Source organism: Amblyomma maculatum, chromosome 3 (assembly GCF_055883805.1).
Source record: "Amblyomma maculatum isolate TAMU_Amacu chromosome 3, ASM5588380v1, whole genome shotgun sequence".
NCBI lineage: Eukaryota > Metazoa > Arthropoda > Arachnida > Ixodida > Ixodidae > Amblyomma > Amblyomma maculatum.
In genome coordinates, this window is record NC_139346.1 from 138572734 (window position 1) to 138644822 (window position 72089).

General features: G+C 43.7%; 1 protein-coding gene across 1 annotated transcript; it reads right to left on the bottom strand.

Moving 5' to 3' along the window:
* Positions 1-24774: 24774 nt before the first annotated feature.
* On the bottom strand, positions 24775-29215 carry LOC146196183 (neprilysin-3-like). Its single transcript, XM_084596342.1, has 2 exons — positions 29089-29215; positions 24775-25119 (listed from the first exon to the last, which is right to left on the bottom strand). The coding sequence occupies exons 1-2, from the start codon at positions 29212-29214 to the stop codon at positions 24778-24780; spliced, it is 468 nt and encodes a 155-aa protein (XP_084452468.1). The 5' UTR covers position 29215; the 3' UTR covers positions 24775-24777.
* Between the last annotated feature and the right edge of the window lie 42874 nt (positions 29216-72089).

Below are 72089 nucleotides of genomic sequence, written 5' to 3' on the forward strand. Positions count from 1 at the left end.
AAAACACAGCGGCAGGTTTGTTGACTGCGACACTTGAATAATGTAGGAGCTTGAGGAGAGAGCGTTTGTACGGGTCGAAAAGTGCCGCAGTTAAATCAGGGCTTGCTCTTTTTGGACTACGATTGACCTTTCACCTTGCAAAGCTGTCTAGTCGTTCCTCTGACGAGCCTGAGACTGATACAGGCAGGTGGATCTTTTAAAAGAAAGAATGGCGGGAAAAGACTCCTTAAAGGTTCTGGGAACACCAACAGCAGCGATATTTTTGCGGCATGGCTAACATACGGCGCTTAATGAAAACTTGGTCGAGAATTTTAAATTGAACTTTCTCTGTCGAGCCCGTTAAAAATTTCTGGGAGCCGTATTTTTCTAAAGCTGCTTACGGTACAAACTAAATAACCGCAAAAAATGACATTGCAATATTCGCACTAGAAAATGAAGTTTAAGGAAGATTGTATGTTAAAATACAGTGGCAACTGTGTGTGTTGTGTTGTGTTGGGTTTTATGGCGCATAAGCAACTAAGGCTATCATGCGCCAAGAGCAAGGTTAATGTATGTTTTGGTTGCAAAAGAGGAAATGGATATGTTAAATCTATAGTTTATTTAAAATGTTTCCTTCTTCTAGAAAACTGAGAACAGATGCTAGGTTTACAAGTGCTCTTTCTCCTAAAAGCAAGGTGGGATGGAATGGGATGGTATGATTGTAAAATAGAGTAAAATGTTTTCTCCGTAGTGCCTCAAGTTTTGAGCATGTAATTAGAATGTGGTTTACAGTGAGTACCTCGTCGCATTCTTCACAGGTCGGTTTGTTATGTTTCATTAGCAGAAAGTTATGTGTAAGATGTGTATGTCCAATACGAAGACGGCATACTATCACTTCCATAAAACGTTGTTGATGTGTGCTCGATTTCCATTCTCCTGGTACAGGCTTTATGAGGCGCAACTTATTATTTTCTTGGTTGCGCCATCTGGACTGCCATTTATTCATCTGTTTATGTTTTCTTAATTTCAAGCAATCACTATGTGGTATGTTTACTTTCTGAATCAATTTGTTGTGGGCAAGTGCAGCACATTTGTCTGCTCTTTCATTGCCGTCAATGCCTACGTGACTAGGGACCCAACAGAACACTATGTTATGTCCTTGTGTCGTGATAATTTTTACATTATGTATTATATCACCGATTAGAGGCATGGCAGCATTTCTGTGATTTAAAGCCATCAGTACACTCAACAAATCGGTGTAGATGGCACTATTCCCAATGCCTTCATTCACTATTTTTTCTACAGCTGTCAGGATAGCATAGGAATCAGCTGTAAAGATTGATGCGCACTGAGGAAGCCTAATTATTTGTTCCCAGTTCTCCTCAACTACGGCACAGCCAACATAAGTAGAAGTTTTTGATCCATCTGTATAAAACTCTGTATAATTACTGTACTTTTCTTTTATTGTGCGAAATTCTTGTATTATATGCTCTTTAGGAGTTTGGCTTTAGTTGAAGTGTGTTAGAGTGAGATCACAGACATTTGGAAAGTTGTACCAAGGGGTTAGGGGGCTGTTTTTTGGTGCAGTGTCGGGCAAGGTGTCCAGAATTTCTAGCTCACTGCAAATGTCTTCGAAACGCATTATCAGTGGCCTCGTTGCTTGTGGTTTATTTGTGAAAATTACTCGTGAGCGGCATGTTGAGACTATTAAATAGCAGAGGTGTTTTTTCTGTGACCTTATTCTAAGCACATAAGCACATGTGGGTGAAGCCCTTCTATCTTTCAGCGGAGGCTCATTCGTCTCTGCATACAGACTATCAACAGGGGATGTTCTGTAAGCGCCACAAGAAAGACGTAAACCTAAGTTATGTACCGGGTCCAATTTCCTTAGATATGATGGTCTAGCTGACTCGTAGACTATGGACCCGTAGTCCAAGCTAGACCGCACAACAGATCGATATATATGTAGAAGACACGCCCTATCAGACCCCCAGTGTTTCCGAGAGAGAACCTTCAGTATGTTTAGAGATTTTATGGCTTTCCTCTTTAGGATGTTTATGTGAGGCAGGAATGTTAGTTTTCTGTCGAACGTTACACCCAAAAATTTATGTTCGCTCTTTACTGGCAACTCAATCCCATTTAGGTGTAGCTTGGGATTGATCTGTATACCTCGTTTCAGCGAGAACAGTACTGCCACTGTTTTCTGTGGGGAAAATTTGAACCCATTTTTAAAAGCCCATGAGTCTAGTTTATTTAGTGTTAATTGTACTTGTCTTTCACAAATTGATATGTTTGACGATGTGCAGGCTATTTGAAGGTCGTCGACATACAGCGAGAACATAATGGATTTTGGGATTACCTTGCTAATAGAATTCATTTTTACAATAAACAAAGTTGTACTTAAAATGCACCCCTTAGGTACCCCGTTCTCTTGAATAAAGTTCCTCCAAAAGGTGGTACCGAGACGTACTTGAAATGAACGACCTGATAGAAAGTCCTTCAGAACATTAAGCATCCGGCCTCGGATGCCCAAATCTGCTATATCGCGTAGGATCCCGAACCTCCAAGTCGTGTCGTATGCCTTTTCCATGTCAAAGAAAACGGCCAGGCAATTTTGTTTATGTATGAACGCTTCCCTGACAGTATTTTCAAGACGCACTAAGTGGTCGGTCGTTGCGCACCCTTTTTTAAAACCACACTGATGAACATTAAGAAGTTTATGAGATTCTGAGATGAAAGTTAGTCTGATGTTTAAAACACTTTCAAAACATTTTGCTAAAGAGCTGGTCAGAGCTATGGGTCTGTAACTGCCCGCGGAGGTCGGCGGCTTTCCTGGTTTCAGAAACGGAACAATAACGGCTTGTTTCCAAGCCTCTGGGAGTTTACCCAGAGTCAAAATTTTGTTAAAGAATTTCACAAGTGCCTCTACAGAGGATTCGGATAAATGAGCCAGCATTTCGTAATGAATTTCGTCAGGGCCAGGCGCAGTCTGTTTTCCAGCAGCAAGGACGTTCTTTACTTCTTGGAGTGTAATAAAACTATTATTTGATTCATTTCTGCCACCACTTGTTGGGAGTTTTTGTTTCTGAGCTATGTTTTTGTATTTTAAGAATGTTTCTGTGTAGTGTGACGAACTTGAAACGTGTGGGAAATGTTCGCCTAGTAAATTGGCCTGTTCTTCTGTGCTAGTCTGAACACCAGGGGCTGTGAGGATGGGAATTGTAAACGGGGTAAAGTTTCCACTGAGTTTACGAACTTGTTCCCACATTTTCTTAGACGTCATTGAGCTATTTATTGACGTGACATACTTCTGCCAGGATTCTTTTTCAGAGTTGCGACGAATGTATCGAGCTTTAGCTTTGGCCGTTTTAAAAGCTGTAAGATTTCCGTGTGTAGGGTACCTTCGGAAAACACCCCATGCTTTATCTTGTCGCTTTTTGGCCTCCTTACATTCCCGAGACCACCACGTCTTGTGTTTTTGTCGCACCACACCTAAGGACTGTGGAATGGCGAGGTGAGCGGCAGGGATAATGCAAGTCGTGAACAACTCATTTAGTCTGTCGACACTAAGGGCATCTGAGAAAACTGCTCCTAGATTCGCCTCTACTTTAAAAAGCTCCCAATCTGCTAAGTGAAGTTTCCACCGTTTCGGTTTGGTCGGCATGACTGATGGTGAGGATGATAAGCTGATTATTGCTGGCAGGTGGTCGCTACTATACGGGTTGTTCAGAACATCCCATTTAAAATCTTGGCAAAAAAGGTTTTCTAGGTCATGGAGTGTTATCTTAAGTTAAGTTACCGACATTCTAGTAGAAATTAAGAAGAAGAAATGGACATGGGCAGGACATGTAGTGCGAAGAGAGGATAACCGATGGTCGCTGAGGGTAACAAACTGGATTCCAAGGGAAGGAAAGCGTAGCAGGGGGCGGCAGAAAGTTAGGTGGGCGGATGAGATAAAGAAGTTTGCAGGGGTCAAGTGGATGCAGCTAGCACAGGACCGGGTTAGGTGGAGAAATATGGGAGAGGCCTTCGCCCTGCAGTGGGTATAATCAGGCTGATGATGATGATGATGGTGATGATGGAGTGTTATTTTAAGATTTGGTTCAAGATAGACAGAACACACAGTAAGAGTTTTAAAGGCAATTATTGTGGCTGCTACAGCTTCTAAGGGAGTGTTTAATTTCAGTTCTTGAGCTGGAACTCCACTTTGCAATATGATGGCCGCACCACCCGAAAGCCTGCTTGCTTGCTCTCGATCTCGGCGGAAGACTTGATATTTCTTCAGTATATTCGAGTGCATGCAACCTAATTTTGTTTCCTGTACGCACAGTTGCAACTGGCGAGACTGTATCTAGAATGTCTTTTATGTCATTAATATTCTTTAGAAGTCCTCTACAGTTCCACTGTACCAGGAATGCCATCTTATTTTGTTGAAAGCTTGGAAATTAAGTTAGGTTTTTTCCAGGGCCCGTGATTCGGGCCTTGTCTGTTTTGGTTCGTTCCAAGGAGCTCCGCCGTCTCTGTGACGAAGACGGCAAAGAGCTGTCCTGGCCTATGTCCATTACCTCGTCTGAGGTGCTGGACGAACGTGCCAGAGGCACGTGTTCCTTCTTTTTAGACCTTGCCTCGTGGGCGGAGGTCTTGTAGCCCGCCGACCCTGAGGGACGCGTAGCCTGGTTTGGGGGTGGTGGAGGAGCGGGAGATGCTTCCACCGGGGCAGGGGATGGCACTACCTCAGCCTCGTTTGAGGTCTGGGTAGGTGCCGAAGGCCGTTGTGGTGCCCCGCCCTGTCGCACCACATCGGCGAGATTTGGTTTTGCTGTGAACTGAAATGTGTTCTTGGTTTTGTTGTACTAGGTACGTGCCTGTTTGTATGTGATGTTCTTTGTTGTTTGTAGTGTTATGATCTGCTTTTCTTCTTTCTATTTTTGGCAGGATCGAGAGTATGCGGGGTGATCCCCCTCACAGTTTGCACAGCGTGGGCCTGCGGTGCAGTTATCAGAGTTGTGGTCGTTCGCAGCACATTTCGCACAAGTTCTGCGGCCACGGCAACTTTGCGAACCATGGCCGTATTTCTGGCCATGGCAACTATGTTCAGTGGCAGCTGTACAGTGGCAACTGTAAAGAATGGGTTTACAGAATCAACTATGTTCGTCCTTTTGGCTCATGCAGCACATCGGAATACTATTGGAATTGTATAAAACATGTTTTAAGCATATAGCACAATACTTCGAACGAACAAATCGTGGAAGTTCATTGGGGCGAAATGAGCGATGCTAGCTGGATAGATAATGTATTGCGTTTTCTGAGGACTAAATCGTTTTAACTAGTTGAATGTTCACTACGTGAATATGTTGACGCCCATCATACTTTCAGAAGGCATGAGCAAACTACGTGATATACATGTCTCATTCAATTTATGCTAAAGCGGCAGAAGGTACAAGAAGTGAGCGAACGACGCTGACTGGATCATTCTACCAGTGTTATAGCTTCATATATATTTTTCCACAGGTTCGAGTTGTCTGCAGATTGTTATGATCAACGTAACACGAAAATATATGATTACGAACATTGAGATTACGGAAGGCTCGAAAGAAAAAATGATGGTGCAAAAAGCTTAATAAACGAGCAGACGACATGAACGCGAATAATGGGTGATAAAATCGAAGCAATCACACAAATGTTGTGGCTGACACCAGGAACATATATTATTCCTAATCTCAAATATAATCGCAAAATAGCTCGATTAAGGAAGCTGAACAGTCGACTTCAGTTACCAAGTTACACTGCTAAAATCCGCAGCCATTGTCAGGCCCAGAAAGAAGCCCTGAAAGAGGCCAAGCATGTGTATATGAATGTCACATTAACAAATTTTACAAAACGGCTCCTCATAAATTCTGGCGGTATCTGAACTCGAAGACTAAAAAAAGTAAACTTCATCCGAATGTAGCACCAAACACAGCCACATCCTATAACAATCATTTTAAATCTGTGTTTACGCTTGATGACGGAACCATCCATGCGCTATAACCCCAAAGTAATAACGACAATACACTCGACGAAATAAAATTTACTGAAGAAGGAATATTTGCCTTGCTACTCAGTATTGACACAAAGAAATCGGCTGGTCCAGACAATATACCAAATGCTTTTCTAAAACGTTATGTTGAATGAATTTCAAGATATTTGCTGGTTATACGCCATGCGCAGCGCCTATAGGGGCGCCACTGAAAGCCGCGTAGCGGCGGCCGTCGAAACCCGAGGCGGGCCTCATGCGGCAAGCGCGGCCGTGGTGCACGCATGCGATCTGCCTTTTGTGCGCGTCTCACGGGCACTCCCGCGGTGACAGTGTGCGCAAGGGGATCGCACTTTATAATAGTGGACATGTGTTCGATATCACGGCCGTCTGGAACTACGTCGCCTCCATACGCATCAAGTGTCTGCTGCAGACGAGCGCCAACAAGGTTGCGTACGAAGTGGAGCTCATTTTGAGTATCCCGCTTTCATTACAATGCCGCGCTAATTCACTAATTCCTTGACCTATGAACCAATGTTCTTTCTTTGCTTAATGGCACACGCTTGCTTCGTTTACATGCAATATATTGCTACAGTAAACTAGGCACCGTCGTCGAAACTGCGAGCGGTTTCGTACCGGTGCGACCGCAGGAAAAGCCTGCGAGTTCGCAAACCAGAATTCTGAGCATCAGAAAAATAGCGCATATTGGGCTCCTGTAATAAGAGTTCAGATTTTTCATGCTTGCACTTTACCATTGCCTGTACGGCATGGATTTCACGTATTCCATCGTAAAAAAGGCAGAGCGGGTAGATAATTTCATGGGGGAGTGAGATATCAGCAGAGGCAATATGTGAAAAGCTGCATCATGTCAGGTTAGCCAAGAGCATGTTAGATCTAAATTTTATGTCCTATTTTATTATTGTAGTATCATCTTCATTTCATTTGTGACACCCTCGTACTCAACTTCAGAATTACAGGGCGCTTTATAACAAGCTCTAGAGCCTTTAGTCTGAATAGGAAGTGCACCGACATGTTATGTTTTCGTAAACTTGTCAGGCAACAGGAACACTGGCTCTTCAAAGTAACTGCATGGCAAGTTTCAAAACGCATATTGGCAAATATCTGTTCAATAACCCGCTGCAGTGGTTCAGGCTACTAAGGAGGATCGAATTATCGTGATCGAAGTCGACCTCGCCGCCCGCGTTTAGGTGGAGGCGAAACGCAAAATGCAACCGTGTGCTGTGCGATGTCAATGCACGCTAAAGATCATCTGACTAAGAGTTTCACAAATCTAATGCGTATTGTATCTTCCCGGCTAGCGGACGCGATCACGTTTAAACAAGAAGTGTTCACGGAAGGTGCAATGACAAACAGAAAACACTGACAAAAATACTTATCACTTAGCCCTGCCACAAGTCAAATTTAATGCCTTTTTGTATCTAATGACGCTCGTTCAAAATGATATTTGTTTGCTGCTAATGAGAAAATATAATGACATGCGATGAAAACGACAATAGTTATCAAATGAGTTCGAGGTGCTCATCCGAATGCGATCAACGAGGAAATGTGTACGTCGACACCAGAGACTCTGTGAGAAGATACACCCAAATTAAACTGCAAAAGTGCCACCTGCATTAAATATTACTGTGCTCCTATAATTTTGCTGCTAGTCATCTATACGAAATATGCCAAATAGCGCCGTAAAAAGAAAATGAAAACTGGCACCCATCGCTGCCAGCCAACCCGTCGCTACCGCACTCAGCGCGGGCGGAACAGGTCGCTCGCTTCCGCGGTCCGTCGGCGCCGATTCGCCGACACAGCGGATTTCTTTCTCCACCTTAAGAAAACCATGCTCTGTTCATCCTAAATAATACGCGCTTAATTTGAGGAAGGAATCTAAAAAAAATATGTTTACCGAGGAACGCTGTTATGTAACGAGAGTTTGGAAGAAGTGATCACAGCAATAGAAGCAAATTTGAGCTTTTAGCAGCTGCCGCCGGTGTGACGCAGCTCATCCGATTTCGTTTTCTTCGCGATTTCGCTGCTAAGGTGTCGTCGAAGTTGCACCTTCCGTTTACTGTGAGACAATTGAACTGATAATAAAGCAGTTTTATGAATAGAAAATTTACAATTTCCAAAGCACTTCCAGCTATGGCTTTTATGCGAAACCATTTAGGCCTATAGCGAGGGCCTAGCACACGGCCAGAGCGCCGTCGTCGGCCGCCTTCGCGGCAACGTCGTTACGGTAAGCTCGCGGCATCCGATGTAGCAAGCGTTACGAATTTGCGGTATTCTTTCTTGATGAGGCTAAGCTCGAGCATTTTTCGACGGGCCTTAATACGCCGAGCGAACGATTCGGTGATAACGTACGGGAGTCAACAGGGTTGCAGTATGCTGCGCCGTAGGGCGATGCTCGAAGGTTCTATATAATCGCCGTCGGACAGTACACTAGATGCTGTCTATTTTACGTGTTGCTCTTGACACTTGCTTTAGTGCGGAAAGTGTACGTTGTTGAAACTCGTACGCTTTTCGCAATGGAGTGCAGACGTGCGCACCTTCCATATCCTTTCGTAAACTAACTTCGTAATTGATAGTTGTAATCAAAAAGTTGCTTGCAAGGTATGCAAGACATGAATGTCAATTTAAAGGCTGCTTTCGTTTACAGCGCCTTCATCTTCGCAACATATTGAAGGCACTCCAATATTTGCATATCAATCACAGTTACCATAATTTGGAAACGGCATTAGCTTTGGTCATGTAGCAGTGCGTCGAAAAAATGACATTAACCTGAACAAATGTCATTCGGTGCGATTGCTTGCTTTCTACGTCGAACAGCCGCGATTCACGGCCCCCGTACGTTCTCGTGAAGCACCACTGAAATTTATGCAAACGTGTTCCTGTAAGGTTTTATGAGTGTTCGAAAAACAAACTAGGCAGTAATTCTTCCTGGACATTGCTAAAGGTTGACAGCGGCGTGATATCTCTTAAACCGCTACCAACGACGAAAACAAGACGTGCGCGCATAGACGCTGACGCGAACAGCGCCCGACCGAGCCCGCCTATGCTTTGCCGCTTTCGCGACAAGCGGCGCTGTCGGCGTTTTGCGCATCGCGTATATACAATAAATGATTAGAAACTGCAGAACTACCAGAAATGTGGAAAATAGCAAAAGTTATCCCGATACATAAATCGGGAGACCCAGCCAATGTTGCTAACTATCGCCCTATTTCTCTTACGTGCACGGCCTGTAAACTCCTACAACATTTCATTTTGATGCATATTATAATGTTTGTTGAAGACCCCAATTTAATTATGCCTAATCAGCATGGCTTCCGAACAGATATGGTATTTCTTGATTTGTCAAAAGCCTTCGACCGGGTATCTCATTCCAAACTGCTGTATAAATTGGTTCACTATCTTGGTAATAGAACAATAATCATTGGGTTGAAAGCATATTTAAATGGCCGACGTAAATTTGTATACTTCGAAAACAGCTAGTCGTATTTGGCAGAAGTGTTATCTGGTGTGCCACGGGGAACTGTGCTTGCCCCAATTCTTTTCCTCCTCTATATCGATAACCTAACCAACAATATCGACGCAACAGTACGCATGTTCGCAGGTGATTGCGTTATCTACAAAGAAATTAATAGCCCTGCCGACCAAATAGTTCTGAACCACTCACTGCAGTACATGTCAAAATGGTGTAATAATTTGCAGATGGCCCTCAACCTGGAAAAAACTGTCTGCATGACGGTCACTAGAAAGAAACATTCATTAAATTTCACTTATGAAATCGAATATAACACACTCACTAAGGTGGAACACTTCAAGTATCTTGGCGTGATTATTGACTCCGATGTACGATGGAACCATAACGTGACACACATTACCTCAATAGCGCATTCTACTCTTTACACGATAAGACATTCCTTTCGACTTGCTTCACCGGAAAAAAAAAATGACATATACTTCACTCGTCCGTCCTGTAATAAAATACGGTATTATTATCTGAATGCCCTACACCAAACAACAGATTAATAGATTGGAGAGCGTCCAGCGAAAAGCTGCCCGATTCATCTTCAATACACTCGTAACGACTCACCCACCCTGCTTCTGCAAAAGCCGGCCATCATACGATACGCAGACGAGCTAGATTGTTGAGGCTCAAGTTTCTTTTCCTCCTTTTAAACAATAATTCTAAACCTGATAAGAGCAGATATCTAGTTGAGACTAGTACTCGTGTCACAAGAACTAAACATGCAAAGCATCTATCCGAATACAGATACCATAGTGATACATTCAAATTTTAATTTTTTTTTTTCAAATGTGATTCATGAGTAGAATACGTTGCCCCCTGAAATTATAAACCAAGCGTGCCTTGAAACTTTTCTGTCACAGCTGAAAAGCTATTTTGAATATATGTAAACACATTGTCATCAGGTGCGATTTATTACTTTCATTTGTATAAGTGTGAAAAGGTTGCTCGTCTGCTGTGTGTCTTTTTTATGTTTCCGTACTCTTTCATATGCATCTAAACCCGATCCTGTTACGGCCTCAAAATAAGGCCAGCAGTATGTAATAAATAAATCAAATAAATAAAAATAAATGCCATGCGCAGCGGAGTGTGAAATGTGAGGGATGTCCACACCACTTTAAAAACATAAGCAGGTGGCGCCCTTTGATATTACGCTGTAGCGAGCATATGAGATGAAAGAAACCCTCTCATGAGAGAAATGCGTAACTCAAGACAAACACTCCATTATCTAATATTTGTCCTTCATCAAATGATGTCGTAAGGTGAAGCATGACCAGTTTATATAGCTGAGATATGAACCCAGCACTTGACAAGCAATGAAAAAGAGCTGGTTTACTGCATTCCCCAAAGCAGACTGACATGAGCAATGACTTCTCAGGAGGCTTCCCATCCTTGGAACAAATGTAAGTCTAGCATGTTGAAGCCTCAGTTCTTGCCGCCTTACGTGCCTCCTCTTTAAAACTGCGTGTATACACGTGTATTGATATACCTACTTCTCCCAGATAACGAAGCTTGAGCAGATGTTATATGCCTGGCACGTCTCCGCAGCAAATGCTGTCTTTATTGTGGGCGGACGAACCAGAATACATTTTGCATTAGGCCTGAGCCCCCCTAACAAGAAGGCTTTAAGGTTTTATTAAAGTTGCAGAATCAACGTGGTCCATTTCACTTGCTTTAGGAAACTCAAGCAGGCCGAAAGAAAGGGATGCTAATAAACAGCAGTTAAAAACCTAATTGACATTTACGAATACATTTCAAGTGAAAAAAGTGATGCACGCGCTTTCACAAATACGGAGATTCGGAGGCTTTAATATTCTTCTTTTGTACATGTCCTAAGATTTTCATCTCCTGACTTGAGACCTCCTTTGGCGTACAGGTCATTCCGCCTCACGGTATACGTGTCACTAGTATATTATGAAATAGTCGCTGTGTTCGCCACTATGGTTATAAAGAAACTAGAGCGGGTTTTAGAGACTGGGTTCAGTTATGTTCACTTTTGGTCAGATAAAGTTTGCATTTCGCTAACATTTTATCATTTTTTATCATTATCATTTATTTATTACTTTAGCCCTTCAGGACGATCAATAACACAATATTTTAAAGCAAGCACCTGTAGACAATGTGTCACTGATCCCATTGCATAGGCCATTCTGGTGGCCAGCTGCTCCAAAAAGGAGCATTCCAAGAAACATGGCAGAGTGCGTATGTAGGGGTAAACTCTGCACTAAAAACTGAAAAATATAGGAATAAATGTGCTCTATTTTGTCTCCTTCCACTGCTCATGTCTTTTTCACATTTGTCGCCTTGATTGTTAGTAAATTTCTTAGTGGTTGTTTTTGTCTAGAAATCGAAATTAACATTTCCGAAGCGACAATCTATCTCACCAGAAATAAGGCGAAATCCCTTCAGGATTGCTCAAAAAAGCCAAAAAGAAATTAGCGCTTTTTGGTGTGATCAGTTACGAAAAGAAATAAGATGTCGGTGCAATGAAATGCCAGTGCGCATCAAAGGTCTCGCCACTAGAAACGATAATACCGCGAATAAGAAGGCATAATGAGCAAAAATATAATAGCATAACGAATACTAAACCGAGTCTGTTGGAAGAATAGCGTGGGGGAACAATCTGTTCTGGGAATACCTACTCGTGGTCGTAAACACACAGTTGCGCTATGCCCCTGAGGCAGACCAGATGCTAAGAATAATTTATAAATAATGGTGGTTTATTTCTTTAAGGCTTGGCGTACTTTTTCTTTCGGGCCGCTTCTCTATAATGTACGCTTTGAGCAATACTGCAAGCAAATAACTTTAGGTATTCACTATAGTCTTAAACCTCAACCTAAAATATCACGGTTGCGAAGACAAAATGAATAATTTCTTAACATACTTTTCCCATACGCATATCCGGCGCGGAAAAGCTGCACACCATATAAGCCTAGCATTGAAAGACCAAATTCCTTAAGCACTGTAGGCTCTAATGAATCATTTAAACGAATCTTCGGTGATATGTTTAGCCTTTCTTTCGTTCGATAATTTTAGACGACATTTTAACTCAGAAGATAATGATACGCTCATCACAAACTTATTATCTTTTCCTTCCACTAGCAATGCTTACTCCGGTGCTAGTGTTTTGCCTCCGCAGTGATTGTTAGGGCCACGGTGCCCCCCTTCATTTCCGATACATTTTATAATCTTCAGCCTCTGTTTTCCTCATTTTGTAATAATAATGTTTCCAAATGATAGCAGGCAGTTATAGCAATGTAGACATTAGAAGCTTACCTTTATATTCCGCCTAATTGGATGCACTGAATGCCCACGGTGTCCTCCAAATCATAACTTAACTGGCAGTGTGAGGATTTCTTTGTAGTCACTCAGTTTTTTTTTAGTTTACTCCCAGCTAAGCAAACTCGTCTCATTTCGGTTCTGTATCGCGTAAAACCATATTTGCTGCACTTGACTATTTTGTACAATATTAAAACTCTTAAAGTTTTAACCATGGGCAAGCACCGTTTACAGACATTTTCAAGTATTAAACAACAAGAAAACGAATGTGCAGAGCACTACATTAAGAAGTATTGCAACTGGTCTGAAATACACAAATTTTGTCACAGACTTACCTATGACAGGTGCACCTTAAAATGCATGACACTTCCCTTAACTGTATATATTTTAAAATGATGAGAGAGAATACACTTTCAAAGCAAAGTTTATAATCATAAACAAATCTTATTATATCTTTTTTCAAGCCAATCAGCTAAAAAAGAGGATGATCTGATGTTCAGACGTGCTCAGCAAAAACGCATGCTTTATATGTCTATGCGAATATCTGAAAATTTCGATCACTGAATGGGGTATTGTATTAACAAGTTATAAAATTAATGAGAAAATGTTATTATTAAAACAATGATCGGATATATTTGTAGTATGTGAAGTGTTTTTGAACCAATGCCCAGGATTCATTAAAATCTAGCTGTTGTTTCATTCACGTTAAAAAAAGACCGATGCCACTCAGCGTCACCTATTGCCCTGCAGCCACCAGTATGCACAGGGTGAAGGAAGACTTCAGCGCCTATAGGTTGCTCCTTCGTGTGGGGGGCACGCACAATGCTCGTGAATGGCCTGCAAGACTTTGTGATATTGCGTGCCTCAGCCATGTTCAACAAGGTCAGCCTATTGTTACTCATGATTTCGGGAGTGATAGCTCATCCACAGCGTTTTCCTGTTGCGTGCCTCAAGAGTGGCTTTAGTTTATTCGCGTTGGTCCTCAACAGCAAGAGGTACCCGGTAGGAAAAAATTGCCGAAAATGTTCTGCAGATACGACAGACTTCCTCTGCAGTTTTTGACAGGAAACCTGTTTTGAGAACAGAATGTTCTGTAGTGACATCAGAATTTTTTTGTATATACAACAGAAAAGTTCTACGCAACTACAGACGGCAGAAATATACTACAGGAAAGCTCCAGAACTTCAGAAAAGTGCTACAGAACTACACAATACGACTACAAAATATTGAGTAGTATTTTTGACACCGTTGTGTACTTGTTTTTTTTTTTTTTTCAGCTTGGCAGTAGTCCTTTTACGTGAAACTGAACAGTCATAGTTTTAATCTAGTAATTTTGTTTTGAGTCCATTGTGTGGATTTTTGAGTTGCGACTTTCAACACCTATACATTTAACTCTTTGTTATAAAACCATAGCATAGCACTCACAGGGTGCGTGGCCGGCTTTTTGCCCTACATTGCATAGATGACGTTAGCTAGAAATCTTGGGCACAGACATGGAACAAAATACGCGCTCTATGACCGACTATGTATTGCGGTATAACCCAGGGAATGTAAAGAAAATAGGCACATGCGCAAAGACAGTGCGGGCGCACACACCACGAAACCGCGATACGAATAAAAACAATTATTTAAAGCACGTTCAGCGTCATGACGTCATTCTTTGCACATTTGTGACGCGGCAAATATTTCTCCTAATACATCTGCCATAGTAAAATCGCTCTTGCGTGATGAAAATGCTTGCACTCTTTTGCGAATGGATCTATTTTCGCGTGTTTTTATCATGTGTTATATTTTAGTGAACAGTGGGTAACAGCGCTTGCATTTTGTGGTATGTGTCAGTTCAATTCCTTCGTCCCAATGTTTACACTAACATCTCCTATACCGTTGCACTGCCTTTATTGATTCAATGTCAATAATGTGTGCGCGAATATTTTATTCAATAATTTTGTAGGCAATACATTTTACTGCACTTGAGGGCGACGAAAAAAAAATTTGTCCCCTTACGAGATATTCTCCCCACTGGGCGCAATAGCAGCGTGTTCGAAATACAGACAATATGCATGCAACTTAATACCACTATCTTCACCGTATATAAATTCGCGTGATTAAAAATAGAAAACAAGACAAAAAAACAAGTTTCAATGATCACCACCACACAAAATCTGCATTCAAGCACGTGCCAATATTAAAACATAAGAATCGTAACAACTGCTATCTTGAAATTTTGTAAGAATATAAAGGTACAGCACAATACATTGCTTTTCCATATCGGCTTTAGTCATGTATTTGGTTTCCAATTTGAAGTAAAAAGAGGTTTTATTCGGCGCTTGAAAGTGGACAGGCGTCCACATATTCTTGCGATTTTAAGGATTCCTGGATAATTGTTACGTAGTTTCATGATTTGATGATGAATTGTCTGTTTAGCGTAATTACCATGAGGTACAATTAGTAAAACAATGAAAGGCCTCCGTAAATTTCGACCAGTGCGCCTATTTTGATAATGGCCATAAAATGTACTGTTATTGCCCGACACTTGAGAAAATACATACGTAGATGGATTCTGTTTGTATATAACGTGGAAAGGTAGAATATTATGTGTTGCCATGAATGTAGCGAGTCTGAATTTTCTTTATATAATGCTCTAATAGGCCTTCTCTGCAGTGCCGATAGTCTATCATTATCAGTCTTAATTCTGAATCCCTGTACTAAGGGGCAGTAATTAAAGTGAGAGTGTATAAGGGAAAAATAGACCGGTTTTTTGAGCCTCAGGGAATAAGATTTCGAAAACAGCTTAACATTCCAATACGTCTCGATACTTTCATTCTTACATTTCCCACATGGTGGAACCATGTTTGGTTTGACTGGAAAGTAACACCTAAGAATGTTTGACAATCTACACGGTCCAGCAGTGCATACTTATAATTCATGGTCATGTTGTTAAGAATGGCTTTGTGGTTTGCAGGAAATATTATATATACTTGTTTTGCTTTTGTTTATTTGAAGCTTTTTTTGTATGTACCCATTAACCAAGCTCATTTAGCCATCCGTTTGACCCGGTCTCAAGCGCCTCAAGGCTCTCTCCAGATAAAAAGAAACACCTGCGTCTTCAGCGTACATCCAACATTGTACCCGCTATCGAAATGTCAATGATGTCATTTATATAAAGTATCAATAACTACGTGCCGAATATAGAACACTCAGAAGTATGAACAAATACGAATACCAAGAAATATTTGTATGTGATGAGAATATTTCGCACAAATTTTCAATGCATGTTAGGGGCATCTCGGTCTCCACTATGTTTTTATTCTTTTTTGACGGTTGCAGAAAATGTGCAGCGGCGGCGAAAACAAACAGAGCACGCTGCTGACTGTGATATTTTTGATGCGCAGCCTAACTGATACTGACAGCGCGGTACCCGCAGAGAGTTGGGGAATGCTAGTGTGCTGTCTGGTGGACAAGTAATATTTTTCTATCTACTACAAGGAACGAATGATTGCAGATGAGACGGAAACATGAATTCAGTTAGCACTTGCTTTCTGACCATTTGTTTATTTGATTCGAATTTGAAAAGTCATATTCACACAAACCTACGCAGGAACACCACTAGTTACTTTTTGCGCAGTGGTTAGCGTGTACATTATGGTTCATGCCCTTTGTGTAGTGTATCTTCTCCGTGCACATAGAGCAGGCTTGATCACTTCTCTATTGTTGGGCTGTCAAGAGCACCTCAGAGCAGCCGAACACGGGGTGCGAAGTGCCCAGTGCTGAAAGAAGTAGTGTAAGAATCTTTTTGCTGCTTCATGTGGGGTGGAGGAAACGGTCGATCAGTCTGTCGAGCTCTGCGCTGCTTGATCCCTCGTGTGCATAGCGACCGCTTCCAAACGGGGAGGCACCAGCTGCGAGAGACGGCATAGAGAGTTACTCCTCTTCGCTTTCCTTTGCTTGTTTTATTGAGGGCTGCGGGGCTCGCATAAGACTGTGCGCCCTCATACGTTCCGTGAGGCTGTGTGGGAGCCGCTTTCTGTTAGCCAATGGCGGCAGATAACGTTTGCTTCGCAAATGATGTGTGCTGAGAGAGTTAGCCCCTATGTCAAATGGCCGTCGTTTTCTTCGATCCGTGTGCCCCATATCTGGACCCTGAAGCATATTTTCCTCCGAGTGTTTGCTCCTTCTGCGGAACGTCTCTGTGGCCCTCTGTGTATACTGGTATATTTATTTTCATGTATGTCGATAGCTTTTATGTGATCGGCCTTTTTCATACCTTGATGTGGAAGAAAAGCTCGTGGTATACAAAAATACTAAATTTGTTCACGGTGCCGTATATGCCATAAAAAGGTGCTCGAGAGGGTATGTGGCGTAGTGGAGGGGCGCAGTGGGGAGGTAAAAAACAAAACAAAAGTGCAGGTTGATCGAGAAACGTATGATTCAGGCATATGGTGTCCATATTCAACATGGACGGCATGCGAATGTTTTGCCCTAAGCGAATGGTGTTTGTTTTCTTCGGCGCCTATCCACTATGCAAAAACGCTGTTTTCATACACAGCGCTTTCGACGGACATGTGCCGGAAGAAACAGATAGCGGCGAATAGATTAATAACACTAGCTGCTCATGGAACTCTGAACACAACTAACAGGCGGCCCTATTTTCTTTTCCAAAAACTGCAAAAAACACTATTGCCATTGCAGTGGGGCGCCTTGACTGCCGGGGTAACTGACAATTTTTCTACTTTTCTGGAGATCTCTAGGCGCCCTTGTGAATTATGTCCTTCTGCATTCTACCCTGCAATTTTCAGACTGCCAATGACCCATACGAAGCATGAAACTGCAGAAAAGCATGAAATCGAGGGAGCATCTTCAGAATAAAATCGCTTAAAACTTTACACGTGGACTAACGTCCAGAGCTCAATGATTTTCTTAGTTTAAGGCCAGTTGGAACGCAACGTTTAAGATTAATATGCAACACCTAACTACCTTTTATTAAAGTTTGTATTCGACCAACTATTTATCGAGGAGCCTATCAAAGATGCGCGTACCGGCACCTCTTCATGACATCACGTTAGTCTATGCTAGGCCATGACGTAATCGGCGGCGAAAAATTCTATTGCGACACCACTCTTTCCGCCGCCCTCTCCCAATGCATCACTTTGTTGCAACGATATGCCATGACGTCATCGGTCGCAGTCTTCATGGCAACAGCATTTATATGACGCCACTACGAGCGGACCCCTTTTTCGGACATGCTTTTTTTCATTCTCTCCTGATTACCGCTTGTTTATTAAATAATTTATTTTTTTTTATTGTATTCCAGCCCTTTATTCGCATTGACTGTGCTTATTTTGCCATAGCTTTGTAGACTTCCGCTCATCTGACGTCACTACCGGTTTTACAAGTCCCCGCGCTGTATCCGCGTCCATGCCTATCTGGACGTTTAATTCACTATTAGCCTTTGATGAAATAAATCAAATAACAAGGTTAAATAAAAGGTTAAATTAAATAAAAAGCTTAAGAAGTTCGCAGGGGTCAAGTGGATGCAGCTAGCACCGAACCGGGTTAAGTGGAGAAATATGGGAGAGGCCTTCGCCCTGCAGTGGGTATAGTCAGGCTGATGATGATGATGATGATGGAATAAATATTCACTCCCGATCGACCAAATTTGGCTTTTCTCGAAGTGATTTAACCCTATCCCTCATGCAATCACTCTTTTCCTTCTAACACCGAACTTAACGACAAATATATGCCAACAATTTTGCGTCCACTACTATATTACGAGAAATCGCAATGAATAGCCAATATTTCAAACTGTTCATACAGCTTTTTCTGTCCCCCTCGCAGCATCTTTTTGTTATAGAATAAAATTTCAATGCTTTTGCAATAAAAAATTAGCTCCTGCTCACCTATCATGACTTCCGTCAAGATCAATCAGATAAACTAAAGCCCGCCCTTCGCATTTACACAATTCTCTCATCTTTACCATAACGCACACAAGCTTTCGTTTTGTGTGTCAACTTAGGTCTATGTTTTCTGAACTGAACAGAGAGCTCCATAACGTGTGCACTTGGCCACTCATCCAGCCCTTCCCATGCCCTGTCGGGTGTTCCGCAAGGAACCATACTTCAACTCCTTCGCTTTATTGATATTTATGATACGCTGCCGATCAGCGTCACACCGAGGATCCGGATTTTAAAAATGATTGCGTTGAGTACTGCTCCATAACTAACGTGTCTGGTAGTTCTTTCTAGAACAACCACCTAAAGGAACAGGTGTACCTGTTGCTCACAAAATAAATGGTTATAAAACATAATCGCTTTCTTTATGCGGCTAATATACAAAAGCCGTCTTCCCAAAGATTTGGCAACCACAACCAAAATATAGTTTTTACACACAGCCCTGCACTTCAACGGCTATGTCGTCCACATCGGTATGTTTAGAGACCATCACTAAAAAAATTCGGCATTGAAAATCATCTGAAGTCATTACCGCCGTTTTGTATATTCATTCCTAATCCAGTAACCTATATGGCGGTCCCATTAAAAAAGCTCCTAACGAAACATATGCAAACAAAAAGCATGGCGCCATATACTGTAAAGATTCGGGAGCATGTTGCATAACTGAGCGCAGATAGTTCTATAACATGGAGGACCCAAGCTCATGTTGGGCGGAGGAGCAGCAGTGCTGCGTTTCCCCTGTGTCGGCGGGACGCGAAAACTTACGAAACACGCCAGGACAGCGGAGACGTGTTTTACGTGTCAAACACAAATCACTTGTAAAATTCATTCACGTTTCGCATTTGCACACTCACGTCTGTAGCTTCACAGAAGACTAAAAGACGTTTATATCTGTTTGACTATCTCGCATTCACATCGGTAATAGCGAGCCAGCGGCAGCCCGTCAATTGTCAGAGCTTCCGAGCCGAGTGACATGAAAATAAAAAAAAAATAAAAATCTGGATCAGATCAGAACTCAAAGTCTGATTTTATTTTGCATAAATATTTCTTAAACATCGTATACCTAGTAGTATTACTATTAGTAGGCATTCATCTGAAAACGTTACCAATGCTGCGGAACGACGGATTCGCTCACTGGTGGTTGCATACAAGCTCTGATATTTTACTCACGTGAGAAGGCAGTACCTTTTTATTTATTTATTCATATACCCTCAGGGCGCGAAGCCATTAAAGAGAGGAGTGGGAAAGATACATTGGTACAGGGTAGAGTGCAGCATAAAAAACATAGGAGAACCAATAACACGGCGAAAAGTGATCAAAAAAAAGAGGATGGGCGCAAAAAAAAAAGCGGAAAAGCAGTTGAGACAAAAAAAAAAAAACATTTCCAACAGTCAACAATGTCACCGAAAACGAACAAAAACAATTGACTACCATCTATAAATATAGATTACATACGGCAGTCTTAAAAGACTTGTCGACATATTGGTATAATATATAAAAACGTACCTCAAATAACGACAGGATTCGGAATGCAGCTGTTTTTTTTTCTTCTCTATCAACATAATAGGCCAAAAAAGAGAAACACCTTTGGGAGAAGTGGCAGTCTTGTAGCCCTAATGGCCCTACAATGAATGTAACTACAATTAACCTATGTGCATTATGTTTTACACATTGTTTCTCTGGGCAAGAAAGCATTTAGAGTCGAGTTTTCCACGAGCATGTGAAAGCGCCGCTAGTTATTCCTGGATCTTCTCAGCTGACCATAAACTATTGGTCATCAGCTGTTTTCTGAAAGCGCCGCTTTTTACGAGACCTTCGAAATAAATAAGCAAGTGTTGAATCCTTGTGCCCATAGTTCAAGTCAGCATTTAATAAACTGCATTTATTGTTCTATGGCAGCAGGATCATCAGTTTTACGTTTCATTGGCTTTGTTGATTGCTTAACCTGTCATTGTTGTATTATCTGTGCTAGTCTTATCAAAGTAGCCATTTAAGAAAAATAGCATAAGAAACGAACTTTTATTGCTTCAGAAAGTGCAGTTAACGACAGCGCATCGCGATATTAAAGAGAAACGGCAAATTTGGTGGGAGAACAACCTTGAAGCAATGCGACCAGGCCAACTTTGCTCCACAATTCTCACATTTTTGCCGCACAGGTTGCTCGCTCTCTTCCGAAGCGCTGCTTATCCGAGCTTGGGATATTTGGGATAAGAATTCTATGAGCAGCTTGCTACTTCCATCGTGGTAAAATCATAAATAAAATGAACAGCGATCTACTGCGTTTTTCTCATCAGTGACTGGGCTTATGTGATATTATATTAAAGAGTCCGAGGCCTATCGCTATCTATAACATTTAATTCAAACCAACATGTGTTTTTCTGTTGCTTTTGAGTTTCGCATCGCTGCTTTATTCTTTTGCTATTACAAGCTAATATTTTCCTAAGTCGCAAACAATGCTATTTTTAGGCTTTGGCGGTTCGCGAATTTGGCACTTCTGAATTTATTCGGTCCTCCGCAGTGCGGAAAAAACAATATGTTGACATGCACTGTAATAGTCCCTGTTGTTAACGCAATATCGCACCCCAGCAGTAAAAGAGGTTTTATTTGGTGTTTTTTTTTTTTAGTGTATTTCCTGCTGATTTTCATTTTGCTTTTTCTCAAACAGACATTCAGTAAAGCTGGTCTTGTCTTGTTTCGTATCGAGATTCGCATGACTGCAATTTGTCAAAACATTGTCAACGCCCTCTACACTAGTACAAAAATTTCGCTTTCGTCTTCATGCTTAGTGCTAAAATATTGATCTTTAATGCATCTTTATCTACCGTCAAATACTATCATGTAACGCATGTACGGTATTTCTCACGCAATGAGAAAAGAAATGGCAAAGTAGTTTCTTTTTAATCTTCTCAGTTTGGCACAAAGAAGCGGCGTTGCGTGTGCCCCGCAACTTTGAAAACAGTGAAATATTGAATCAACTTCCTATTAATTTAGCCAATTAAGAAAAAGGACGAAAGGAGAAGAATTGAATATCCTTTGTGCACCTTTTTGAAGATTGTAGACAACCTTGGGAAAGCATGACTGGCTATAGATCTGTCTCTCTTTCGACAAAAAATAGCCAATTTTTTTCACATCCCCGTAAAGAGAATAATTCTACCGATAAAGTTGATTTTGATCATGATACAAGCCATTTCTTCCTTCTCTAAGCGTGCTCATTCGCTTTTCCTATATTCTGCCTAAAAGTGTAGGAGATAATCCGGTTCGAAATAGGAACTTATCTTAAACCTATGGCCATTCTTGAATACGAAAATGTCAATATAAAGGCAGTGGGTTCCATTAACAATACAATAAATATCCACCAACGTAACGTTTAAGGTGCGTTCAATTCTAATAGCCAACGGCATTGCTGTCAAGCTCCGGTGACAAGCGGTGCAGAATATTGAAATAAGATTTTCCAGGCGATGGCGTTTCCATTGTGGACGGCACCACCGGAAACGTGAAAAGCGGAAAGGAGCTGGAAGGCACGCTTTAGTGAAAGCTGATTCCGTGGATCTAACGCGTTTTTTTTTTTTTCTGTTGAAAGAAGAAAAAAAAAAGACCTCTGTGTTAGAAGCTTATAACACGAATTCATATTCAGTGCCTTTTCCATTTGTGGATGAATCTTGGGGTGGAGGGATGAAACGAAAAGGGAATACAATTTGCTGACAGTTGCCAGAGAAACGTATCTGCAAAATCCTAATGTGTTCTATACCTTCTTAGCTACTGAGGGTCTACTTTACACTTTACACTTTAAAATTGGCTGCTACTTAGCTCCATTCGACTTCAACATTCGCTCCCCGTCTTTTTCTTCGAAACTGCCTAAGGAATGAGCAGTTTCAAGTTTAAAGGAAAGTGACACGTCCACGCCACACAAATATATCTCCTGTCTACACTAATAAACGAACGGTCATGATTTAGTTATGTTTACTAAGACTCCATGCAAATGCCAGCCGCTCGACTTCAAAGGAGAAATAAGTGATATGATAGAACCCCCGCAAGAAAGAAAATCCTCCTGGTGCACAGCAACAGCACTGCAAACCGCGAATCGCCGGAGCGAGTTTTAGGTTTTTTATATTGCTCTGCCGTGTAAATGAGGACCTTATTTCTTGAAAGACTCGACGGTAACTAATTTTTAAAAGAATTTTGTATTCACAGATAACTCTCTGAATGAAGCCACTTAATGGTTCTGTGTGCATCCAGTCCCTCTCAAATTTTTCAAATTCTGGGATATTTTTGTAAAAATTACAATATCGTTCGGTGGTAGGCTTGAACTGTTTAGCATTGTCCAAGCACTTCAAAACTACTGCCTGTTCAAGTATATGACTGGCGATTTCGGGTATCACTGGTGGATCAGATGCGCGTGCTCAAAATTTGCCATTAGTGGAAGGTGGATTCGTGGGCAGCACCGACTGAGAGGCTGAAAAGGGCCTGAATGCACTTTACCGTTAGCCGGTTGTCATAGGTCAGCCGGTTTAAAAGACGGAACATGTTTATAACCACGTAGTATACAACTCCGCAGTAACATCAGCCCGACTATTTCATGCCGCTGTGAAATGTTCTGGGCTCGCGATATCACAGCATCGGTAAGTTCGGTGCATCTGATAAAAAGAGCTGGAACAAGTTTTCGCGCTTGAAACAAAAATCGTTTTAAAGCAGCATGTACAAAAGCCAAGAAAATTAAACGAGGGTAGTTAGAAAGACAGTGCGCTAGCAAACGTTTCGACAAGAGCAGTTGCCTTCGTATGGAATAGTAATTCCTTTGTCCAAAATCTTGCTTGCGCACGCAGACGTCATTTCAGTCGTTCTGTTTTGCTTTCTTTTCAAGAATCCTGTCTTCCTGCACATTTCCTCCTATAAATCATCAAAAATTACTATCGCAAAACCATTTACAAAAACGAAGGCCCTGAAAGAATCATTTTATCCGCCTTTTTATATTGCAAAAGACACAGGCATTGTACTCAATTTCATGATGTTGGCACACATTTCGTCATGGCTTGTGACAGAGACCTAAAAGGCACCGCAAGTCCCTAACTATTTCCTCGTAGACATGGTAGCCTCTAATCAGCTCCCAGCATAGTCAACAAAAGGATAGCAATGCCGAAGGTGGTTGAATTTTGCAATAAAAAAGGTATTCTATCTCGCAAGAACCACAGGTTGAGTGAATACTGCCTAACGGACAGTTAATTTGTAATGCGCTGTTCTGCATAAATTGAAGTTGTTGAGCGATTAGCCGCCTTGTCATGCGTACTCTGTCAGTAGAGGTGTATAACGTCAATTGCCAAAACGCTAATTTCAACTCTTAAACGCTGGAAAAGATGTATAGATGCATGTTCCTGCTGCATATTTCTGTTAGTTGTAAATATTCTTCGGGTATTTATCTATGGCAAAAATCACGTAATCAACACCAAACTCTAGGCCCGCCTTTGCACTTGTATAGAACAAGGCATATTGACAGATTTGAACAAGTATTGCAAGCGGTAAACTCACGGTTTAGGATGTAAAGGTGAACCAGTTAACACCACAGTTAGAGGGTGAGGGGAGAGCGTAAGGTGCAAAGCATAGCGAAAACCTGCGATATGTCACCTTCCCGAAGTCATCTGTATGGCTGCTGTGGAAGTATCCACCCGTACCCATAGCAACTTGGGAGTTACGTCACGCAGGAGTGGAAACGGGACACGCACTGCCTACTTTCAATAGCTAAGAAGTCATTAGAGCAGCTCATTAAGATACCTGGCTGAATTTTCTTCACCCAAGAGCCATACATTTACTGCATGTCTTGCTACAGTAGTGACCGTAGCCAACTCTGTCGCGAGTTTTCATGCCACCGCGATAATGTTTACATGAATGAAGACTCGGAGCGCTGAAGCAACGCTTATTTGATAATGAAGATACGATTTCAGCGTGAGACTATATCTTCCAACGACGTAATCTAAAGACGAAATGACAAACTCTCAGCCGATGAGTCGCAATTATTTGCTCTGGCTTCAGAAGAATGAACATTTTATTTCCGGATTCATGGGGTCGCCGGGAGAGCAATTGAAGGCTCTGGCGAACGCAGGGCTATTGATGACAGGCACCAAGCAGCGGCCTCTGCCGGTTGCGTAGCCCTCGCTGCTCTCGGTGCTGATTTCGCAGCTACTAGCACAGTAGGACAAGAAAAAGCTTCTTTCGGGAGTCATCCCGGAGTCGTCATTTCCAGCAATCTGCACGTTGCGCTCGGCTTCCGGAAGTGCGTCGAAGGCGGCGTACGCAGCCAATATTCCAACGAAGTCCGCTAAGTTCTCCGAGTCCATTTTATCGTCCAGCTGTCGCCTTTTAATGTCGACCTGCGCTTAAGCAGAAGACGTAATTCACGATGCTGTTCAAAGGAAGCAACGTTTCTGGCCGCAGCTGGCACGATTATAAAGCTCGATGACATAATCACCTGTCATGAGTTCAATCCAGCACTCGTAAAACGACTGGCAAGTTTACTAAAACGTCATTCACAAACAAAAAGACCGGCACTCGTGCTCATTATAATGGTTCACGTGCTGTCCTAGACTCCTACAAAAAGGAAATGTACGAGACGTCACCAGTTTCGTTGAGCAATTATATCAGGAAGTCTAAGGCGCTCTTTGCTTTAGTGAAACGAATAGAATTTTGTGTTCGCATATACTCATATCAGGTGAAATTAGGCACCACTGTTTGATATTTTTATGTCCACATAACTGAACCAAAATTAGCCTTTCTCTTCGACAGAACACTTACCGCAGCTTAGATGAGGCAATCGTTGGTCTGTGACACTCGTCGCACTAACTGCAAGCTCATGTCTTTTTATCGACATCATTACCAAAGAATGCACTATACAAATCATTTCAGATCATCCTGTGGAATTTTTCCTCCCTGCAATTACCTAGTCTAGTACAGTTTTGAGCGATTAACCATGTTGTGACCCTGCAACAAGCTTAATCGCACCTGCGAATAATATTTGCCATCCTGGAACGGGATCTTTTCGATGCATCTTAATATGAAACATATATAGTTGCAAACCGAGGACCACTTAAAGGTCAACTCCGGTGGTTTTTCCATCATTCTGTGTTTTCGGTTGAATTACATTCCTCGGCACGTCCTGACTCGAACACAAAAAACCGTTTTCCGAAATTCCAATTAGAAGTATTTTTAAAAAGAAAAAACAGCAAATCGAAACCGAAACTGCTTTCACGACCAGAAACGACATCCCAGGTGACGAAGTGGTGACGTCACACTCAGTATTAGAGAAACACTCGTACGTGCGTTGGATGGTGCAAATAAAGTATGGAAATCATGAAGCATTGCATAAAATGTCTTAGGTACTTCAATATTAGCCTCACAATTTCATAATCATGCGGGAAGTGGGCAGTAACGCTGGTATACTGATTGTGACGTCAGAAACTCAGTGTTGCCGGCAGAAATAGTCTCAACTTAAGCCATGAAAACAGCATATTTTAAAGTCGTGTTGCGCGCGAACGGATTATCGTACGGCGCCCAAATTTTGTAGAATGCGTCAGGACGGAGAGGAGAATCTACAGTAAAATTTTTATTAGAATATTCGAATGTCAAAAAACCCCCGGAGTTGCCCTTTAAGGTTTGGAGTAAGCATGCGTCTTTTAGTATTCACAGCAGTCATTACATTAGAGATTCTCGGTAGCAGTGCAGAAAAACCTAGCTCATGCTTCATGAACCTTAATACACGTAGTACCAACTTTTCAATTTTTAGGCTACGGCCACATATTCCATGCTACACCTGCCTAACTGCACTTTAGACAGCTTCTTTTTCATGAGTTTTCTGAATATCTGATCAGATAGGATCCATGGATCTATGTATCTGTAATGATATCAAATCTTTTCTCCATCGTGCCTGGACGACCGCTTGATCCACGACATTTTTGCGCAAATGAGCAATGCATTGAAGTTTCATTGTAACTATTGCCAATCCAGGGGTATTTCAAGATTAATTTAGATCGCAAATTTCACCGAACCAGTGTCCTAATGCATGGAGTGAACATTTGCTTCTAGCGAAGGAGGTGCGACTTCGATTATCGCTGCCGCCAGATACCCATCGGTGCTACTATGTGTACTCTTTTTCTGTAACAGGGTGCACGGCTCATCGGGAGTAAAAGCATAAACATTTCTTCTTTGACTCTCGCTATTGAAATGAAATACTCCTTTTCTCATGGCAATGTTGCCGAAGCTGCCTTAGCACCATGCAAATTTGTAATCTTAGCATTTACGTTCAGCAATATAAAAACAGTCATTGGTAATTAAATTGCCGCCACTATTTATCTGTTCTTCAAGAATGAGCATTTAATGTTTTGTAGATCGCACCCAGGGCACTGAAACGTGTGCAGAATATAAAGAAACCTGCTCAATAGATTACAGAAAAAAGGAGTACCGTGAAGTATCGTAATATAGCTCGTTTTCAACCTCCTTGGAAAAACATGGTTTGAAATACATATGTACATTCAGGGATTTCTGGAGTCCAATTATGAAGCTACTATTCTTCAAATGGTGATCCTAATGGAATGCAACGAAGAAGAGTCCTTCAAGTACTTGTATCAACATTGTACCGCACATCGCATACTTCGTGATATAAAGCATAGAAAGCCTGAGATGTAAACAAAAAATCCTTAGAGCTGTCTCACTGATTACTGAGAAAAATGATTCAGTCACAGAATAATAAAGTGGTGGTCATGCATTGCATAGTACTCCCGGCCAGCACTGCGCGCCATAGATTAGCATGGTATGAAATCCCTTGTCTCCCTTAAAGGCACGTTGGAAAGAACTCATACCTTGACCACGAAGGGCTAAGTCATTTTCACATACGCGCTACAGCCTCACAGCCGACTGTGATAGGGGTACACGAAAAAATCTACATTGATACCAAAATTTTTAACGTGCCTGAAATTCAAAGCCTTGAATGCGAAAGAAGAAGAAAGCTCATATGCATCTTTTACAGTCCATTTATGCTAAATATTTCTTTAAATTTATGTGCACGCTGGCCAAAGGGGAAACTTGCAAATTCCTCTCTTCCTCAAAATATAATTTGTGAACAAATTACTGACAGGAAAAACGATGAAAGATCAGTCTGTGACGTCACAACAGCAATGCGGCTGTAAAAACAACGATCAATTTATCACGAAAGATGTACTTCTATGGCAAATTTTTTAAAAGGCGTATAAAAGTTCTACGTCGGTGATTTAAACAACGCGTATCCCGGCGAAAGATAACCAAATATTCAAAAACGGAACAAGCAGTTCCTAGCTCAATAATGCCAACTAAAGGCTGATAAAGAGTCCAGTTGCCTAGCCAGCAGTAGTTTTGTTCCCTGAAAATTTGAATGTTTCACAGAAAACAATGAGCTGATTTTTAGTTAGTTTTGTCCCGAATAAAGCTCAATTAAGGAGGCGCGCATAGACGTGATGAAACTACATAATTGTTCGCTTCTGTGTACCATTTAAGTGAGGTACCTTTGGCGCCCTTAAAGAAACTCCCGCAGTAAACATCCTCTCATGCCAAGGCAGGTTAGTTAAGTGAGATTCCCAAGACGCGTCGCAGAAAAAACAAATAGGCGATTCATTGACAGACTGTTCTTAATTAGGCTTTGCGAGTCCGATAGAGGAATGATATGCACCTGAACAAGGTCACCTGGGAAATAGTTTTAAGGAGTGATTAAAATCTTCTAAAATTAGGAGTTCTTGATCAACTAATCGTAGGTAGCAAAGATGCAGCAGGTGCAAGTAACAACACTGTCCATACCCGTCAGTTAATATCACTGGAAAAGGGTGCTGTATTTTGCTGTTAAAATTTATTTGGGACATCTTTATTTGAAAAGGCTGGTTAGCTGTAACGGCTGCACATTGTTTTCTAAAGACTTGTTACTTTATCTTGGACGACAAGATTTCAAACGACTGCTTAGCTTTAGCTGGGGCACCATGTGCATAATCTTTTTAGCTCCACTCCAAAAACAAGAACGTGCCACAAAAATTGCGCCGTCCGCAGTAGGCCACAGGCCAAGCTGTCTCATGGCGCATTGAACCCGTCTGCGGGGGAAAATGCACGAGTAATGTAACTGTTTCATTCTAGAAATGCCTGCGTACGGCAGCGACACACTTTTGCACACATTAAACACTAATGTTATTCAGTAAAGTCATCTTTTTCCGCATAAGCTTCCTCTACCAAAACGCTTGTTCGCAAAGTAATCGACAGTCATCAACGATTCTTGTTTGCAAAGTGAACATTTCTGATGGCCAGAAAGTGACAACAATTTGCACACGTACCTTTTCGTGGGATTTCCGGATGCATTCTGCGTTGTCGATATATCGCTGCATAGCTTCCTTGTTACCCCATCGAATGTGACGACCCTCATCGTCAATTCCCATTCCGGTGACGTCGTAGCCGTGCATCATTTCGTGGCCAACAGTCTGCGTTCAGAGTATCGGAAACCATGTATGCACAAGAGTGCTTACACAAATACAATGTGCCGACTTTACTTGAGGGAAGAAACATCGTCTGCAAGTTGGTACGCTCATTAGCGCCAAAAAGATGCTGGTATGTTCTCAACTTACTGAGCCTGCCAGTCTATTCCCTGATCTAGTGGAGAAAGGTTTCAGCAAAGTTAGAATGAGCCTCAAACTTGATTTAAGATTAGTTCATTAAAATCATTTGTTTCTACAAGCCTCTAAGTCTTCTTTAGGGGACAATTCCTCTACAACTGCAGAGTCAATGCTGGAATAATTTATGTCATCACAATGACTTCGCCCTTCATACGTGACATAGAACAATAGCAAAATTTACAGAAAAATGCGACCCAAAATTTTGCCTCTGGAATGATTTTCCCGTATTGCATTCTTCTATTACAACAGGTATTGTTTTATTTCTAAACAATAACTTGCGTCCCCTCACCAAGAGATGAAGGTCGTGGGCGACTGAAAGTAGTCTGAACTTAACGCTTGCAGCTAGTGTGAGTAATACTGAATACCATTAAACAACCCTGCCCTCTACTGGCATAACGTAAAAAAATTCAGCTGCTAAACCACGTTTCCATCCGTTCCCTACGTGTTGCATAGGGCCCACAAATAAGCTTCTGCTGCAAACAAAAACAGCTCATGATGTACCTTTGCGATCGTTTCGACGGCAGCTTAGCATCAAATCCTACGGTTTCTGTCGAGTTAGAAAGACTGACTCGTAGAATACTCAACCATGAGAGTTACTGGGGTCTCTTTGAACTTAGCAAACATCAACACTACGACTGAAGCATGAATACCAAGATTAAAAGAGAAATATGGGAGCTTAGTATGCAGAGTCAGCAAAAGTGCTGATGCTGATGATTCACTGTCAGAAATGGTGGCCAAAATATATTTTTGTTCACGTATTCTAAAGGCCCTTCACTGGCATTACATAGGGTTTGTAGTGGCAAGGCATGGGACACTCGGTGCATGTATTTTAGTAAATTGTTGGGCTACCCGACACAAATTGGGCATTGAGGGCACATGCGGTATATTGTTCATCCATATAAAACTGTATTGTTTGCCTGCTAGGCAGCTGCTTATCAAAGTTTGGCCTGTAGCTTATTCACAAGCAAGAAGACCACATTTTTCTCGATGTAGTAGCCTCCGAGATATTGCTTCTGAAATAAAAGAGTGTGATGCGAATGAGCTGTTGTGGGTGTTCGTACGAGCGCTGCCGCCCAACTGCCATCAGACACGTCGACCAGGTGGTAGTCCGCGCTCCGCCATTAAAGCCAGTCTTACGGGACTGAATCACTCCAAATGTGGTTCGACTTGTTTACCGTGTATTTCATAAATGTACATCCAACATAAGCTTATGTAGCTACAAAGTTCTGTATATCCTTAGGTTGTACGGCAGCTGCCAGCACCAAGTGGGCGTTTGCGGGGCAGATCCGCTTCGCATGGAGTCCAAAGTGAACGCTGCTTTGAATTTGGACATTGTTTATTGCAAGTGCTGCTGTCATGTTACACGTACTATGTACACTACTTGTCCTCTCATTACAGTTTAGGAGTAGTTAGTTCCTGCGTAGCCTTCCGCAGTGAAGCATGCCTTACAAAGGAAGCACTCAAGCTTTCGTTGTGTGGGCGCCATCTTATAAGACCATGCGGTGATGCGCGGACCAATAGTATAATTCGGTTAATTTCGGTGCAATATATTGCTCCGAATTCTTGTATCTTGCCATTTAATTTTCAAAATACCAAGAACATTCAAAAATATCGGGGTGCGGCTACCAGACTTGATTGTATTAGTGCCTTGCATGTCGTATACGGCGCGCACCTGACTAATCCCGCATGACACACAGCAACAATTCTAACTGTTGCAAGTTTTTTGACAAACTGGCGTTTTTGTTGAGAATTATTGCTGCCTTGTGTGAGCAGTGCAATGTCGTCTCCCATGAGTGTACAAAAAGCAATTAGAGATTGGGAAGAAATATCAATGCGCCTTTTTTAAAAAGCAAGCAGCCATCTTTGAAACGGAAAGCTTGATGGTAGAATTTTGTTTTAGGGAGAGCTTACTGTCGGCGCCATTGACGATGGTAAGTTTTTGCAACAGCTAAATGGGAATACAGGATGCATAGTATATTTAAGTCTAGCAAAATACATAGGACCCAACAAATGTGAACGTTGTTTGCGAATGTCGTTTTATCAACTCCGCTTCATGGAAAAGAAGTAGAACGTTTGTGCGACGCAGGTGCTCCGCTTTTAATGACATAACGCTGCCACGGCAATGACTCCCCTCAGCTGCTTCTTTTGTGCATCAGATTTCGCGCACAATCTGCACTCATCGATATCCTATGACTGTAAAAACCGCGCTGCTATTACGTCGCGCTTATTAGCATACGGTCGTAATCTACCATATCATGTGAAAGACCCCAAGGCATACACACATATAAAGCGCTGTTTTATTCATACCATAGGAACATGCCTGTGCGGTCTAGGGCTAAATTTTTGACTCTTAGTTCACAAGTCCCTAGTTGGAAGAAATACAAATTTTACCGTCCCGCCGCCATACTGTGTTGCCGGGCTCTTTGCTGGACGGGAGCATTAAAGCGGTGGCATTCAAATATCACCGTCGGCTGTCGACTCACTGTTGCCTCAGAAATTTGCACTATAGTTTGCTTCCTTATTCCCATGATCTTCTTCCGTCTGATGCTTCAAATATAAATTCACGTTTCACGTCGTGTGTGCAGTGGAGAGTAGCAGTGGTAGACAACATCCAGCCGGTGGTGGAGCTCGGGTAAACTGCATTGCAGCGCCATCAAGCATTAGTTATTTGTAATTGAGACAATCATGGCGCTGCCCGATTTTGTTGACATGCACGTGTCATTGTCTCTGCCGCGGTGGCTAGATGGCTTTTCGGTGCAGTTTTTGCGAGTTCTACCACTGGCTGCATGTGTATACGACTTTTGCTCAGGACTGTACATGTGCAAAGCAAAAAGCAACAAAAACATGAGGCCAGCCTTTAAGCACAGCGCATATTTTGAAGCAGTTAACCTCCATTCTGTTTCTACACTCTTCGCAAGCGGTGGATGCACAATACAAAATCAATGAATACAGAAACACTTCGCTATAATGACCTTCAAACATACCACTACGACGTAGACATTTCTTGCTGCCTTGCATTAGGTCTATCGGTGACCCTGAAACATCCCCGCAATGCCATATAATATTTGTTTCAAGCTATCGTGAAAAAATTCGCATAAGGCACTGCTGAGATACATTTTCATAACAGAACTATTACCATGGCATCTGAATTGTCTTGCAAAGCATGCATCATTCGTTTTGAATGGCATGGTTGTGCACGCTCGGTTTCTTCAATAGCCTAGTTCGCTTATATATCATGCCGCGTTACTTCAATATTATAAAAATCGCCAATTCGTTGTTTTCTGCGCTTATTGCCACAGCACTTGTTAATGCGCTTTAAAACACACGCTGATACCTTCCAGCTAACTACAGCCCCATCTTCTGCGGCAAGAAATTGTTGAATAACTTTTGAGGCGTCCGGGGTGGCGCCTTATGCTTTCATGTTATCTTACCGCTCCGAGCGCACCGTAGTTAACCGACGCAGGTCCATTGGGAAAGAATAGCGTGGGCATAATGGAGGCCGGTGGGATGATGATCTCGTTGCTGCTCGGGTAGTAGTAGGCGTTCACCGCCAAAGAGTATACGAAAATGTTGTGCTGGTCGCGGAGCAGGCGCATGGTGCTCGCCCTTCGTGCTCTCGCCCAGCTCAGGACAAAGCGGTCGTCCACGTCACCCATGCTCTCTGCAATGCACGGGGAGTAGAATATTGCGCTGAGCATAAGCGCTGGATTTCGACGAGGTGGTCTTATGGGAAGACGTCGCCAACGGCTTGTGTCTGCTTTCTGTGTAAGTATTGAGTTTGAGAATGAAAGTATTTGAAGCTTTCGCAGCTGACATAGTGCGATTGACCTACTCAAAACATTACATGAAAATCTACAACACTGTTTTCTCCACATGTTTCTTGGGGTAAATCCGCGAAAGGGTAGCACTACGATATTATTATCTATACATATCATCCCCAAGGTAAAACTCAGTGTAAGTACGGATGCCATTGAAATGCTGAATCAATGACCTACATGAGCATCGGTTAGCGACAGCCGTTCCATGCAAACAAATTATATCGTTCCCATGCTTTTACCCGACGCTGTTTTCTCCAGATCTTCACATATTCATTGTTTGCTCTAGTTCAGTTTAGGGGACGTAACGTCACAGAACAGCTCAGGTTGTGAGGGATGCCTTAGTTAGGGCTCCAGAAATTTCGACCACTAGGGGTTCATTAACATGCGCTCACATAACGCACTACACAGGCGTCTTGCTTTCACGTCCATCCAAAGCGGCCACCACGGACAAAGTTTTATCCCGCTTCCTTCGGTTCAGCTGTCGAGCATTGTAACGGCTGAGCCAGCGCGGCGGTGCTGATCTTGAGTTAGCGCACGCTAAGAGCTCCTAAAAAATGCGCCATGGTCATCTTTGCTTAGCACTGCATGTTCCACCGCGATCCGTTCATTCTTCCTACTTAATTAGCGCCGCAAAATATGCTATAAACTTCTTTCCTTTTTTCGCTTTTCTTTTTCTGTCGACGGAATAAACATTACGCTGTTTCGCTTTATACAGCTTCCTGTGCAATCTTCAATATTACCAACGAAGAAAGCGGGGTCATAAGAGCGGCGTATGCGTAATCTTCAATATTACCAACGAAGAAAGCGGGGTCATAAGAGCGGCGTATGCGTATACCTAAGACAATGTGTGCTCTCCTACGAACCATCTCGATTCCAGCGCAGCATGGCATAACTCCTCATATGTCGGTTACAGTTGTCCTTAGGACAACGCTCTCCATTTTAGCAACGATTGTTTTCGCATTTGTGGGAATTATTACAACGTCTTTCCAAGGAAAGAGTAAACACTGCGGAGGCTACGTATCTGCCCATGCATTAACGTATTCGCCTCGAGCCGAACAGAGAGAACCGGACATATTAGCCCTATATAAAAATAAGCATGGACAAAATGCTAAGCTAAACCTCTCTAACTGCTAAGCAGCTCATCAAGAACAAGACGACTAGAAGAGGTTGGACTGTCGGCTACAAGGGAGTTAGGCATGCACTTGTGGCTAATGGACAACAAGAAGCCGGAGCATGCTCCGGTTTCTTGAAGACAATAGACTAGGCGACATGCTTTAATTTAAATACAGTCCCATTCCATGCAACATGACATGCCTTCGAATAAAATAAAGCATGTAGAAAAGGTATTTGAATAAATTTTAGAAATGTAAAATTACCAGATATCAACAATTCACTCATGTATACTTTCTATGATTAACGCAGGTATACATCTTTTCAAACTGCTCTGGCAGAACGTAAAAAATAAACTTGGGATGCGTTTCTTTCTCCGCTTGTAAACGAAAAAGACACATTTTGTTCATCCCAGCGGGGTGCAGCGCAATGACTGGAGACAATACGAGAGTAGCTGTACTTCGCTGAATAGGGTGGTCAAAAATATGCAGCTGTACTGTTTGGGCAGATCGAAACCTGAGAGTGTGGGAGGTACTCCGGCTACGCTGAGCACGCAGGGGTAGCCAGGTTACTCACCATATATTGCCTCCACTGCCGACGCGTTGGGAAGGTTCTCCGTGTAGCCGACAGTGAAGCGCATCTTCCCGAACTTGCGTAGGGCCACCTCACGAGACTCACCTGACAGCCAACTGGATTTTCGTAGCATAACTCCGAAGGCTGTCTTGACGCTTTCCAGCATGATGCGTGCCTTCTCGATGACACCGGCGGCCACTTCAGAAAACACACGAAAAAGTGCGAAGCCGTATGGAGGTTAACGAGAAACTTAGATCAATACTACTGTCTCGCACTTCGCGAAGGTGTTTCTTAACGGTGAAGTCATAGCTAAAGAGACGAAACAAGTCCTGTCTTTCTGTCCACCCAAATTATTGCATTACATTAGCATCCTCATTACATTAGCATAATCAATACATTAGCATCATTTAACCCACTGCGGGGTCAAATCCTCTCCCATATGCCTCCTATAAACCCGGTCCTCTGCTGGCCGCATCCAATTCACTCCTGCAAACTGCCTAACCTCATCCTCCGACTTAATATTCTGCCGCAACCTGCTGCACTTTCCTTGGCATGAAATCCAGTTTGCCAGCCTTAACGGCCAAGGTTATCATATCTTCACACTACGTATGTCCTGCCCACGCCAATGTATCTTTCTTAATTGCGACTAGATTATCAGTAACTCGAGTTATCTCTCTGACTCTCTCTGCACGTTTCCCATATCATAACGCTACACCTACCATTTTCCATTCCATTACTCTCTCCTTTCTCTTCAACATAAGTGAAATCTCTTTTTTTTAGCCTCCACGTTTCAAGCGCCATAGTTGAGTACCGGTAATATGCAAGTCTGTTAAGCTCTCACAAAATAGTTTCCAACTGACAGAGACACAAAAACGTTTATTACAACAATTTGATATAGCACATGCAGTCACAAGAAGTGGCTATGGATGGCAGAGTTCTATCAGCGATGAAAGAAGAGAGGAAAAGTTCAGGCGGAAGCCCTGCGATTGACCTACGACGTCCATTCATTGCAATTTTTTCTGCACTACCAACCTCTGATCAGGATATCTTGCAGCTTTAGTTTTTTTTACAGTACAATTGGTTTTACCAATACCAACAAGGAAAGGTTGTGCCTGACAGCGCTGGATTTGAGATATTTTGAGAAGGGACAGAGAATCCGAAGCAATTGTGATGTTTTTTTTTTTCGAGTTTTTCTATCTTTTCCTTTAGTCAAAATCACCAAGATTAGACCAATCTGATTGAACGCCTGATTGATTCTGAACTTTGCCCTAATGTCAGTTGTTTACGACAGGTGTTCTACAGTGCGGTTCTCCTAGCATCCATTTTTCAGAAGCGTAATGTTTCATTTGCTTACTTTTACATGTTTCTATAGGATATGATGATATAGGGGAAGGCTGAAAAACGTGTACCAAATAAAGAACGACGCAATGCAGAAGAATTAGATGCCTCCGGAACTGCTTTGGGCAATAATTGAGCACAGCGCTTCACCTCTTTTGGTTTCGTGATATATTGATGAAAAGAATTTAATATTCATCTTCACGTTTAAACATATTGTATAGTTTGCAATATATAATGATCCATCAGCCGACGCTAATTGCCCCCTTATAGGATGGGTATTAAAAAGGCATTGAAATCTCTGCATTGAAGGAGGTATTTTTCTGGTGTTGAATCACTGCCTGGTTCTGGAAGACGACGTTTATACATAATGTAATCAGCGTCGTCGCATCAGTTTCACAAAATAAATAATCATCAGCCCTCCATTTTACCAGTTGCAGGTGTGAAAAGCCTCACATCATATTAACTTCCTGATTGCTATTTTTTTTTCAGTTTAAACCATTATTTGCTCTTCACACTCAGAAAGTATTCTCTTACAATTTGCACTAATCCGCTTATCGTCTCTTGTTTGTTTTCTGTTTGATAATTGTTTATGTCAACTCGTGTCTAGACATTAGAAACCCCACCACTTCTCCAATCGTTGCGTTGGTATTGTCCACTAAGGGCATTGGTACCTTAAATTGGATAATCTGTTAAATCTTTCTGCTTTTTGGCCGGCTTAAACAAATGTCCCATTTGCTGCAAAACTTTCATGGTAGCATTTCGTTCTCAAGTGCCTGTTCCTTGCCTCGAAATGGAAACCACCACCTTCGAATTTGTAAAAACATTTTCCCTTTAAAATTTGCCTTTAGCCACCATAAAAAGTTCCATCGTCGGGTTTGTATAGCATTCTCTTTTACTAGTTGACATATTGTGATGTCCTTGCGTTTTGTTCTAATGCGTGTTTTTCTATAGCTGTTTTTGTTACATTTGTAGCTCTTTACAAGTCATTTAGCTCTTCTCCGCAATGTCTTATAAATAGTGCACCAGGGGAAATATCATAAATGTTTACCGCTAGGCGCTATCATTCATTTCACTCAACGGTCCTTCATACTATAGAACTGCGCCTTAAGCGATTCGAGCTTACAACATCCCATATCACCTTGACCTGCCTCAATAGTAGGGCCTCATGTGCTCCGAAAAGTAAGTCATGCGATTGTCCAATGCTTTATTTGAATCACCGAGGCTGCGGCAGACATCCAGCGCAATACAGCGTTCGTAATGTCACGCTCGGTAACGCTGCGTCTTTCCGATAGCTGAAATAACACAAAATTTTAATTTTATCCTCTGAGCTCAAGATTTTTTATGAAAGCTCTGGTACTTTCTGCTTTTTTGACTATGTCCTCCCTACGATATCGCAAAAAGAATTTGCTACTAATTATGCACATTCCCAAAGTACCACTACGCTTTAACTATAGGTAACTTCGTTTTGTAGCAGACATGTGCCGGGCTCACCATCAAATGCCATCGTTCCGAATTTTTCTGCTCTAAAATCAATTCCCGAACCTCAGATTTCCTCTGCAACTGCATGACAAGTCAACAATATTTCAGGCTATCCGCTGGAAGAACTGTATCATTGGCACATAATAATCCAGGTATGAAGCCAGCTTTTAATACATCCATCTGGCGCAATGACATATCATAAACCCTGCTTCGCACAACACTAACTTCATTCAATCACCCTGTACAAATCGGAATCAAAAGTAGATACGAAAACAGCCCTGCCTAATTTCCCCTTTAACCGAACCTCGGTTTGCCCCATTCAAGTGTTCCGACTTTAAAGTTACATTTTCATCTTGTAGATGACTTTCAAAAACTGATTGCTTCACTGCCTACACAGGCTTTCATTTCGCAAGCTTTTCCACAGGAAATTATGGTAAGCATTATCGTAAACCCATTTCTTATCTAAAAACACCGTCTAAACTGGTCGTTCTGGGAATACGATACATTATGTAACTGAACAATTTGCCTTCTAATCGACCTCGTCTCGATGCGCGCGTGGGCGACGCGTACACGTGCTTTTTTTTTTTTTTTGCTAACATATTTAACAGCGGCATTTCACACATGAACCGGCCTAAACTGAGCCTGAACCCGTCGCTCCTGCCTTTGTTGTACCCTCCATACTCCATTTCTCATTTATTTTTCGTGTTTCCTTTTTCTGAAGCTCTAGGAGCATACCCCTTCTCTATGTTGCATTTCTGGCATCCTGTTTTTAATTTCTGCGCTCTGACCACAAATATCTGTTTTAACTGTTGTCTCTCGGTTGCTTCTGGTACCATCACCCTCCAGTGTCATATTAAAAAGCCCTCTTCATAATCTTTTCCTTCCAGTGTAGCCTGCCTGGGCCCGCGCTATTCCCCCTCTTCCTCCAACAACGAAATCCCAACTCACCTATTGCTTCTTACCCGCTGTACAGCTAAACCTTCCCTAAATGTGAAAAAGGGATACCAGTCTCTTCATTCTTCCACCAGCTAGCCCAGGCATGTGAGGCTTTTGCCTCCTACTGCCACGGCTCGCAAGCTCCCGGTTACGTTATCTGTCCAAACAAAGACAGGCAACCCAGGAACGGGCACCTAAGAGCTGCTCAGAAAAAAATTGCATTCGCAGTACCGATTGCACACTTCGCGGTCCTGTTTGTGTCTCCCCATTGCGTTTTAGAACCACATTTCTCAATCACTTTTTCCTGCCTTGCTACACACGCGCAGAAATAATTGGACAACCACATCTACCCCGAAGCTCTTATTTTGTTGCTAATATATTAAAACAATCAGGAATCAATAAATGTGTGGGAACACGCAATAGAGTTAAAACTTGAAACTTGCAACCGGAGAGTATTTGTGAGAAATAATACGGTCCTAACCTTACCATCCATAAGCTTTGAAAGACGTAGTTATGGTCATACCAATTCAGTCGTTATTTTCATTGCAAAAGCATCTCCTAATAATTAGAATTGAAGCACGCCTTGCATCGAATTTATTTCAACTGATCTTCTAATAGCGCCTTCCTATGATCTAACATTATCTGGTCATTGCTATTATTAATAAATATTGCGTTACCGTAGCAAGTCATGCGTTTTCTACTCCCTCTATTACGTTTATTCACAAGCATATTTACAGTTCTCGAGCTTTGCGGAAGGTATATAATTACTTCTCATTCGTCCACTATTTATGCTATCAGTTTATGTTCAAAAAGGACGGAAACAGCTTACAGGGCGTTTAATGTATCTACGACTGTCACTAATATGACAAGAACGAGAAGTTGGTATAGGGCTGCTCAAATTCTAAAAGGTTTCGCTCCATCCTCCGAGCTCAATGCTACTACAGTGCTCACCGATTTCTTGGTAGTGCCGCATGACAGCCACGTCCATGGACAAGAGCGTCAGGGTGGCGCACATTGGCTCGCATCCGTATTCGCAGGACATGTTCGCCCCACTCGCGTACCTAAACAAACTGTGAAATAGCCTCCACGCGAGAAGGTGACGCAAGCCTCTCTTGCCAATGTCCGGAGACGCTGCCACGTCGGCGGCTACGTTGTGTGCGGTCCGGCGCACGGCAATTTGATCCATGGGGCCATACATGCCATCAGTGTGGTTCTCAAAGGCTGCCACCCACTGGTCTGCAAGAAATAAAAGAACATACGCTGTTAGTACTTCAGTACGTGCCATGGCACGTAAGGAAGTTTGCGTAAAATTTACATTTAGCCTAAAAACATCACAGCTGCGCACGCATACCTAAACATCAAAATCCCCGCTAGTATTGCGGAGTTTAGAGATTTATTTGTTGAAAGCGTCCTCAATGTTTCCGACAGCTGCATTGGTCGTGATGATTATTTTCTGATTATTCGTTGATAAAAAATCTCCGTCTGCTCTCACGAAAACAAGAGCGGCAGAAGAACGCACTATTTCTGATGGATGCATTCTTTACATTCTCTGTTCTCACCAACACTGTAACTGGAGCTCCGGCAACGCCCTTAGGAGCCTTCGCTGCACTTTCTCCGTTGAGCGAGACCAATATTAAATGTCAAATACTTAAACAAAAGTACGCTTCGCAGCTCTATGTGGATGATGTGGAGTTGCATCCAATTCTCTGTTTTAAAAAGTCTTCTGAGAGGACCAATGTAAACGATCGAAAAGCGAGTAAACCACTACAGCTATTTGATAAGGTGTCTAAAGCAGGCAGTCTACGCATTTGTCCCCGAAAATAAAGGTAACGCTTATTGGTTGAGAACTTCGGTTGAAACAGAGGCACGGGCCTCACTTCGCTTCACGTTTGAAATTCGCAGGGAGCGCCAATGTGCGCCACAAAACATTCTTTGAGTCTGTCCTTGAGTTTTAGCAGATCCACACGCTAGCAGCAATCAGCCAAGGCTCACAACAATGCTTCGCTTTATGACCAAAGCTCTATTAAAATAATTTCCGTTATTCTCAGACAGTTGTAATAAAGAAGTAAGTGTTCAAGCTCAAGAGGCGAGAACGCAAGAATGTGAGCTTTTCACAAACCTGAAGAGGTTATGTTCGTGGTCAGATTTCCGAGAGCATTTATGCGGAAAACCATTTCGCCTTCCTCATTCCGCCAGCGTTCAAGTATCTTTCGAGCTGACAAAAAAAAAAAATCAAATGCTCAATGAGTTCCATTAAAAGCAGTTAGGCTGTCTCAAAACGCAAAAGAGACATATAGTGAAATAATATCTGCACCTTTAGCACCCATGTTGAACGCAGTGTAGTGATGTTATCATGCGATATCAGTGGTGTCATTTTAGATTGTAGATAATTCGACAATGTATTATTTCGTGAAAAATATTCTGGATGCAGTGGACGATTTTTTTCAAGTGCATGGATGTATCGCACGGATGTCGTCGTTTAAAGACCTGGACCTGAAGTTCGTCCTTCTTTGAGAAAAAGTTTTTTCAGCCAGCTATAAGTGAGTTGGTTTCTAGAAATTTCATTTAGGCCCTGCGGTATTTGGTAGAAAAGAAAAATATATATATTTGAGTCCTATAACAGGGTTTCGTGAAAACAGGCGTTTGAAAAATTTGTTTGGTTTGGTTGGTCCACGGGGTTTAATTCCCCAAAGCCACCCATGCTATCAAGGACGTCTTAGTCGAGTTGCTCCGAATATTTTGGTTACCAGAGGTTCTTAATGTACACTGACATCGCACAACACACGGGCGCCTTCCACGGCGATAGGGATTTGATGCAGCATCCTTGTTCACAGTAGCCGAGCGCCCTATCACTACGCCACATGGGTAGGTTTTGCAAACTTTTACTAGGCATTTTAGTAATCTGCCCAGTATAAAGAAAATCATGCACTCGATGATAGGTATGCAGAATTAAATAGGGGAAGAACATCTGCGTAGAATCTACCCTGAAGTTTTCCTCTCTACACACAGTCCTGAGAAGGAGTGAGGGCGGCCATTTTAAATTGCTATAGACGTTCGTAGCAGGGTACGAAGAGGACTGATCTGGACTTTGTACAGATGGGCGCCTGCTTTGTAATTGATGGCCAGTTTTATTTTGGCAATGTGGTGAGATGTTCCTGACGTCGTGGTTGGGCTCAACTATTTGCAGTTTGTAAATACTTTGAGTCAAGCACCAGTTTCGTAGCTCGACCTATTGCTTGGCGTGAAGCTGTGATGTGTTTGCTTTTCTAGCTCTTGACTTCTCGTAAGCACGCGGCTTTATTAAAGGCTTCCCGTGCGGGAAGCGACAAGAACGTGGCTTCAGGAAAAGTTGTGACTTAGTGAGGTACGTTTTGTGGCATTGATTGAGGTTGCCAGTGGCTATCGGCGTCGTGTCTAAATTTTATGTCATTTTACAGGAGAGCACTTCGCATTGCAGGGCATTCTGACCATCACCGACAGCACTGGCTCCCATTCGCTCCAGCAGGCTTTCAATTTTTGAACACTGTATCCACAAAAAATAGATCACTATAACATTTTCTATAACACCAACAATGCCACATCACGGTAATCAATGACTCACTTTTATTTATGAAGCCTTCGAGGCTGACAGTCAGATGATGAATAGTCTCGCTGTTTATTCCGTAGGCTGTCAGATGCCGTGAAATATATGGCCCATCGCAATCCACGGCAGAGAGAAAGGTGCTACTGTCCTCCATGTAGTCATCAGAACTTTCGTCAGGGCCTTTTAAATCATCCTGAAGTAGTAACTGTAAACATATATCAAGAGACAAGTGATACTACTAAATAATATATTTAGTTGTTTACACCCATCATCAACCATTGCGCATATAGTGTTGGGTATGGTGCATGTACCAACCTCAGAAACTTGATGCCACTGCAGTGTGTTGGAAGAAAGTATTCGTTTTGTGTAGACAGACGTGTCATTATAATTGAAAGCATCACACGAAGCATACTCACTATAACATTTAGGCTTGTCCTATCAGTTCAGTTCAGTCGTTCAGTCATGTCCGACTCTTCGTGACCCTATGAACCATATCACGCCACGCTTTCCGGTCTCTCACTATCTTCCTAACGTCACATAACTTCATCTGCAGCGCCTCGAGGATGCCATCTAACCATCGCATTCGCTGCTTACCCCTTCTCCGGTAACACTGAAACTTTCCCACAATCAAAACTTTCTCCAGCGACTCCTCTCTTCTCATCAGGTGACCAAAGTAGCTGAGCTTCAGCTTTAGAATTTGACCCTGCAATGAGCAGTCAGGGCTTATGGTCGACAATATAGACTGATTTCGTCTGCTGGCCGTCCAAGGAACTCTCAAGAGTCTCCGCCAGAACCACAATTCCAACGCGTCAATTCTTTGGCGATCAGCCTTCTTCACAGTCTAATTCTCGCATCTATACATGACAACTGGGAAGACCACAGGATGAGTTATAAAGATCTTGGTTGGCAGTCTGATGTCTCTGCTCTTTACAAAGCGGTCAAGGCTAGCCATGTCTCTCTTTCCCAGAAGCAGGCGTCTCCTAATATTATGGCTGCCGTCACCTTCCGGGGTAATATTGGAGGCAGGGTGGGGGCCTCTCTATATACTGCGATTAACAGGTCCTGTGCTAGCTGCATTGAAGGTGTTCACGGACCGAACTTTTGAGCCTTACACTGGCCCGGGCCCAACGCTACAGATCGGCGCCCGTCCCTGCTGGCTCCAAAATGGCCTGGAGCCCTGCACGAGCTGGCGCTCAGATTTAAGGCCCGGGCCGGGCCCTGCCCATCATGTAGAAGGAAATAATTTCAGGATGATCATTTTATCTCAATACCTTGAAGACTTGAGGTCTCACGTTTGAAATGACAAATTTGCTATATATATATATATATATATATATATATATATATATATATATATATATATATATATATATATATATATATATGGAGAGACTCCACATGCGTAGAATTACCTTATTGGGCAAAAAAAAAAACAAGTTATGGATTGAATTGGGTCATCTGCGGCGTTTCTGGATCCCTCTGCTCGGTCACTCACTGCTACTAAAGACATTTTCTCGGTGACGAGGTGGAGAATAAAGGCAAGTCGACGCCGGGAAAGAACTCGAAAGCTCTTGTGTGGGGAGGATGGGGCGAATGCTGTGCATTCTGCTTATCCCACTATGGCCGTATTCATGCTTTCGCAAAAGTTGGATGTGTTCGCCATCAGAGTTCCCAGCCCGGCCGGGCCCTACGGAGAAAAATATTCCTTGGCCCGGGCCCGCACCGAGCCCGAGGAAGAAGGCTTCCGAGCGGCTCTAACCCAGCCCGCGGGCAGTGCCGGGTACGGGCTTTCAGGCCTGCCCGAGCCCGTACACAGTTCTAAGCTACATACGTAACCCCTGAAAGCTAACCCTCCATCGCCAACCTAGCTTTCTGTCGCCTCCTGCTACGCTTTCCTTCACTGGAATTAAATCTGTTACCATAAGCGGCCATCAATTGTCCTCTCTACTTATTGCATGCCCTGCCCATGCCCATTTCTTGTTCTTGATTTCTAGTAAATATCCTTAACTCGAGTTATTTCTCTAACCCAATCTGCGCGCTACCTATCTCTTAATGTTACACGTACCATTTTTTGTCCCCTAACCCTTTCCGTTGTCCTCAAATTATGTAGACCCCTTCGCCAGGACCCTTGTTTCAGCCCCATAAGTGAGTGCAGGTAGAGATGCTACTGGTGTACTTTCCTGTTCAGCGATACCGCTAAGCTGCTAGTCATATTCTGAGAATAATTGCCAAATCCACTTCATCCAAATTTTATTCTAGTCATTTCTCTTTAATTGTCTGGATCCGCGGGTACTAGCGGTCCTAAGTAGTCATATTCGCCTACAACTTCAAGAGCTTCGTTACCTATTGTGAGCTGCTGTTCCTTCCCGAGGCTGATGCACATAACCTGAGTCCTCTGCGTATTGATTTTCAAGCCTACCTTTCTGCGATTTTTCTTTAGGTAATCAATACTTCTTTGCAGTTCAGCCCCTGATTATTTATTTATTTAGTATTTATCCGATGCCCAAAGCGCGATTCGGCACAACAGGGGGGTGGTTACAAACACAAACGTGCAGAGGACACATAAAAATACAAGTCGTACTCACATACGCGAAAAAAGAAAAAACCTAAGCTTCATAAGAATGGATTACAGATCAGAGAGACATGAACACCTTTTCAGCACTACACTTTGATGGCATTGGACGAAATGGGAACCCACGCGTACGCGTGCAAACAGAGAAAACAAGGCTGTCACCAAAATTACTTGTGGCCTAGAGAACCAAAGGAGCAGTGAAACCAAATCCAATGTGAGAACATAAATATCACTGGAACGCAGAAAACACACACGTGCACAAGCTTTGGTAATAATACATAAAAAATCTTATCGAAACCAGCCGTGACCAACAAACATCGCCAGCAGTGAAAAAAAGACGTCAATTCAGAGCCGCCAAACTACTTAACGAAAATAAAAATGTGTCACTAAATGTGCATGCAACAACAGATCAAAGCAAGCGGTTTCATAACATAATTGTTTTCGGGAAAAAAATAGCTGAAAGATTGTTTTTCACTTCTACTCGCGCACGTTTTTCTCGTGATCCAGACGCGAGGAGACATAATGAGGCGTTAAGATGTATTTATCGCGTGGACTTCCAGTTTGCGAATGATCATAAAATCTCTTTAAACGAAGCACGGTTCTGCAATGTTCTAATTACCAACTTGCCAAGACAATGTCATCAGCGAATCGCCATCAACCCTTATACATGACTCCTACCCTTCCAAGCCTCTGAATAATTCCTCTAAGCAAGCTGTAAATAGTACTGGGGGGATCGTGTCTTCTTGCCTAATCCCTTTCTTCGTGATACTTGTTACCTTTTTATGCAGAACTATGGTTGCATACTGAATAACCACATCAGAATGTTTTGCGCAAAGCGTCTGCTACTCGCTCTGCAGCTGAGCCACCTCCGCTGCAGTCGTGCGGATAGAAGAGAAAATAGAGACGAAAGAAAAAATTTGGTCTGGCTTAGCTTATGGTTAAGCCTAGGATGCGAAGCATACTAGCCTAAAAAATTAAACATTACCTGGCTATACCTGGTTAGACATTTATAGACAAGACATTACCTGGCTACACCTGGTTAGCCATTTCATAGAAAAGAACAACTCATGTGTTACTCTGCTTCTTCCTTTTTCCGGTAAGCACGCTCCTTTACAAGGCGCTGTTCCCGCTGTTCAGGAGTTTCTTCAGCACGCATTTTCCGTTTGGTAGCATTTCGCCGCTCGAACCGGGTAGAAGTACTCGAAACTTCATCCTTCACCTCGGCATCGGTTGTCGAACGCTGCCGTCTAGCTGCATACTGTGCACTTCGCTTGGCAAGCCGTACTTCTCGTTCTTCTCCCGTTTCCGTGGCTGTTTGTAACTTGCGCTTTGCGGTCTGACGAGCCGCCCTCTCCCTGGCCGACATCTCGCTGCCCAACTGACTGTTGTTGTTGTGGCTGTAGGAAGAAGGAAAAGAAAATGCACGGGCCTGCTACTGGCTCTGTAGCTGAGCCACCTCCGCTGCCTCGTGCAGGTAGAAGAAAATATAGAGAAGAAAAGCAATAGAGAAAGAAAGACGCGCGCCACAACAACAGCCGTCGTCCACCACCATTGGCAGCGTGTGCAATGACGGCCTACAACGGATAAAAATTCGGTGCCAGGCGAGCCCCCGCCGCAAGCAGCGGTGACCCACCTGCACCAGCCCCATCAGGGCAGAGCACCCCTCAAGGGTCTGATAGATAACGAGTGCGTCGCCTTTTATACAATTGCGTGACGTCAGTATCTCCTAGCGGTAGGAGCGGGAGTTAGGCCGCCGGCGGAGGCTGCGCGTCCGCAAGCGAGCGCACGAGTTGAGCCCCAGCTTTCACAGCTGTTGTGACGTCATACCACGTGGTGCGCCGATGTAGGTCAAGTGGTAGCTAGGGGGCCACGCGCGGCGCAGCAAGGAAGAGCTCGGTTGTGCGGCTAGTATGTTTCGCATAAAAGAAGAGGAAGCAAAAGCCGAGCGCCGCCACAACCTTCGTCCACAACCTAAGCGGTAGCGGGTGCATTAACGCCCTACAAGAGATTAAAAATTTGGTGGCAGGCTAGCCCCCGCCGCTAGCGGCGTTGATCTACCCATCCCAGCCCCGTAGGGCCAGAAACAGCCACCCTTCATGTTGTTGTTATTGTTGTTGTTGTGGCTGTAGAAAGAACGAAAAGAAAATGCACGGGCCTGCTACTGGCTCTGTGGCTGAGCCACCTCCGCTGCCTCGTGCAGACAGAAGAGAAAAGAAGAGAGAAGAAAGAAAAGGAAGAGGGAGAGAAAGACGCGCGCCGCAACAACAGCCGTCGTCCACCACCAAAACGGTGGTGGGTGCAATGACGGCCTACAACAGATAAACATTCCGTGGGAGGTTAGCCCCCGCCACAAGCGGCGGTGGCCTACCTGTCAGGGGAGCACCAGGGCCCTGAAAGGGACACCCTTCCTGTTGTTGTTGTGGCTGTAGAAAGAAGGAAAGGAATATGCAAGGGCCTGCTACTGGCTCTGTAGCTGAGCCACCTCCGCTGCCTCGTGCAGACAGAAGAGAAAATAAAGAAAGAAAAGGAAGATGGAGAGAAAGACGCGCGCCACGCCACAACAGCTGTCGTCCACCACCGAAGCGGGTGCAATGATGGCCTACAACAGATAAAAATTCGGTGGCAGGCTAGCCCCCGCCGCAAGCGGCGGTGACCTACCTGCCCAACCCTTCCTACTCAACAGCTGAATGCCGTAATTTATAACATACTAGGGCGTTTTAAAGAAGCGAGCAAGGGAAGCTGTAAAAATGGGAGAAAGTGGCCTACTTAGTGTCGTGAGTTTTTGAATAGGTTGTTTCAGCAAGCACCTTTTCCAGACAAAAAAATCTTTATTTAAATTTTGAATATAAAATAGTCCACACACAATAAGCATGAACTCACATTATTGGTCATCGCTCTTTGTGTGGCCACGATACAAAATGTCTGAATAAACGTAGCTGTGGAATGATGTTGCGAGCCACATTTCACTACAGAGTTTCTATATGAGGTTGTTATGCACTAGAAAGAATTTCAAGGAAACAAAAGGTACGAGGAGGCGCATACCTACCGTAATACTTCGTTTGGCGTGAGCAAAACTAGTTTTGGATACGTCAAACTGAAAGAAAGCCGGTATATTATGCTCCAAAGATACTGTTGTAATGGCATCAGCTGCATCAAATCCATTGTCTGGTTCGAGGTTCGCCAAGTCAAGCTTTAGAGATGCCATCCACCCTCGTAGGTCTGATATCTGAAAAGAATACATCAAATTTACATTACTGACACCTTTAGAGCTTTGTGCGTAACGTTTCTGCGCGTGCACGGACTACCACGACGGAAGGTGAGCGTTGGAGAAATATTAGTGGGGTTCAACACTGCTGAATGGAATGCGGAACGGAAGCTTTCGCTGTGGGGGATAGAGCGTTACATCGAGTACAACCAGCGTTCTCTGGAACGCATCAAATTTCATCAGCATTTTATATCGAAACCATTTTTGTTCACTGCACATGCGATGCCTTGCCCCGTTGCGGTGGCTCAGTACTTAAGATTCCCGACGACTGTGCCAGAGTACATTGGTTCGAACGCGACCTCGGTGGCTGCATTCGATGGAGGCGATTTTTTTTAATTGGTTCACAGAAAGGGGAAGGCGCAGTATCTGCCACATGTGTCTGTGGACACCTGACCGCGCCGTAAGGGAAGGGAGGAAGATGGGAGTTAAAAGGAAAAGAGAGAAATAGAAGCCGTAGTGGAGGGCTAAGGAGTAATTTCGACCACCTGGGGATCTTTAACGTGCGCTGACATCGCACAGCACATGGACGCCTCTTCGTTTCGCCTCCACCGAAACGCAGCCGCCGAGGCCGGGTTCGAACCCGGGTATTCCGGACAGTAGTCGGGCGTCTTGCCACTGCACCGCCCCGCGGGGTGACGGAGGCGATACGTAGAGGCGTTCATGGGTTGTCTGTGCAGATTAAAGATCCCCAGGTGGTCAAAATTATTACACACCTACGGCCCTCTTTTTCGCTTTCTACTTTCATTCTCACCTTCTCCCTTATTTACGGCGCGGGCAGGTGTCCGCAGGAAAAAAGTGTGACAGACACTGCGCCTTTCATATTCTGTAAAGCAATTTTCTTATGCGATGCTAGCAGACACTTTCCGGCTCTTCTTGGTGAGCTCTCAGCGTCGGCGGCGCTAAGCTCATGGCGAGGCTCTCGAGTTGGCGGCAGCCGAGCAGCGCACTTCGGCGAAGCTAGGATGCGCAGTTGGCGGCAGTCGGCGTCGGCAGAGGCGGCACCCTAGCGGTGGGAATGCAACTGTAACGTTTCGCGCAGCCCCCCTGTTACTGGGTGGTGGTGGTGACAAACTATTAAGATGAGCCTTAGCTGTGACATCCTAGGGATGGAATGGCTCTTGGGTGCGTGTCGTGGCCGGAAGGTGACGTTTCCTGGCGACTTCCAAAGCCCAGTCCACCAGCTGCCGTTGGGCAACCGGCTCAGAACTGGACACCGCAGCCTCCCATCGCTCGAGGTTTGTAAGTTGCCATTCGGCAGGTGGAAGATGCTCAGGGCAAGAATAAAGAATATGAGCAAAATCCGCTTTTGGAGCACCACAGAGGGTGCATTCTGGCGTGAACAGTCCCGGGTGAACAAGGGCGAGGTAGGAAGGGGAGAGGAAAGTGCGGGATTGTAGCTGGCATCACGTCACCTGCTGCAATTTAGTGAGAGATTTGTGTGGAGGTGGATAGGCAAGACGTTGTTCGCGGAAGTGCACAGTGATCTCGTGGTATGTGACCATACGATCATGAGCGTCACCCCAGGCGTCGGCGGCTCCTGCTCGGCTGACGAAACCTCGAGCAAAAGAATGAGCCGCCTCGTTACCTGGGTGGCCGGCATGGGCTGGGACCCAGAGACGCTGAATAGGTCGGATAGGAACGGGAGATTGGTTGAGAAGCCGGAACGCGGGTTCGGAAACACGTCCTTTCGCAAAGTTTTGGATGGCTGTCTTCGAATCAGTAAAAATGAGGGTCGCCGATGTAGTAGAGATTGCTAAGGCTACTGCCGCCTCCTCTGCTTCCGCGGAAGTGGAAGCGATGACAGTACCTGCGGTAAGAAGGGTGGAGGAGTTTGACACTACAGCTAGGGCGAAGGCGGGAGAAGATGTGTAAGAGGCAGCATCGACGTAGACGGTCTTCGGCTCTGTGCCATAGTGTTTGTGTAGGGCGGCAGCCCGAGCAGCACGACGAGCCACGTGATGTTCGGAGTGCATGTTCTTGGGTAGGGGGTGAATGGTAAGGAGTTCTCGTGTGTGGCGTGGGAGGGAGAAGATGTGGGCGTAATATCCAGGGGGACGTAGACCGATAGCGTCAAGAATGTGACGGCCGGCTAAGGTGGAGGAGAGCCGATCAAGTTGGGCAGACCGATGAGCCTCGATGAGTTCGGCGAAGGTATTGTGTACGCCCATCTTAAGAAGACGTTCATTCGACGTGTGGCGGGGAAGGTCGAGGGCCGTCTTGTACGCCTGGCGGATAAGGAAGTTGACCTTGTTCTCCTCTACTCGAGAGAGGAAGAGGTATGGTAATGAATAGACTACCCGACTAAGAACGAAAGCCTGGATCAGGCGACGGAGGTCGTGTTCCCGCATGCCACTGTGTTTATTAGCGATTCGTCTAACCAGGCGGACTGTTTGTTGAACGGTAACACTGAGCTTGGTGATCGTGGCAGTGTTCTTGCCATTATTCTGAAGAATCATCCCCAGAATGCGAACTCTCTCCACCTCCGTGATTCGGACGGCGCGAATAGTGACCTCGATTCTAGGTAGGGGAGCTTTGTCGATTCTCACTCTAGGCGGGTGAAGGACCAAAAGTTCAGATTTGGTGGGTGAGCATGCAAGACCGACCCTCTGAGCATGAGAGGTCACCACATCTGGGCGCTCCGGCTCCGCTCGGGGACTTCGGCTTTAGTTGGCGTAGTGAAGCCCTGGCTTAAAAATACCCAACTCATCGTCAGATATTTTGGCGATTGCCTCAGTTTACGATGCTGAAATAACGTAAATTAACTCATTCATAGAGAGCAAGAAAACTGTAGGGGCTCCTTTGTTTTAGATTTTTATGATTATGCTGGTACATTATTCGAATATTTGAAATATTTCACTGCTGAAGTAGCGATACTTAGAAAGTGGAAGAAAGCCATATACATGGCATTTTTTTTATCTGAACCAACGGCCTCGAGACTTTGCTACATTGCTCTACCAATTAACTGCAGGAAAGGGAAGGAAAGATCAGTTGGCCTTGGTGACCCTTGCCCAGAACATTTTTGACGCTTAGTAATGAGTTAAATAATGTTGTTTCCTCCTCCTTCATTGAACTGCAGCGGCAGTTGGTCAACTAAGCTTCGGAGGTATCTGTGTTTCGTGTAGCCTAACCTCGAGAACTCTCGCACCATTTTCCGTGGTGGCGATCTTACTACGCCGTGCACTATCGAAGTCATCGATTCCAAAGTTACTGATTGTGGATGCCTGGAGCCATGCGATAGTGCTTTTATGATAAATAAGCTTTAGGACCGCCAATGGTCGTGGCCGCCTTTAAGCTATTCAGAAGGCGAGTGTTAGATGATGAGGGGCTTGTCATGATTTAATGGGTGTTCAGCCTCCGGGAACTTTACATTGTTATATACGGCTTACTCTCCCTCAGCGATATGTAACAATGGTGAGTCATATGTAACAACGGAGGATTATACAACAGTCCCAGCCCCCTATTTCATGGCAGTAGAGCATTCGCTGAGGAGCACGACAGTGTTGGTGAGTGTTCTTAAGGTTTCGTTAGAACTAATGCAGTCGCCCCTGAGATCGGCGTGAGCGGATGTCCACGGAACTCGCTCTGGCGAGCTCGTGTTGGAGCGTTCAGGACACACGTGGCACAGCCTTCGGGCTGCCTCCCTGCTGCTATAAGTTGTGCCACCACCGTTGTGTGCCCCCAGACCTGCCTCCATCTGCTGCAGTTCCAGCCTGGCTCTTCTTCAGCCTGCGGGACCTTAGTGCGCTGACGCCAACGGCAGCTTTGCGCCAACCTACATGCCGCTGCATTTACAGCACTGCTGCGCCAGTGCCACTAAGCCATGGTGGCCTACTTAAAACTTCTGTGGAGGAGTAGTGACCGTTGCATCTTGATCTCCTTGGATGGAACTTCGGGCCTTCTTGGCCCCTCCCCGCTGGTTTCCAACAGCACACCGGTCCTCACAGGCACTTGACACGCTAGTAGTAACACAGGTCATCAGTGCCAACTGCCGCACCGCAGCTTCGTCAGCGGTCAGTCCTCAGCTTTCGACTGTATTCGGCGTACCGTTGGCTTCTTGCTGATCCCTGTTTAGGCTCCAGTTCGTACTTCATGACCGAGACCACGTCGCCCGGGGTATTAAAAGTGACGGAAAAGAGTTAAGGCTCTCCGTACTCCTCCAAACGCTGCCGGCTCATATGGGAGGGCGGTGCTTCTCTGATTTCCTGGCCTTAAGCCAGAGTTCCTTCTTCGGGATTCGAGCGCGCCGCTGTTTACACCTTTTCCCATCGACAGCCGCCGTGCCGCTGCCCGCCAGCGGTCCTCTCTGTTATCGCTCCCTTAATGGTCCCCGAAAGCATTTTCGGTGACTTCATGTCCACAAGCCTTCGTCGCGCCGCCTGCAACGCATGATTTCGTTTTTTAAGTGGTATAATTTTCCGAGCTGCGTCACCTAGCAGCTTCACCTAGAAATACTCTAAAAAGGAGTAAGAGCTCAACTGACGCCCATTCCCGTTTCTTTCTTGGCGCAACATATCAACGCTACATATTTCAAAGCCGAAATACCTAGGTTGAACTATACCTCTTGCTGTTCCGTTTCTGTACTCTTTTTAACAATTTACAGCCACCTAATAAGTAATCATTATATTCTCACGAAGGGTGGTAGGGTAGGTGTATTCAATTTTAGTTTGTTTATGTAACGTTCTAGCATCTAAATGGCCGTATACCAAGGAGGATATATAAAACTTGCAAGGTTTATATATCCTCCTTGCCGTATACCAGTCGGGAACACAGCCGGTTGTTGGGTTTTTAGCCTCAAGCAATGCAATTACGTTAGCTGTAACCTTATCCCGCTTCCGTTGCTCATTGCCTGTAGATGTGTGACATGTACAGCGGATATCCGTCGTGGTCCCTGCCCACCAGACTCTCGCGCTTAGTCTCCTCCCCTCGCATCACCGTTTCGTCCTGACCTCTCCTTATCTCCATCCCCGTGATCGCTAAGAGTGCCGCCGCAATGATGGACATCATACGTCGAGACCAGGCACCACGCCCCCCGCCCCCCCCCCCTCCCCCCTAGAAAATTCGTAGCAATAACCACCACCATATGAAATGTAAACACATAACGAAATGTAAACAAAACAAACACATACGAAAATATAACATTTAAAACTACCAACGCTGCTAATTGGTCGAGCATGATGAGCGAAATTGGTAAGTTCTAGGTTTGGGTCCCACCAGCGGCAGTGTCATTTTTTTCTTCTCACTACTCATTTATCTTTCATTCATGCAGCATTTACAAAACGAACCGCTCATCAACAACACAAACAAATAAAGCACATTAGTTCCATTTAATTCTTGCCGCTGTTATTTATTGACTTTCATTGCATATATGCCACAACGGGCCGCCCCTTCCCCCTCCCAAGAGTTTTACGGTTGCATGCTCTATGACAAAATGAATAATATTCTGCTGATCTGCGCCCCGTTTACACTTGCTGTCGGCAGCAAAAGGTACTCCAAATGCTTCCTAGACACATGATACTTGATTTTGAACCCTTATTTAACCGCGTACAACCTGTCTTAATGTTCAAGCCACTTGAGTATGCGAAAGACCTTGCTTGTCCTGACGCTTCCAGATATCACAAATATTAAACGTATATTGTGTTTCTCGCAACATGTATCCAAACCAAACTCAGTGGTCTGAGAGCTTTTAGTTGAGTCTTTTAAGGGATATAAACAAATTAATCCTGCCAAATGCTACCACAGCAGCATAACAGCCTACCGGGCAAAAATAAATTCAAACGCAACACAGGGCAGTTTTGCGGACCTTTGAGGCATATTCCTGTGATTAACTTGAGCCAGATGCTCTTCGTTCATTCCGAGTGGTCCGCAGCACTAAGGTGTCACGGCAGAACATTAAACTATTTTTGCGTGAGAAGTGGAAGAAGGACGAAATATCACCTTGACAACGTATTTCATCGCGCGATTGTTTCTGCTCTGCCCAAACACGACACCACACAATTTTATTCTATCACGATGAATGTAACACAAGAAACTATATGAAAGATGCACGCTTGCTGATTAGTGTGGGATGGCGTAGCGGCCTGCTATGGCGCAAATGGCAGTAGCTGCTAGTTCTGGGCGTTATGTAGATGGATGCTAACGTGTCCACATTGAAAAGGGGTACTCACGGATTCTAACGTGCTTCGCTGATTTTACTGCGTTTTAAGTGTAGTTCTTACTAAACAAGAAAGCTATCGTCTTTCCGTGCCTACTCATCAAAAAACCTCGGCGGGATTCAAATTAGCAGAGCCGCAAGCAAACTGATCCAATTAAAATCAAAGAGCGATGCCGCAGATATTTCGCTTAGTACTATGTTAAGGCGTTCACCTCTTTATGGTAAAACAGCGCTAGAAACACGGACAGATAGAAAGACGAACCAACTGCAACCAATACGCCCAACAAGCCACTTTGCGTTTACCTAGTCTCAGCATTTTATTCTCTTTGTTATACCTTACAAATGCTTGGATGAAAGTTACTTGTACAAATTCCGAATATTGTCTTTCGCCAGTGAAAGCAAATTACTAGGCTGCACCACTGTCTTAAACAACGAATGATGCAACAATTCCTTAATAGTCAACATCAGGTCCCCTCGGCAGGCCACCTCGATGTTCCTACAGCTCTTTGTAAGGACTCATACGAAACATTTACGGCTACACACGCGGGCTGTAATAAGTTTCCTCAGTCGTTTAACGCAGCTGTAGAGGAAATTCTAGGTACCGAACAAACCTGGTTTTTCTTGTCATTTGCAAGAGCCAAACATGCTTGGAAGAGACCGGCTGCCTTCTGCCACGCAGTCTGCCCTTTCTTTGGGACCACGGCTGAATGGAAGCTTTTTGGTATGATGCTGTTTATGGCTTCGCTAATCTGGAAAGGTCGCAAAATAGGTTTTGTCGTTAATAGCAGGAAATATGTCCAGGTATTTTTAAGTCTTTTTTTTTTTTAAGTTCATCTCATACCCTACTGATGCCCTGAGACAATAAATATCGATTAAAAAAAAGTCCGAATGAATGTGGTGTCAGAAGGTGCTTTTTATTATTATGACGCTCCAGCTCTAAACACTCTTTGATAACATGAAGTACCCTTTTGTGAACAAAATGCAATTCATTTATGGTATCAGGCAGTTATTTAGAAGCATGTAAGGTCCGCTAATCAGGCGCTTTTTAAACCCTAATAGACTGGATGAAAAACAATATACGGGACGATTCTCATAATCTATTAAAAGAACAACTGCACTTAGATAGATAGGTGAATCTATTGAAAGGAAAACAACTGCACTTATATTGCATACAACATTTAGAACGCATATTTAATCGCAGGCACGCCCACACAAACGCACAATCACACAGAAACTCGCCCGCGTGCGAGCATAATATGGCAGTGCAGTAAAAAAGGACCTGCCCATATAACAACCAAGAAACACTCACCAACGCGAAAGGATTTTCTCCCTTCCGGTAAGACTGGCATACGTGGGCGTAAAAGTCGTCGCAAGGCCGCACACTTCGGTTGAGCGCGACTCCAAACCACTCGCCGATGAGCCGACAATCAGCTGTGCGGCATACGGCACTGGAGATGTTCCCACCTGACTGCTGCGAGTTCAGGACCGGTGAGGATTGAGAAAGAGAATAGACAGTGCTGTTATTTTTCGCCACCTGCATTCGTTTAGTCCACTGCATAAAACAGTCCTCGCATGCTGTGGATAACAACGCTTCATGCATAAAATGCCTAAATTAATAATTTCCTATCCCACCCACATAATGAAATAATAATGACATTCGATTCTTTCTTTGGTGTCCTTGCTTGACCTTCCTACATATGTATGTTCTGCATTTCTCGAACAAACATCTTAAGGAAGGTTCGCATTTGGCAGTATCGATGAAATTGGCTGTACAAGATAGTTATCGTGCAGCTACTGCCCCTTCTTTCAGGTCACGTTGTACAAGAAACACATGGTAAAGGAAGATGCAAAACATCCGTTGCTATGAACAAAGGCAGTACTAGCGAACCTTCTGAACGTGATGTTGCACATAAGTTACGTACTTATTCCAGTAGAAGTGCGGACAGCTGCTGCATCAGCTCAATTGGTCGATCAAGACACGCCGAAAGCGGTTTCTGTACGTTCCCAAACTATCAGCTTAATGTGGTTGTTTTTAAGCTGTTTTTATTTTATCTTTTTTCCATCAAATAAGTAAAAAGTCAATTTCTCATCAGCGCCATATATTTCAAAATAGGTTTTACCGATTGCTGGTTTCCGCCATATATGTACAGCATTTCTTGAAAGAGCAGAGCCCAGGGGATTTTATTCTTATCCGCCTAGTGGCGTTGATTTAGAATTAGTCGAGGTCCTTCCAGTTGGAGAGGGCAGGATAAAAAAAATCTTCTTACCGTCAAGAGATCCATAACACTAGACATACATTACAAACCGCGTGATCTGGCTCAGAAACGGACCCTCTGGGCTCTGCACTTTAGACAAAGGCCGTATCTCTTAGCCAGCCATTCATATCTGTGCACTTGCCTCCTCCCCTCGGCCGCCAACGGCAGCGTTTCGATGGAGGCGCAACAGAGAGGGGTCCATGTGCTGTGTGGTGTCAGTGCAGGGTCAAGAACCCCTGGTGCTCGAAATTCCTGGAGCCCTCCACTGTGGCATTCGTCATAGCCTGAGCAGCTTCTGAGATATTCAACACCATAAACCAACCAATCATCTCTTTCTGTGTTCAAATTCGGAGACCGTGGGTTCGGACGCCAAATGGAACAGGTGGTTAATATTCTGCTTTCAAGTGAATAATCTTCAAGATTATGTTTTATTTCCCGCTTATTGTCGCGAAAAGCATCCCTCTCCTTTCCGCGGTGACAGGGGCTGTTTGATCCCTCTGTATACCTATATACTAGCGCACAGTATGTTTCAGCTACTTTGGGGGTAGAAAATAAAGCAACTCAAGGTCTCGTATAGAATATAACTCTTCGGTAGCGCCAGAGATGCAGTGCATACGTACAGCCGCCCCAAAATTTAATTAGTGTGCTCGACGGCCGCACTTTCTCTCCTCGCGCCCCTCACGACGGGGGCAAACTTACGCAAATTTAAAGACTAAGCTCACGGCTCACCGAAGCCTCTGCTTAGCTTTTACTTTTGCGCGAGTTCTGCTCGCCTTAGGGAACTTGTAAACTTAAAAGGTGACCAAAACCTATGCTTAGCCTTTATTTTGCCTAAGTTTGCTTCGTCGCAACAGGAATGAGGGCAGAAAAGGCGACTGTATAGAAACCAATTAAAGGTTTTGCCAGCTGAACGTTTTCTCAAGGCTTTTTATTTTCTGGTACGTACACACACCACGAATATAAGGAGCCTCATTTTTATCTATTGTACAGAAAAATGATGATTATAAACGCGAAGATCTGCGGTTAAACGCTGTACCGTTTGACAGGGATATCACCATCTGTGTTAAGAACAGAATAGGCACAGCACAAAGCGAACGTACATAAAAACGGCCTAGGTCACACGAAAGATAAGTATTGTGCCACGTAAACTCGGTAAATAGCCTGAGAAGTCGAAATTAATTCGGATGTCTTCAGGAAAAGGGTTTTTTGGTGCTAACTCAGTCATGTGTCGTCTTGCTGATTAGAGATCATCACCTCTGGCTCTCAACACCATCCGCTGCACCCCGCCGGGTAGGCGAAGTTGCTACGGCACTCGACTACTGTTCCCAAGGATGCAAGATCGCATCACGGCCTCGTTGGCTGCTTTTCGGTGGGGGCAAAAAGCAAGGCACCCTTGTGCTGTGTGATGTCAGTGCACGTTAAGCACATCACGTTAATTAACTCAAGGTGCTGCCCCGCCGGGGTCGCGCAGTGGTTACGGCGCTCGACTACTGTTCCCAAGGACGCGGGATCGAATCCCGGCCTCGGCGGCACCTTTTCGATGAAGGCGAAAAGCAAGGCACCCGTGTGCTGTGCGATGTCACTGCACGTTAAAGAACCCCAGGTGCTCGAAATTTCGGAGTCCGCCCCTATGGCTTCTCTCATAGCCTTAGTAGCTTTGGATCGTGAAACCCCACAAAGCAACTTGCTCGCTGCCTGAGCCTTAACACCAACCTGTATTTACTAAAATTACTGGATAGGAACTTCATGCTAGTTTACACATTTTTTCTTCATGACAGTATGCTATAAATACATAATCAGAAATGAAAATTTAGGTCTCCACCTTCCAATGAAGAAACCGAGCTGAACATGGTTGCTTAGCTCCTAAGACATGTCACACATGTTACATTACATATGTCACATCGCTGCATCAAATACCGAGGCTGAAGCTCAAAATTTTTGTTTTGGGGGTTGAGAAGGGGGGGGGCGGGGCTACAACCGACAAATCAATTGAGCAAGGCTTATTTTTCGGTAGCTATGATCTGCTGTGCAAAGCAGGGCTGGCATTTTTAATGCGTCAAGATTAAGATACGCATTACAGCAAGCAGGGTCAGGTGTTCACATCGAGTCATGGGGCCTCGTTGAGGAAGACGCAATGTGGGAAAGAGGGCATTCCCTTTCTCAATTTGCAGCCAAACTTTAGTAGCCTCAATTTTGTCTCACCAGGAGGGTAGATTGGTTGGTTGGTTTGTAAGGTTTAACGTCCCAAAGCAACTCAGGCTATGAGAGACGCCGTAGTGGAGGACTCCGGAAATTTCGACCACCTGGGGTTCTTTAACGTGCACTGACATCGCACAGCACACGGGCGCCTTGCTTTTCGCCTCCACCGAAAAGCTGCTGCCGAGGCCGGGATTCGATCCCGCGTCCTTGGGAACAGTAGTCGAGCGCCGTAACCACTGCGCCACTCCGCCGGGGTAGGAGCAACACAGTTGGTAAGCGAATGCCATATCGAAAGCTCTCAAAAGAACAAGACGGAGAAAGGCATAGAAAGGAATGAGCGCTCATCCTTGTCTGTCCATTTCTCCTTCTTTGTTCTCTCAAGAGATTTGGATGTTAAAGAATAAATGGGATCGTGTACCTAGGAACACCACCTGCAGCTCAAGACCACTACGCCTAAACCCCTTCCTATTTTGAGGAATAAAGTTTTATGTTACTACCACATTGAGGTGCACAGGCAGCAAAGTATCACTCATCATGCCGCCTCTGCAGCTCAGTGTGAACAGCAGGAGAACGAAGTGCGGTTTTCACAGTAAACGGACCACTGGTAGGAAATAGCCCTCTCGGAGCAGGCGAGATTGCCAAAAGGTCTTCTTAACACTCGTAGCGCACAGGACGGGATCAGTCCAATTCGTTGCCGACGCGCAGAAGAGATGTAAAATTTTCGGAAATGTTGAATGGCTTTCAAAGTTTTATTTTTGTTCGTTTTTCAGGAATATTTGAAACTTTAGGCGAAAATATTATACAACAAGCTTTGAGATAATAAAAGTAACATGTCGCTATGTAATATACATCCAAAAGGGAGAAAAATGTTTTCCAGCCCAGGTATCTGCTACCGGATATCTGAAGCACCTGAACAGGAGTGAAGGAATTAAAAGGGTAATGAGGAAGCGGTATAGGCAACAAGATGTGAGCGATATGGAGAAAGGACAGGGTAGGTAAACCTAAACAGACGTATATACAGTATGGCACAATATACATTAGTTTTTTTGCATGCTCGCAAATGTCTTAGGTCACTGAGCACTTCGCACATCGGGCGGGACTCTGCAATAGCACCAAGGAGAAGACTCACTGCGGCCCGATAGCCGAACCACGCCGCGAGTTGGTGGCGGCTTACAGATCGTGGGGAGTAGTCCCGGACAACATAGATGTGCTCCTGTCGTCGTCGTGCAGTGCGCGCATCCGCGAGCGAACACAAGTGAGTCTCTGTGAGTACATCGAACAGGCGATCTTGATATCCCGCCTGTTTCACCTCACCAGATAGTGCGCGCTGGGGCAGAACGCTCCGCGTGTGCTATTTCGGATGATAACGGCCGACTGCCCCACTTTAGCCATCAGTGTATCGTACAGTGTGCCTCGTGCTTGCGTCGTGAAAAGTGACATAGACACTGCAGGCTCGCTTATCGTACCTCTGTTCTTTGAGCTTAGAAATAATTACAATATTATTACTATTGGTTCACAAGAAGTAAAAGGAGCACTGTATCTGTCACACTTGTGTGTGGACACTTGCAATTGGCCGTAAGATAAAAGAGGAAGACGGAAGTGAAAGTGGAAACGGAGAAAGAGGCTCCATAGTGGAGGGCTACGGAGTTATTTCGACCACCTGGGGATCTTTTTGTGCTTACATCGTGCAACACATGGGTGCCTCTCTAGTGGCTGTTACTGGCCCTACGGGGCTGGAACTGGTGGGTCTGCGCCGCTTGTGGAGGGGGCTAGCCTGCCACCGAATTTTTATCTGTTGTAGGTCGTCATTGCACCCGCCACCGCTTAGGTGGCGTACGACAGCTGTTGCGGCGCGCGTCTTTTGCTCCCTCTTCTTTTCTTTCTTGCCCACTTTCTACGCGAGGCAGTGGAGGTGGCGCAGCTACAGTACTCCCATGATGGGGCTGCGGCAGGTAGGTCACCGCCGCTTGTGGCGGGGGCTTGCCTGCCACCGTAATTTTATCTGGTGTAGGCTGTCATTGTACACGCCACCGCTTCGGTGGTGGATGGCGGCTGTTGTTGCGGCGCGCGCCTTTCTCTCCTTTTCCTTTTCTTTCTTCTCTATTTTCTCTTCTGTCTGCACGAGGCAGCGGAGGTGCACCCGGGTTCGAACCCGACCTCGGCGGCTGCGTTTCTATGGAGGCGAAACGAAGAGGCGGCGATGTCAGCGCACGTTAAAGATCCTCAGGTGGTCGAAATTACTCCGTAGCCCTCCACTACGGCTCCTCTTTCTCGCTTTCCACTTTCACTCCCACCTTCCTCCCTTCCCTTACGGCGAGGTTGCGGTGTCCACAGAAAACAAGTGAGACAGTTACCGCGCCTTTCCCTTCCTATAAGTAAATCAGTTTAAATAAGGCAGCGGAGGTGGCTCAGCTACAGAGCCAGTAGCAGGCACGTGCATTTTCTTTTCCTTCTTCTTACAGCCACAACAAGGTGGCTCAGCTACAGAGCCAGTAGCAGGTCCGTGCATTTTCTTCTTCTATTTTCTACAGCCACAAAAACACGGATGCCTCTCTCTGCTTCACCTCCATCGAAATGCAGCAGCCGACGGCCGGGACTGAGCCCGGTTACTCCGGTGCAGTAGTCGGGCATATTAACCACTGCACCACTCCGGTGGGCCAATATATGCTTTGAATCACGCAGATCAGTATACTAAAGATGACAAAATTTAGAATGGCTTTAAACAAATGAAGTCATTCATAACTCAAGCAAATTTAGGTCGTGAGTTGGACATGCGATGAATGTAATATCTGCAAATTAGTTGCAACGGTACCATCGGCTGCTTGTTTGTTTCCTGTGTCATCCGGGATCAATGCCGCTATCGTATGGGTTCCGTGCACCATTTTCCGCATGTTGCCAGTAACATATGCACCAGTGTTAATTTTCTCGCCTGTTTGCAACCTTCAGAAGAATAACGGTTTCATAAACGCCATGATCCCTTCATAGGAACATCGACAAGGATATTACCTGGTCCATCTATTTCTGAGAGGTGTCCAACAAAACAAATTTTCAAGCTCTCTTCTGAAAGATGGTTCACTTGCTTCCACTTCGTATCGAACGTACTACTGGTGAGAAGATACAAAAACTTAAGTTGAGGCAACATCAATTTGGTTTTATAGCTGTGGATCATCTAAAAAATACACAATCCTCTTAATTGTGTTCTTTACTAGGTGCATGCTGTTAGTAGCCTGTGCAAAATACCCACTTTATAAAATTCCTGGCTATGCAGATAAACAATCCTGATGCTTGACACTTGATTAATTTTTTTGATGCCGAACCTCTATCTCTTACCCTACATAATCTGTCTTGTCAAACGCGTCGCATTCGGAATACATGCTCAAAGGTACAGTAGTCGCATAGGGCTCGCTTTTTTTTTACCAATGGGCTTTCACAAACAGAAAATGCTTCCCGCGATTAAACGATTGATAAACCTTTCACAATGTTTGGAATAATGTATACTTTTATAATGGACTCATGTATTTTGCACTTTTTCTTTTTTACTTGCGAAAAAACATAAGGAATGTAATTTGAAGATTATGCCTTGTTTTCCTTAAATTTCATTTCAGGCCAGCGAGGTGATATCCGGCATAAGGTTAGTTCATTGTGTCCTCGAAAACAACCAGCACAAGGAGAGTAAAAATGCGGCACTGCGGGGACCACTGCATTTGAGCATCAAGTTGGGGAAGTCTACAGCGAACACTCTCAATCCAAAGATCGCTAAAAGGGGCTGAATTCATACAGTGCAGTCCATTTTATTTTGCCTACCGAGCAAGTTGGTGTTCTTGTTGATGTCTTGGAAGCGCCAGTGCGTCCAACATGGTAAAACAAGAAAGTAAGACGTTGCAGCACAGGTGGTGATAATCCTCATGTGCTCCCACCTCTCTTCAATGGGCGGCAAGGTCAGAAGTAATACCTTTTTGAAAAGAGCGGCCACACGCTCGCATGCTCTGCCTAAGAGTGGATGACACTCTACGTGAGCGCAGAGGGAGCGAAATAGGCCTGCTAGAGGCCCGTACAGGAACACTTCTGTGAAACTCCAAATCTAGTTCCTATTTCGCATTTGCTAGCTCACCAAACCACGGCTTTCAAATGTTCGCGAGAAGACACCGGACCACTGCCTGATTAACGACCACACTTAAACAGTAGTTGCATGGCGGAGCCACAGGCGATACCTATCGCAAAATGTGTTAGCCACTGTTTTGTAATTTTGGTAGCTGGGCTACACTCCTCTCGCCCTATGCTGCCGTTACCTTCATCCAACCATTCCCAGAGGACCAAATTAATTCAAAATGGTTTTAAACGTTGAGAAACATAACCCCAGGAATGCCACGTCTAAACTTTACGCCTCTACTGGCTTTGACCGAATTTGACCCATTAGTCTCATTTGTTCCTCTGACCTTTTTGTTTTCTGGTAAGACGGTTAAGGGAAATGTAAACGTGAAAACGAAACGCTGCAGAAAGTCAGTCGTGATGAGAAAGTAACTGTTGTCCATCGAAGGGTGTAGAGAAGTGGAGAGCATGTGAGCGTTATGCAGGATGCTCTACTTCTAACAAATTATCTTCGTTGTGAAGTGCAATTATTCTGAAATTTTCCTTATTAAGGGTTTCGATGCAAGCGGAGCCATGCATTTATTTTGCGATTTTTTCTGAGAGGAAATCTCGCTGGAAAATATCAAGATAATTAGGTATTTTACTAACGTATTTTTGTGTCACTACACACACGTAATTTATGCCAACGATGCTGTACAACCGCAAAAATGAGGCGTATTTCTCAATACTATCCTTAACACACTGCCCGGTAACATTACAACGTCCAGTCTAAGGTCTTTTCTTGGTAGCTGGTGGAAATGTATCCACGATATGCTCCGGGCATCAAAATGCCTTCAACATTGTTGCTAGTTTTGTTGCAGTTTTCATGGGAATTCGATCACATAGCTTTTAATCTTCTGCCCCACAAATTTCATTCCTTGGGTAGGCCGCCAATATAATGTGTTGTCGAGATTATTTTGCAGAGAGGAACTCGAAACACATGCTATTTACCTGCAGTCACTGACCCTAACTGATGTAAACTCGTGTGTTCCTCGAAGGGTTAGCCTATTATCATTAATTTTTCGAATATACAAGTTAAAACTTGCGCTATAACAACAAATATTAATTGTGACCCTTTACAGATGAATGGCATACCTAAATAAATTCATGGCAAAAAAATAACTTTGCCTTGCAAAAGGACCTGTACGTTCTTTTTTTTAAAACAATGCGACATGCTTCTAAATTTTGTCGAGTGGAAATTGTTCTATTTTCATCACAAGTGCACCGTGACTTATCATACAACATTTCGTCAGTCTTGATGAACTAGCATGGTCAATGAATATCTAGGTTTACATCTTACATCATCACTTTCCTTTCTTTCTCATAATCATTATATTTATTCTTATTATTATTATAAAGTATTTACTCCAGCGCTTCACGCTGCTTTGGTGATGGATATAAATTCTAAAACTTCTGCTGATTGGTGCAACAAATATACACCCAAATTTACAAAACGGAAATTTGTCACGCCCTTTGTTTCGACTCAATACAAAATTTCGCTGCTCGGTTCATCACCTCTTGTTACTCGAGATACACCAGTCTCATGGTGCTAACGTAATACCTTCGAATATTGGTTTTTGAATCCCGCTGTCATTTTGCACATATACCTATTTCATATACGCTGCCGCTATACCAAATCGAATGACTGCTTGGTAACTTCTTTGATGTCAACTCTCATGTCAATCACAATAACTGCAATGTGTAGCCGCACGTCTGCTAACAACTGCTTTTCCCCCGACGCTATAGCCGACTGGAATTCTTTAGCAGAGTGCCATCTCGTCATGCACAGATAGCAAAGAATTAGGAAGATAATCAAATATGCATCTTCTCCAGCGTTCATCACATTCGCGTATAGCTCCTTGCCAGGTGTTATCATATCTCTTTAATGTTCTATAATCCTGCGCGGTAGTCTGATATTATTACCACTTTTATAATTCATGTTGATTTTGCTTTTTTATATCCCGAACTTTGTTTCGTCATAGGGTTAAAAAAAGCAGACGATGGTAAAAAAATCTTCGTAAAGGCTTTCCAAACTAGTGCTTTATGCTCTGAAAAAGAGACGCCTTAAAACATTCCTTGTCTAACAGAAAGAAGCTGCATGTTTTCCCAACTGTAAATCATCAAGTTTAAGCTTTCGGCGTCTTTTAAGGCGAAATCAAAATTTCACCCTAAAGGATAACAGTATTACCATATCGCATGTACAATAAAGAAATCCAGGTCGCTAATGAAGCGTACCTCAATTGGATTGTTCTTGCACGGTGCCTAATTCGCGACTCATTCCCATGCTGTCGTTGGCATGAGCTGTTTTCAACGCCTGGATGGCAAAAAGCAGGGCTGAACATTGTGACACCTATTCTCCGCTAAACTTCTAAGCAGCTGCCAAACAAAATCATATTCTGAACTAATTTATCTCCGTAATCAACTCGAAGGTGCCTTCACTGCCTGCTTCATGACCAACAGCCAACTTATACGGCTCCTTACAACAGCTGCTGTATAACGCGTCGATGTCACTGCTCACGACATTGTTGCGACTGCTACCAACAAACGGCAGTATTCTCCATCGGGCTACTCGTCACAGTAGGCGGAAACCGAACAATATGAAAACAATTTTTCTGCAGGAAATCATCAAAATTCATGTAGGCAACATTTTCTTGACGTGCTCCGTTTGTTTTGGACCACAGTATCGGATTTTCTCCTTGCGTGCTGCGTTTAGGAGTTTGGTCGGGCTGACGAAACATACCTCAAGCTACAGAGCACTGGACATAAAGCGGCAAAACAATAGGCATATAGGGCTAATGTGACAAAAACCAGACCGATGATTCGACAAAGAGACACAGCTTGGCATGTTACACCTCGCTATTTTTTTCGCTTCGAACTAACTGGCCTCAATTTTCGTGTTGAAATTCTCCCGCTCAAAGTGAAATGCAAAAGAGATGCCTTGTGCGCATAAATTATAGCTCAGAGAAAAGAACGAGAAGAAACTTGATTGAATCAGCCTACGACCCAATACAACATTCGGCGATGGCTGCCCTAAATCGTAACTGACAACCTCCTATACAACGCACGCCCACTTAGCCAAAAGTAAAGTTTGAAACAAATATTTTACTCGATTAACCTAACAGATACAGTGAAAGGCTTAACGTAAACTTAAACACAGGTAGAAAAGTGTTGGAACCTGTCCTTCAAACTTTTTACTAAAAGAAGCGTGAAAACATGCATTCAAGTGTTTATCATTGATAACAACTTTAAGCTGTAAACTGAGAGTTTAAAAACAACCAAATTTTAGAACTTCCCAAAGAAGCAAAACTTAAGATGAATAATTTTTCTTAAGACTTTCATTCGAATGTTTTGAAATTGAAAATTTTAGAATCAGATCTAATATAAATTTACAAAATTCTAAATTTTTAGGACTCAATATAAATTTGTAGTTTCACTCTCCAGCAATCTACTTTACAGTTTGTGAGAAAAGTTCTGAATGTGGCGCAAATTTAACAAAACAGATAGCGAAAGCTCCATCAAACACTACAACTCAGCTCTGCAGTGGTTCAGAAAGGTTTTGATATGCCAGCTCTGGTCAGAAATGTGTTTTACTCAAAGAAAATTCGCTATGAACAGCATACTTCGCAGAGGACGCCTAAAACACTGCGTGAGCTAAGACACGAAAGAGGACGATAAAGAAAGCGCACATAAATAACGGTGACAGTGGATGGCCCCGGCGCCATTTCAGTCGTCCAAAATTTTTGGCCCACAGTTAAACCACAGACCATGCACGCACGCGCCTGGCGTTTCACTTCTATCTAAAATTGTCTCTAGAGACATGAATCAACTTTCGCTCTCGGGCTCAGAGGCTTAAAATTCTAACCACTTAGCTTCAGCAGCAAGCTGATACGCACAGAAAGCATCAGGTCCCGGTGAAAACATATTTTCAGGAAAAGAAAGGCTGTGTCGCTTGGTTGCAATAAAACCGCCCCTTTGGTTAACATGACAACGGCCGCTTCAACCAACCTCGTTGTGCTGTGTGAGTGGTTTGAGCAGGACCAAGGCCCCAACTAGCACGCTGAGGAGAGCACCCAGTAAGACGCCGGCGATGGCGATGGCGACCCTGCAGCATGTTCGGCGCGTTCTTCTTCCACTGCGGAGGCGTCGGGCCCCTTGAGATGATGATGCAGTGGCATCCTGCAATTAAAAATCGGGCAGCTGCGCTTGAAATCACGACGCATAAGAGCATCCCACGCTTATTTAGTGTCCGTTCGCGTTGCTGCTACTCGTGCAGATTACTCTACTGCGACAGTTGCGGGTGGCTAGTACGTAGCAGGGAGGAGGAGACAATATGCGATTCTAAGATGTAACTAGTTCTCATTCACTATTATTGCCATTGCTGTGCTTCACACCTCCTTCACGAATTCGTGACTGCTTGTACTGGGAAACTTGGTAGTAGATAACTAAGCTTGAAGCACTCATAACAGAGCGTTGCGAGGCTTTAATGGTGTTACTTGTGATCTCCTGACCTTTGACGAAGATACGACCTACTAGATACCAATGCATCAATCAGCTACCTAACTACGGAAAAAGAAATAATTGATTGGGAAATATAAACTTGTGTACGGCATATCGCATCGACCTTCGTGATAAGCCATCTGCTACAAATAACGGAGAACTGAGAAGTTGCTAATTAATTTAGATGACCGACAAAATAATGACTTCCAGGTTACATCCTGTTTTGTCACTACCTCGGACTTACTTATAGAAGCTAGAAATTGTATGAGGGCGACACACTTCCACTCTTTCCTAGATTTATTGCGGTGCAAGTACTATCGAGAATTCAACTTACTGCTTTAACTGGAATATGTGTATTCACAACATTGCGCAACTGAAGGTTAAACGTTTAAAACGTAATTATGAAAACATATTCAGCTGAATACTATCTACATTACTTTACCACTTATCAGTGGGCTCATCACTGCGTTTGAGTGTGGCAGTGTTTCCAAAAGAGCTCATATATTGATTAGAAAGGTTTAAATTGTTCGGCTTAATGACACGTCGTGTCCGTAAATTGAAATATATCTAATACGCCCGCTCTGGTACTTGTGGGAGCTCCATCATTATTGTCATAAATTGCTAAAACGACAAATGAGATTTTGGTTTTGATGATGTAATACGCGTAGCATTTGCGTCTTGGCAAAGTGCATCCCGGTCCAAAGGCACTTTTGGTTCTTTTGCAGAAGGACTCGAAATATTGAGAAGTAAGCTGTAATCGTTGAGAATTCTTAATATATATTTACTTCTATAGTAACTAACAACCTCAATTAAACGTTCTGTTCTATGTGCGCAACAATTTACATGTATTATAAAATGCGAAAGCTGTAAGTTTCCAAATGTACGTAAAGGTGTATGATGAAAAATCGTCCAAAATATTTTTTCTCGCCGTACCAAGTAGGTATTGCGCAAATCAAGAGCACAAAGCTCGCTAGGGTAAGAATATTTCCTATGATATTGGCATGATTTATTTGCTCGCGACACTTTCGAATCTCCTTTTCAAATATTCACTTGCACAAAAAGAGCAGCTGGAAATCAAAAATTAAAAAATAAACAGCGCATCATTGCAGAATATCAAGACATCTTGCTATGAACGCCACCAAAACGGCTCAATAAGCTTGGATTAGCGGGATTCAACAAGCTGAATGTAGTGTGTGTCGCAGCTAGTTTTCTTGGCATACGCTCTTGCGGAGAGGAATAACAGAACCTACATCACTCTATGCTACAGCTCACAAGTACAAAGGAAGAAGATAGCACATCATCTATATCCTGATATTTGCTTATAATGCAAGCTAAAAAATTTCCTTGTTTTACCCAAATCTTCGAAGAACGCTGGAAGGTGAATGTTATCACTGTACCGTGAAAATGACGGGCCCCGCCACCAGTGCTGCCAAAGGGCGGAGGTCTCTCGTTAAATATCATCACTTAAATATCCGATGCAACACCAAGTGAACTGGCACTAAAGAGATGACTGCAGGGAAATGAGGTACTTATTGTGGTACAGTCGCAAGTAAAAAAGATTAGCGCCCATCACGGATTACCGGAATGACAACTAGTGCGCCGCTGTTGACGAAAGGGTTGATAATGAGAGTACCGGGCCGTTCCCATTTTTCAGTGTTAGGTGGGTTCAGCAAAATTTATATTTGCTCACATAAAAGAAACAAAAAACAAACCAATGTTACACATGACGACTGAGATAAAAAGAAATATGCCACTTGCACACTCATGCAAAGGCGATACTTGGACTCTCGGGCGGTGGGTCATTCGATAAAAATTACTTCCTGTCGTCCCCCCCCCCCCTCCCCCTTCGACTCGGGTGAAAAAAATGAGAACGGCCCTATAAGCATGCCTGTGAACCGCAATGCCACGCGGTGAGATATTCAAGCTCAGGCGCACCTGTCATTTGTGCTAATATTTTTTTTTTACTCGAGACTGTACACTTCTGGCGAGATCGAATCTGCACGCGCGTGGAGGACGAAGGGAGCTTAGCGAGAGCTCTTAAGATTATATGTGGTGACCTGTTGGAACAGCTGCCACCATCCCCTATTTCATCGTCTCGTCACCTTCGTTCTTGGCCTGGCGACAGCGGCCATGAATGTAGCGCACGCGCTAAAAAGAGCTAGGGAAAGCATCGGAAAGTTTTTGTTTATTATGCTATTGACCTGACCACTGTAAATAAAATATACACTGCTACGAGTGATCTGCAATTTTGCTTCTTTCTCAAGCTTTGAAGTTCCGGCAGTTATAATGCCTTTTATAATGACACTGAACCGAATTCCAGGAAATTATATGTAATGGGAATTTGCAAGACCTCGCAGCCAACCCTTCTATCAGTTTCCTCCAAGCGTACATCAGAACCTCATGGCATGGATCACGAATAGTCAACGGTGCCTTAGCGGCTGTAGCCTCTAATGGTATTTTGGGCGAAAAACATCTGAAATATCTCGGGAGACTCATTTCAGTTCACATTCTTAAGACTGCTGTAATCCAGTGATCTGCCGTTGCTATGACGTGTGATGTCAGATATAAACCAGGAATTTCGAGCTACCCTGCCTGAGATGCAGGTTTTCATACCTGCTGACCGCTCCCCGGAGGCTTCCTTGATAAATCGGAGCCAGAACCGGTGTCCACAATAACGTCCATCATTGCGTCTTCCTTTTCTTCTTCTTTTTCTTGACATTGTTCAAATATTCCTATTTCTTCTTTCTTTCGCTGCTGTGCATATGGCATGTACCCACATTGTGAGATTGCCCAGCGTTCAGAGTAGGCGTAAGAATTGAATACATGACCTCGACTTTGACTGTATCTTTTGTTACTTGTTATTCAGGAATTAATGTTGCCTAAATAATTTGGAAAAATGTTTGAGGCGGTAGATATGGCAATCAATAAAACGAGAAAACTTTAAACAGCGCAAATAAAATTTGCAAGCATAATCCGCACAGGCAAGCGCTAACAGACAGATCTTCCTGTCACAATAATATAGCTAGGGAGTAATTGACACACCGCTTTTAGGGCAGGCCTTTAGCAGGTTTACTTAAGGAGAGAAGAACAGTAATTGTAAACGGCAGTCCTAAGCGATCAGGAGAAATTTCCATATAATTTCTTTATCCAGGAGAATGCCTTCAGCAGGAACGGATATAATGCACGTAATGCTCTACGGTTTCTAGGTCATCGCATGACACACAAAGATTCGACGGCGTGCATAAAGAGCGGCATAAATAATGTTTTTACGCAAGGAATTCTACAATGCAAGAGTATTATGGTGCCCTCATATTGCCTTCAGCTGCAATACCGGATATTGAAACAGTAGCTTAAATTCACAAAATCCGCAGTCACAAGGACAGGCTCATGGCTTAAAGATTGCAGCCTTTGGAACCGTTAAAAACGAGATATGTAGCAAAATAATCTTAAGCACAATAGAAGCAGCAGGTCCTTTGAGTGTTGAATTCACTAAGAAATTTACGGCGCTCGACTACTGTTCCCAAGGACGCGGGATCGAATCCCGGCCTCGGCGGCAGCTTTTCTATGGAGGCCAAAAGCAAGGCGCCCGTGTGCTGTGCGATGTCAGTGCACGTTAAAGAACCCCAGGTGGTCGAAATTACCGGAGTCCTCCACTACGGCGTCTCTCATAGCCTGAGTTGCTTTGAGACGTTAAACCCCACAAACCAACCAACCAACCAACCAACCAACCATCATTATATTGACATAAATGCCACAGTGCCCCGGAACCCACAGAAGACGCACTTCGTATAAATACAAGGGAAGGCAAAAGTTAAGCGTTTGCTTCATGGGACGCGTGTTTGGGTTATACAGCGCTCCTAAGATGGAGAGGTACTCAGAGTGTATGATTGCACGAGTATTATTACAGAGAACATTTTGGAGGCCTAAACCAATTGCAAGCAATTAAGCAGTTAATATCTGTGCTTATTTTCGGATACCTAGCGAAAACCTCCGATCGAGTGCCTCTGAATAAATATATAGCGCTGCTTTTTCATTGCGCTGGGAGACATCTCTGAAAATAGGTACGTGGCGTGAGTACTGTATCAGGTAATCTTCGAGGTGACCATTTATTACAGTAGTTGTCAGATGATCTGTATTAGGTGGTAACGACTGGTCAAAGAACAGCGCAGAACTAGCTTGATCATTACTTACATGTTGTTCCTACTTAGACGAAACTGAAAATTTTGAAAGTAAGGACTGAATATTTAGAAATTAGGTTTGGTTATACTGCGAACCATGGTTATCAAGAAACAGAGCTTGATGTGAGATAAAAATGGGATAAGCCACTCCAGGCAAAGGCACAAGCGCTCGTAAAAAAGTTCGTAAAGAGAGGAGCTCAAAACGAAAGGTGGGGACTCGTGCACAGGGCTGTGAATAGAGGACTATATTTGCAATAAGTTTTGATAAGCTCTGACTGCCGTAAAGCTCACATCTCCAAAATCAACAAGGGTCGTAGTTTGTATCTATAGTTGCCAGATAAAAGAACAAAACTGAATTATAGGATAGGTCTCACGTAAGATTTATACAGATAGAAAATGGTACCTGAGCATACGGAATTTCTTATGGCTAATTCTTATCAGGTGACCAAGGGCTCGCTTATCTTTCATGCAATTGAATTTCTATATGCGAGGTCACCACTCTAATGTAAACTGGTATACTATGGCCAGACATTTTAGGCTTTCAGTGTCAGGGATCTGTGAACCGCAATACGCAATGGAAATA

What these genes read in the sequence shown, in the direction of transcription:
- LOC146196183 (XM_084596342.1), bottom strand. Translation starts at nt 29,214, where the DNA reads ATGCACGGCTACGACGTCACCGGAATGGGAATTGACGATGAGGGTCGT. An exon ending in TCCGGAAATCCCACGAAAAG is followed by an intron (nt 25,120 to 29,088) that starts GTACGTGTGCAA and finishes GCTTAAGCGCAG; the next exon opens with GTCGACATTAAAAGGCGACA.